The sequence below is a fragment of the Myotis yumanensis genome, unplaced genomic scaffold, assembly GCF_028538775.1.
Source record: "Myotis yumanensis isolate MYYU_CA2020_CCGP unplaced genomic scaffold, mMyoYum1.0.hap1 SCAF_17, whole genome shotgun sequence".
Taxonomy (NCBI): domain Eukaryota; kingdom Metazoa; phylum Chordata; class Mammalia; order Chiroptera; family Vespertilionidae; genus Myotis; species Myotis yumanensis.
The window spans coordinates 2,046,244-2,116,914 of record NW_027223768.1 but is presented as its reverse complement, the minus strand read 5'-3'; the positions used below and the strand labels follow the sequence as shown (position 1 = coordinate 2,116,914).

The following is a 70,671-nucleotide window of genomic DNA, read 5'->3' as shown; positions in this document are numbered from 1 at the left end:
TCGCTCAGTGAGGGAACTGGCGGCCCGACCTTCCGCCTCCCCGGGACCCTCCGCCTCTTTCCTCGCTTTATTCCCCGACCTGCTCCTGGGCACACCCCCAGCGGCCCACCGCACAGCCTGGCACACGTGGGCCCCGCGCCTGGAGCCAGGGCCCGCCCTCCCCTTCTCGCCTGTGGACACGGAGGTGCCACTGGGCGCCGGTTCTGAAGTCCCGGTGACCCTCCTGCTGCCCCGCGATGGGTAACGCGCCCGTTCCCCGCACTGTGCTCTGCAGAGATCTCATGGCTCAGGGCAACTGCCACTCATCCCTGCCTCCGCCCACCCGGCGTGGGAGGCCTTCCCGCCTGCCTTGCTCAGTGGTTAACCTCTAGGGCTGAAAAAATGTCTGGCTTAATTATTAACTATAATCAAGTTCACGATTTGCTCATAGTGACTTTTTAATTTATTTATATATATTTTTTATTGATTTCAGAGAGAGAGAGAGAAACATCAATGATGAGAGAGAATCATGGTTCAGCTGCCTCCTGCACGCCCCACACTGGGGATCGAGCCCCCAACCCTGGCAGGTGCCCTGACCGGGAATCCAACCTTGACCTCCTGGCTCATAGGTTGATGCTCAACCACTGAGCATGCCAGTCTGGCCATAGTGACTTTTTTATATTTATTTACTTTTTCAATTTTTAAAAATAATATATATTTTCATTGATTTCAGAGAGGAAGGGAGAGGGAGAGAGAGATAGAATCACCAACGATGAGAGAGAATCATCGGTCAGCAGCCTCCTGCATGCCCCCTACTGGGGAAACGAGCCTGCAACCCCAGCATGTGCCCTGACCAGAATTGAATTATGACCTCCTGGTTCATAGGTCAATGCTCAACCACTGAGCCACACCGGGCTGGGCTTATATTTATTTTAACTGACATGTAGCATTGTGTATGTTTAGGGTGTACAGTGTGTTGATTTGATGTTTATATTTTGCGATCTTATTACCACTGTAGAGTTAGCTAACTCCTCTCTCAGGTCACATGGTATTCATTTCTTTTTGTGGTGGGAATAATTAAGATCTAGTCTCCTAGCAACTCCAAACTGTACAATACAGTGTCGTTGCTCTATAATCACAAAGCTGTGCGATAGATCACTAGGACTTATTTATCCACTGGTTGCAAGTTGGTTCCCTTAAAACCATCTCCCCCACCTCCAACCCCTGGCAACCAGGATTCTACTCTGTTTTTCTGGATCTGGCTTTTTAAAAATTCCACATGTAAGTGATATCATGCAGTGCTTGTCTCTCTCTGGCTTATCGCACAGAGCATACTGCCCTCAAGTTTTACCCCAAGATTACATTGTTTGAAATGTTCTCCCAAAATAATTGTCGCAGAGGAGAGATAAAGTCAGTTGGAGACAGGAAGCCTGAGATAAAGGTTAGCTTCCATCACGACTAGCTCACACCAGTTGGTGGAAATACCAGTTTTAGTTCAAAGTAATTTTTTTAAAAATTAGTAAAATCTCAGGGAAATACTTAAAAACTGGAGGCCTGGTGCACGAAATTTGTGCACTCATGGGGCGGGGAGGGGTCCCTCAGCCTGGCCTATGCCCTCTCACAGTCCAGGAGCCCTCGAGGGATGTCTGACTGACTGTGGACCTCCAGGGGAGTGGGCCTAAGCAGTCAGTCAGACATTCTTAGTGCTGCTGCAGAGGCAGAAGAGGCTCCCGCCATTGCTGTTGCACTTGCCAGCTGCGAGCCCGGCTTCTGGCTGAGCGGAGCTCCCCCTGTGGGAGTGTACTAACCACCAGGGGGCAGCTCCTGCATGGAGCATCTGCTCCCTGGTGGTCAGTGAGTGTCATAGCAACCGGTTGTTCCACCACTTGGTCAATTTGCATATTAGCCTTTTATTATATAGGATGTTGCCTCTCTAGTGTTTACCGATACACGTGGGCAGCTCACCGATGATGGCATTTTGAGGGCTCTCTTGTGGGAAAGGCAGTGGTTTTCTTTATCTAGGGATGGTCGGCTATCGGGCAGACGTCCTAAATCCACAGAAAATGCCTTACTGTTGCCACACTTGGCATCACTGCTCATGTCACTGAATGCAGCAGGTCCCTTTCATGACTGATGGCTCGATGAGGAAAGGAACTAGGGAAAACGCTGCAGCGTTCTAGGAAATGGAAAAGCAACTTCCTAGAAAAACCGCAATCCATTTAGTCCATACGTTGCTCATGCATCGCGATGGAGCAAACTTTCCATGATGTCAGGTTTCTCCGAACCTTTTCCATCATCAGACCAGCCCCAGGTGAAACGTCGCAAGAAAACCGCCTTCGCCAGAGAAAATGGAGGCCCCTTGGCATTCAGTAAGATGAAGGGATCATGTGCTTTTTTTTTTAGTGTCATTTATTCATTTCAAAATAAGTTTGATTAAGAAACAAACCTCCAACAATGATGAACCCTGAATATGTTAAATATGCCACCGTGTTTAAACGGTTTTTAGCGCCATTCAAGGCCTGCTCTGATGAAATGCGTGTCTGGAGGAGCCGTCTGTAGGTGGGTGTGGGGAGAGTCGGTGCGCGTGCCCCCGTTGGAGAAAATATTCCCCTGGCGACGAGTATTCATCTACTTGTCTCCCGGTTCTCTGGTCTGTCTTCGTGGAAATGTGTTATCACCGCGATGCTATCTCCACTGTTATTTACAAAAACGATGCCGTTGGCTGCTCTCGGAGGAGGCAGACAGCTGCACTGCCGAACTCGTGCTTCTGAATCACAATGAGGGGTCCCAGCCCTGTGTGGGTTCCTGTTCTTTCTCTTTACCGTCTCCCCTGTGAATGCAGAGATGAGAGGAAGAACCCAGAGTCCTTTCTGAGAGAGACGAAGCCAGAGGGGTAAGCAGGAAGGTGACCCGGGCAGGGCAGGGCAGGGTAGCTTGGACATGTCACCATTCCGTGTCATCTGCTACTCGTGAGAAAGACACATCAATTGATTGCCACTAGCAGGCACCCCAACTAGGGCCTGGGAACGAACTTGCAACCCAGGTTCATGCCTTTGACAGGGAATCGAACCCCAGACCCTTCTACCATAGGCCGATGCTCTACCCCTGAGCCACACCGGCCAGGGCAGTTTTCCTTGATTTTTAAACATAAATTTAACATTGTGTGTATGTGTGTGTGTGTGTGTGTGTGTTCAAAATACCCCATGTAAATCCTTACTTTATTTAAGCAGGTTATTCTCACTTGCCCTTTTCCTCACGTTGCTTTAATGAATGCTAATATGTTAACTTTCCCAGATTAAAAGAATCATTTTGTAGTATTTTGGGTTTGTGTGTGTGTGTGTGTGTGTGTGTATTTTCATTTTAAACAAAGAGTTTGTTTAAACAACAAGGTGCTTGACTTGAAGGGAGAGCTACCCAGGATTCCTTTCTTTTGCAGCAGTTCTCAACCTTCCTGATGCTGCGACCCTTTCATACAGTTCCTCATGTGGTGGTGACCCCCAATTTCATTGTTACAAATTGAACATAATGAAAGCATAGTGATTAATCACAAAAACAATATGTAATTATATATGTGTTTTCCGATGGTCTTAGGCGACCCCTGTGAAAGGGTCGTTCGATCCTCAAGGGGTCGCAACCCACAAGTTGAGAACCGCTGTTTTAGAGTAATTTACCCGCCGGAGGCAGATCGCCCCGGGTAGCAGGGACGTGCGAAAGTTGTCCTGTCTTTGCGATGATAAATGGAGAACATTAACACTCTCCAGTCGAACAAGGTGTGCAAGGGTTTCTGTGTTGCTGGCGTTTTGTCAAGCAGTGAGAGCCAATCCCCTGCAGGGATATCAAGATAAGAGGGCTGAGCACCCCCTACTGGAGAGGGGCGGTACTGTCACAGAACCTGCATTTTCCCTCATCTCCACTTGACGTCCATCAGAACACACCATTGGCCACTTAGTTTAAAAAATGCAAATGCTGCTGCACAATCCTCAGTCACTGGATGTTCCATGGAGGAAGGGGGCGGGGGAGTGAGAGGCCCCAGACGCCTGGACGGCAGGAGGCAGCCGTGGTGGAACCAGTTGCAGTTTCTCATTGAGACTGTCTTGTGGGCCGAGGCGCGGGGTTCTGGGCTGAGCAGCAGGTTGCCTTGTCCCTGGAGCCTCCCGTCTGCCTCTGGAGCGCGCCCACTGTCTCCACCGCCCTGCCCACCGTGCACGTGAGTGTGTGTGTGTGTGTGTGTGTGTGTGATCGACTGGCCGCCCACCAAGTCGGAATCTGATCTGCTTCATTGACAAACCCTGCGGTGCATAACGGGTTCTCATTAATTCGCTGAGGGGTGTGTGCCTCTTACTCTCACACTGTACCCCAGAACCCTCCTGCTCCCCCCACCCCATCGTTCTCCATCTAGGCTCCTTCTTTGGGCTCCTTGTTGACTATGGCACGTGCCAGAGTCTCCTCGGCCCCCACCACCAGGGGCACCAAGTCCGCACCCGGCACAGAGTTAGTTAAATCCTCAGAACACCATCCAATGATGTTATTTCTTTCCTACAGCCCCGGGGGCTTGGGGTCTGTTTGAGATCACGTTATGGATTTGGCATAGAATTCTAACACAGTCATCAAACATTTTATGTCACTTACTGCCTGCTACTACTTCTTCCTGTGGCTTCTGGGTTTGGAGCCCCAAAGGGCGCCCTTATTCTCACCTCTGCATTTCGTACCGTAGTTCCTACAGATGCTCAGTGATGGGAGCACAGAGCTTTTCCGAAATGTATCATTCTCTTTACATCACTGACTTTTACCCCCCAAAAAGTACCTCGACTTGCACTCTCTTTCCCCACCTCTCTGTTCACCGGAGTCGCTGACTCTTCCATATCCGCCCACAGCGTGGCCTCCTCTGCGGCGGCTTCGCCGAGTCTCGGGCTCCCTCTCTGTCTCCATCGTGTCCCTAACCAGCTGTCACTGTGCGGGGGTTTGTCTCTCTTCCTAGACCTCCCGCGTGAGGCCCCTGTGATGGAGGGACTGTGATACCGTGATATTCATGTGGTTTTTTACCCTACATGTTTCTGATATATAACATTGGTTTTTAGAATGTGCTTGATAAGGAATAAATGCAAAAATGCAATTGCTTTTGCTTTGTAATAGTTATGACAATTGAAAGTCAAAACATCTCTGTGCTATTATTATTATTTTTAATGAATGTCCTCCCCATTAGTTAGTAGCTTCACAGTCAGGGACCGTGTCAGTCTTGTTTACCACTGTATTCTCAGGGTCTGGCACAGAAAAGCTCATGAATACGTATGTATTGTATATGTTACTATTATTTACTATAAATTAAAAATATTATTACTATCATGTGAAACCATAGCACATATTCATATTAAAGGTTTGCAATGAGAAATTGTTATGTAAATGATTAGTGGATATTTCATGATGTTTTGAGGATTTACATAAATTCCTTATTTTAAAAGTCATCAGGAGACTGTGGCCACGGGAGAAGATGTCTTGCAGCAAAGTAATATCTTTATTTTGCTTTAAGTCAAAATATGATGGGAGCTCGACCCATGAAACATTTATACGATGCATATAAATAGGCTGTTAGCAATAGAAACAGCGGCCAACTGGTTTACCCTGTCAATGGCAATTTAGTAGCATGGCCAATCGGTAAAGTAACATGCGAAATGAGTCATAATTCTGCCTGATTTTCATTTCGATGGTCACTTCCAGAAGAAACTGTGACATCCTTGCATTTAATTGCTTCCTTCTTAAATATTCACAGCTTTCTTTTTTTTTTTTTTTAAATAAAGAAGGTTCGCAGGATGATCCAGAATTTTTAAAATGACATTCCGAGGGAATGTACTCAGAGCAGCACAGTTTTGAAAAGAGAATAATTATGAAAATATAGAAGTTACAGGCTCTCCATGAATCCGACAGGAAAGACATGTACAGTTACTGAACAATGGCCCAGCCAGCCGTCGTCAGTACGTCGCTGTGGCTGACACAGACATAGTATACTTGATACACGATCATATACATTACACTTGTGTACATAACTGCTGGCGTAGAGCCGCATACTAACCTCTCAGCAAACATTTCATTTAAAATGCACATTTCTCGCTCCTCGGTGTGTTAGGCGATTGCTATGGAACAGAACGGTCACATTTCGGGGTGTGTGCCTTTCCCCAGCATCCGATTCCACCCTGAATGCGCGATTTGGAGGAACAAAAGGTGGAGGGAATAGAAGCAGAGGCGGCGATCAGGAGAGTTGCCGTGCGTTTCACTGGGGTCAGTGACCAACCGGAACCTCCGTGAATGGAGACCCAGTGGGCCTGGGACCGAGTGCACGCTCATTGCTGAGTCCGACCGGCTGGCCGGCTCCCGTGGGAGGAGTCCCGGCGGCCACAGCCACTTGCCGCTGCTCCCACGAGGCACAGGCTGGGCTCACATCCTCTCAACAGTTTCCTGTGCAATCGGGAGCATTTGATTAGAAAATAAAAATTAAAAAAAAAAGTCTAACGAACCTCAAGCTGTACACTCAGGCCGGAAACTGCATGTACCCGGAGGCAGTTCATTCCTGATGGGTTTCCTGTCCCTCCTCCCCCTTCACGACCGCATCTCCGGGACACGTGCCGCCGGAGGCACCTCCAGGTGACCCCAGAACTGGGCCAGGCTCACGGCCCCGCTGCTGGAGGCCAGCACACCCACTCCTTGTAAAATCTCGAAGGTTACAGCTTGGCAACATGAAACCCTGTATATTCGGAAGCTATTTTTCCTCTCCCTCTTTCTCCAAGAGCACGGGCGTCCGAGCTACCAGTGATCTTGCTGTGCGGGATGAAAAGAGAATCCAGCCACGTACTCCCTGAAATGAGATGCAGCCCAGGTGATGGCGCCCATGGGCACGCCAGGCTATCGTGCTGTGGACGGCTTTCATCTCTTCCTGTGAGATTCTCCAGCAGAGGCTGCAGCCAGTAGCCGATGCAGTTATTTTCTTGTCGGGGGGCGAGTTGGTATTTATGCATCGCTTGAGGCCCCGGGGGCGATGCATGTGAATCGGTGAATAGAGACAAGAGTGTGAAAACAATACATAAATGGCAATAAAATGCAGAATGGCTTTGTGGGGATCGCCGGCAATAATAGCATAGCATCGATGCAACACAGTTATATTCATTTTGCCTTGAAAAAGTATGAACATTACCTGCTGATATCCACATGCTCAATAACATACAGCAATGTTACAAAAGTTGCAATAATGTCCAGTCCATTGTCCAGTCCATGGCAACGCTTTGTACTAAGAGGACTAGATGCATCGAAGTGAAGCCAGGTTCCTGGCTGCCCTCATGTGATTTCTGCTGGATGAAGTGTGTCGCTTGGTGTGAGGGCGGGGGATGCAGCAGACTCACTGCTAGTCATGTTCTTCCGAGATAAATATTAACGCTAGTTAGCATTCCACTTGCGCTCCCAAGGAAAAGCGCTCCGGAATTTAAGTGTGCCTCAGTGATGTCGTATTCAAATTCAGTGGATTTTCTTCTGTGTATATGTATATTACTTTCCATGTGAAACAATTTCTAATTTCCCCTGAATGAGAGAAGAAAAGACTTTCAACATAACTTATATTTGAATAATTTTTTTAATGTTTCAATGTATTTATAGCAGCGTGGACATTTTTCTAAGATCATGTGACTAGTTAAGACAACTAGTTCATCTTTCCTTTCTCTCTTCCTTCCTTCCTTCTTTCCTTCCTTCCTTCCTTCTTTCCTTTGGTTAAACCTCCCTGGAGGATATTTTTTTTCATTGCTTTTAGAGAGAGTGGAAGGGAAGGGGAATGGGGAGAAAGGAGAGAGAGATATCGATGCGAGAGAGCCACGTCCATTGGTTGCCTCCCACACGCACCCCAACCAGAGTAGGGAACCTGTAACCCAGGTACCTGCCCTTGACCGGAACTGAACCCAAGACCCTTGGGTTAGAAGGCCAACACTCTAACCATTGAGCAATGCTGGCCAGGACTAGTTCATCTGTTCTTATCATAGAACTGCTATTCAGATACCGGCTAGTCCCAGCTCATTTATTCTTCTTTTACTGTAATAACGGTCACATTTGCTTTAATAACGGTCACCATTCACTGTACTTATTGAGACAGATAAACCTACAATAGATGAAAGGAAAATGAACATTTGAAATGAACTTTATGACTGAAATTTCATGAGAGTGCTACATGTGATGAATCCCCAGTAGATAGTCCAGGCCATGGAAACCTTTTGAACTAAGTGGGCGGTGGGAAGCCATCTTCGGCAAACAGCGTGTCCTGTGTAAGGAAACCTTGGATATTTGTGAAACAATGTCTTTATTCCATTGACAATTCCATATCCGTAACAACCTTCTCTTAAAGTGCCGGGGTTCTCGCCTGGCATTTTATCTCGTAAGCTTTCCCTACGAGGCGGTGGGGGACACGTGGACGTCCTAGGAATTTGAGTTTGGGCTGCGATCTGAGTTCAGGGCCTCTTCCTTTGTCATCCTACTCCGGGGCCAGGGGCACCTTGTCAGGTTGTTGATACGAGTTCATCGACAAGAGGCCATGTTTCATGTTGTGACAGAAGTGGGGGCGGTAGAGGCCCAGAGCTGCCCGGGGAGGTGCGGCTATGGGGCCCGTGAACTCAACACACTATGTCCGGGGTCAGAAGCGGTCCCTCCCACAGACGGGCAGGCGGGGGCTCTCTGATCGCACCTGCCCCGGGTGGGCGTGGCCATGTTCAAGGACCTCTCAAGCCAGGGGTAGCGTTTCCCCAAGAAGGGTCCCTGTGGCCGCTGAGTGCGACGCGAGTGGAAGATGTGGAAGATTCTGACATTAATAACTCGGGGGGTGAGGTGTTCGTTCCTGGTAGAAGCAAAGTTAGCTTTGGAACGAGCATTAATGGCATTTCCCTAGAGCACAGGGCCACGTGCAAGCTGATTTCAGAACCATCCTGTTTTCCCCCATCCCAACAGGAAAACATGTTTCCGAATCCTCAAAGACAAGAGACCAGGAGCTACACGATTTTCCCCTGCTTCATCTTTGTGGAGGTAAGAAAATCCCAGAAGTTCTTCTTCAGAATCTGTATGGGAGATTTCATGAGCATCTGGACGGACCATCACTCGTGTTGGCCTCTGGACTGTGTGTGTGTATAAATAACACCCCCATGCCACAGCCACGGCAGTAAAGGGTACCCAGTCAAAAGGTGTGGCCATCCCTGTGTGCTGCTGTGAATGTACTTGTATCAAGCTATTGGGGGAGGGGAGATGGTGAAATAACCTTTCAAACTTTTCTCCTCTAAAAATATGTGTCAGCTCGGCCAGTGTGGCTCAGTTGGTTGAGCATTGATGACCAGTCAGGGCACATGCCCGGGTTTCAGGCTCCATCCCCAGTAGGGGGCGTGCAGGAGGCAGCCAATCCATGTGTGTCTCGCTCTCCCTCTTCCTTCCTCTCTCTCTTCAAATCAATTTAAAAATGCTTTAAAGTATTAGAACTACAAGAAATTAGGTTTTAAAGAGAAAAATTCAGTAAGAAACACAAAAGTAAGGTAGAATGATACGTTTTGTGTTTACAGCAAAGAACTTGGGCCTTAGCTTAGGAAATATTTTTTTTAAATATATTTTATTGATTTTTTTACAGAGAGGAAGGGAGAGGGATAGAGAGTTAGAAACATCGATGAGAGAGAAACATCGATCAGCTTCCTCCTGCACACTCCCCACTGGGGATGTGCCCGCAACCCAGGTACATGCCCTTGACCGGAATCGAACCTGGGACCCTTCTGTCCGTAGGCCGACGCTCTATCCACTGAGCCAAACTGGTCAGGGCGAGTAGGAAATATTTATGTGAAGGTAATACACTGACAGATGATGAGTTGGAGATAGCGCTTTCAGAAGGACAATGTGCCGTTCCCACCGAGTTTTCTTTCATGACCTGGGACAGGAATAGCACAGAGGCCGTAGGAAGAATCTGAAAACTCAGTCGGACTATGAGCAAGACAAGAGGAAGCTCCGAGGCGGCCAAGTAGGGCCGGGCATGGGGGACGGGTGTGAGCTGGTCACTGTCTCGAGTTCTTATAATGGGACAGAGCGAGGGAGCCGGACCAGGGCAGAGTGAGCGGCAGCCCCGGATGCCGTATCTCGTGGTTCTTTAAACTGAAAGGATTCTGGCATCTGGGGAGCCGTGGACGCTCCATAGAACGATGCTAACAACTGAAGCAGTGCCCGGGGGTGAGCTGGGGACACTTACCAAATTCTCTGCGGCGTAAATCCAGGGAAACAATGAGGCGGAGAGAAAATAGCGGAGGCTGGATGGGGGCGGCGTGAGCAGTGACGGAGGCGTTTTAATTAACCTTAAATGGCCCGGCCTGCGTGGCTCAGGGGTTGAGCGTCGACCTAGGAACCAGGAGGTTGTGGTTCGATTCCCGGTCAGGGCACAGGCCCGGGTTGTGGGCTCGATCCCCAGTGTGGGGTGTGCAGGAGGCAGCCGATCCATGATTCTCTCTCATCATGGATGTTTCTCTCTCTCTCCCTCTGAAATCAATAAAAACATATTTAAAAAATTAACCTTAAACGAGCTGCTGTTAACGTGTGAGCAGAGACGGCTAGTCTGTCAGGTCACGTTAGGTGATGTGAACTTGTGCCTCCGGGAACTGGAAACTGAAAAGAAAGCTTCGCGGAGCATCCATTCGTCTACTTCACGTTGCACAGCCGAGGGAGAGGAGCCAGGCCGGCGCTCCTTCCCCACTCCCCGCCTCATCCTCATCCTCACTGGATGGGCCGGCATGTGAGGGACACTCTGGTCTGGTTTCCTGGACACCCCCTGGCTGGATCCACCCCCTGAAGAGGCGAGGCCCACGTGGGGTGACCCTGCTCCGTGCACAGGGGCCAGCTCCTGGGACGTCTCAAAGCAGAGACCTGCGTGACCGGCCACCCCACTCCCCGATTTTCTTCCCAGACAGCATTGCCCGTTGTTCTTAGAAATGGAAATGCTTTCCTTTTGTTTTTCTGACTTTAAAAGACAGGTTCATTAAATGTAAGAAAGAGATATTAAGCCGAGAGTTTGAAATTTCATTTACCCATTTCTGTTAGGGAATGTGCCTCTGGCGTGGGCACTGCTTCAGGCCCCGGGGTGGCCAGGGCATGAGAACAGATCATGTCTCCTTCCTCGTGGGGGTTACATGCCAGGGAGCTGGGGGACCACGGCACTTACGTGAGCGGAATATGTAGAGTTTCCACTGCGGGCGAGGGCCGCGGGGAAAGAAGGCGGGGAGAGCGCGGGGTGGTCTTCCCGCCGTCCCGGGTGCTGCCCTTTGTAGGTGACACCCGCTGCCCATTGAATACATACCTCACCCTACATTTTCTTTTCAGTTTATTTTCTTTTTTATCTATAAATAAGTGCACATGTCCCTTGTGCCGCGTCCATGTCCTCGTCCTTTTGGAGAATCTCACACGGGTCCTGCGTCCAGGTCCCATAAGCAGGTCACGGGAACCCGAGGGCCCTGCGGGGCCCAGCCCAGGAAGCCACACGTGTCTGACCCTCGCCCTTCTGCCCGAGTGGCTGGACCTGGGCTGGATATCCGATTCGAGGTGACTCATCCGCCAGGGCGTGACTTTGGGGAATTTGAAGAAGTAGAAATCCATCTCTGGAAATTGCCTGGATCGAGGACAAGCACACCCAGGAATTACGGAAGCCGTGGCCGAGCAGTTCCAGCAGGGATCGGAGGAATCTGTGCCAGGAGGGAGGGAGACTGGCCGACTCCTGGCCTCGCTCCCTGGAAGTTTTCCAATCCCTGGGTTCAGTGCTTCGTGAAAGCAGGCTGTACTTCCTGCCTGTCAGTCACATTAAGAATCGGTTTTCCATTTTTGCTGAAGTTTGTAGGATTTCATTTCTTAAATCTAAAGTGCTATGCTCAGCCGGTGTGGCTCAGTGGTTGAGCGTCGACCTATGAACCAGGAGGTCAGGGTTCGATTCCCGGTCAAGGGCACATGCCTAGGTTGCCTACTCGATCCCCAGTGTGGGGCGTGCAGGAGGCAGCCGATCCATGATTCTCTCTCATCATTGAGGTTTCTATTTCTCTCTCCTTCTCCCTTCCTCTCTGAAATCAATATCAATATATTTTTAAACATGTGAAGTGCTTTAACGCTGACCCAGGATGTGACAGGAGGGAGGGAGCTGATGCTGAAAGACCTGAGACTCAGCCGGAGCCGAGGGTGAGCGCTCACAGGCTGAGGGAGGAGAACTGGGCTCTTTCTGCCCTTTCTCTGCCGACAGCGAGGATGGAGGGGCTGGTTAGTGTCAAACCAAGGAGATCCTGGCCCTTCCAGTGATAATGGCACTCAATCGTGTATTCACAGTGTTACCTGTAGGCCTTAGGGATGTTTTTCCTAAAACACTGGCTTGTTTTTCAGTATAAATATAAACACGTCATTACATCTCCTCTGTCCAGTACTTAGAGAGGGAAAGGAAGGCTGAGAGGAGGCCATGACAGCCGGCCTCTCCCAGGTGACTGGAGCCTGGACCCAGCCCCAGCTGGTCTGTCTCACATCTATTTTTAAAAATATATATATTGTTATTGATGTCAGATAGAGGAAGGGAGAGGAAGAGAGATAGAAACATCAATGGGGAGAGAGAATCATTGATCGGCTGCCTCCTGCACGCCCCACACTGGGGATGGAGCCCGCAACCCCAGCATGTGCCCTGACCAGGAATCACACCATGACCTCCTGGTTCATAGGTCGATGCTCAACCACTGAGCCACGCACACTGGGCTCACCATCTCCCTGTTCGGTGTGGCAGACACACACGTGTGTGTGTGTGTGTGTGCGTGTGTGTGTGTGTCAGGGATCACACAAGCCCCGTATTTCCAGCTGGGGCCAAAAACGTCTTTGCTTTTTGGGGGGATTTTCCCACTTAAAAATGGGCCTGTGTTAGTGAGGTCCGTAGGATAGATGGCCTGAAGTCACAGCCCATGCAGCGGACCTGCCCTGCCCGGGTCAGGTGGCTATGGGGACATTTGACGAGGGTGACGGGGAGCGTGGCAGCCCTTCGGCAGGCGAGGGTCCCGTCAGCTGTCAGCTCGGTGGCAGGAGAGGCGTTGCCAGCGCTGTCTCCTCGGCTCGTTTGCGGTTGCAGAGATGCCTGGTTGGCGTGAAGGCGTGATGAACGCCAGGAGGCCCTAACGCTGTCAGCCGGTGTGAAATGCGGTTAGCGGCTCGCTGATGCCCTGTGAGCTCCCGGACGCATTAGGCTGGTCTGTCTAATTAGGTTGCGTGCTCATGGGGCAGGGCTGTGAGCGCTTGGCCAAGTTTTCCATTCAGACCGAGTGTATTTGTTTTTCCTCAATAAATTTCTTTTGCATGAAACCTCAGAGTGGCATGCAAGTATGTTCACTTAAATATCGTGAAAGAAGGACACGTGATTGAGGGAACTAATAGGTTCACTTGGTCTGAAACCCAGCCTCTGAGTTGAGGAATGTTCTTTGGGTTGTTACACCATTTTCTTTCCACAACAGTGAAGGGGAAAACCTAGTGGCGTGTGTATAGATCAGCCAGAGGCCATGGCGTTTCGTTAATCTATTCACCAGTGAGTCTTCATGATGCTCCCCAAATGTGCCAGATGCGTCCGTGGTCTCGGAGAACCGGCTGTCACCTGTGTCACCAGGTGGCTGGTGTCCTAGGGCCGCCGTGACGAAGCGCCCAAGGGCCGGTGATGGGAAACATCAGAGATGTGTCGTCTCGCAGGCCGGGAGGTGGCGAGCCTGAAGTGCAGGCGCTGGCCGGGCCGGGCCTCGCTGGTGGCCCTGCCTCTTCCCACTTCAGGGGTTTGGGGCAACCCTGGGCTTGTAGGTGCATCGCTCCAGTCGGCTCTCTGTCTTCACATCCTCCTCCTTGCGTGTGTGTCAATCTCTTTGTCCAAATCCCCGCCCCCCCCCCCCTTTTCTTTTAAAGATATTTTTATTGATTTCAGAGAGGAAGGGAGAGGGAGATAGAAACATCCATGATGAGAGAGAATCATTGATTGGCTGCCTCCTGCATGCCCCCTACAGGGATCAAGCCTGCCACCCAGGCATGTGCCTTTAACAGGAATCGAACCCGGGACCCTTCAGTCTGCAGGCTGATGCTCTAGCCACTGAACCAAACCGGTTAGGGCCAAATTTCCCCTTTTTATAAGGACACCAGTCCCATGGATTGGAGCCCACCCTAATGACTTCCTCTTAAATTGACTATCTCTTAAGGATCCTGTTTCCAAATAAGGTCACATACTGAGGCCCGGGGGTTACCTATCTTTACAGGGAGGGACATACTCTCCCTACAGTACAGGCATTTACTGCTTCTTAAAGGAGCCAGCTAACGTCTAACCCGCCCCCAACCCAGAAAGGCTGAGTCCCAAGCCCTTCTCGGAGAAGCGTCCCTGCGTGTCCTACTTTTCTCCACCTCGCTGCGCGGCCATCCCCTGCCGGCCTCGTTTGAGAGCTGTCCCTTGGGTCTGGGTTAGCCGTCACTCCTGGTCTAATTAGGGGCGCCACTCACTGACCTGCGCTGCTGTGCCCAGGGGGCCCCCATCCTGCTTCTCCTGTCAGTCCCGCCTCCCGTAATAAGACGGCCTCCCTCGGAGGCTGACCCTGACCTCATTTTGCCTCATTGACCGGCTATCAAGGTCGATGGTAGTAGGGACAGCTCCTAGTTAGTGAAAGCTCTTCTGAGCTGGGAGTCACACCCAATGTGCTGCAGGCACCGCCTCCCTGAACCCCCACAGCAAGCCCGTGTGGTGGGCCGGCCCGCATAGCTGAGACGACCCTGGACCTTCTTCTCACACCAGGAGCAGGGGAACTAGCCACGCTCACTAGAACTCCATGGAAGGCCCCAGCAAGGCACGGAGAGGACGCGCCTACTGGCCGAAATGGGAAGAATCGAAGTGCGAATGAGAATAACAGCCTAACGGGTGTGAGCACATCCAATACCTTTAGGTCCATCGTTTCAATGACATATCCTTTCCTGCCTGTTTCACAGTAATGCCAGAAAATAGGGTGACCGGTGCAATGCCCACCGCATAACAGACAAGCTGGAGCGTTTATTTCTGCCACCACAGCCGGAAGCTGCCAGCGCCCTAGGCCTCCTGCTATTCGTGCTTGTACGGGAAGAAGTCCGTTTTGCATTGATCCTAACTTTCTGAGTCGAGGGAAATCACTGGAATTGTCTTATTCCTCCCGGTCCTTCATTTCCCTACTTTTGAATGGGGACAAATGCCCATGGATAATTAATAGACTGATTCTTCTGTGCTGCAAGTTGCTGGAAGAAAGTCACCCTGGAAATGCCACGCTTTCCTATGTCACCCATCTTGCCGTCAGCAGCATTGCTTGGGCCTCTTGCGTTTCATACGAAACGGGTTTTACTTCACATTTTCTGACGTGTTCGTCTTTCTCAACAAAAGGGAGGGGGCGTTGCTGGTTTTCACCGACCAGGGCTGGACCGTGGGGTTCGCTCTCCGTGTGGCCTTTGTCTCAGGCTGAGCTGACTGAGGGGGCACGTGGCTGAGTTCAGCCCCGCGCAGGGCACGGGGTCAGTCGGTGGGCTTGGCAGGACTCGAGGCCCCAATAGAGGATTTGTTAGAAAGGAGGGTATTCACCAGATGTGTCCTAGCTGCTCAAAGGGGAAATATCAGTGTGTTGAGCCCTGCTGCTCCCCCCCCCCCCGCCCCCCGCCCCCCCCCCCCCCCCCCCCCCCCCGCCCGCCATAGGCTGAGAGCAGAGGGGCGGGAGGGGTGGGAGGAGCTGGGGCCACGGGAGAGGCAGGGCAGGAGTCTGGAGTCTGGAGTCTGCCTTCCAACCTCAGGACCAAGCTCGTTTCCCATGGGGTGGGGTTTCCAAATGGGGACGCCCAGCTCCCTCCCATGTGCGTCCTTCTACACTCAGCTCTCCCCCAGGGCTGTGCGGTCTATTTCTGGGCGCTGCTCACGTGCCCTGATGGAGGACAGACCTCGATGCTGAGGGAAGCTGGAGAGGAGCCAGGGCTTGTTCGCAGGGAGAGTGACTCCCCAGCCTTCCCCACTGCCCACTCCCCCCCTCACATCCCTGCTGTTTTCCAAGCCCCCATCCCCTTCCCCGCCCTCCCCACCAGCACCTCCTTCCCCCACCTCCCGGCTGCTTCATTCTCTCTGACCTCTGTGGGTCCTTTCTTTTTTTAAAATATATTTTTATTGATTTCAGAGAGGAAGGAGAGGGAGAGATAGAAACATCAATGATGAGAGGGAATTACTGATTGGCTGCCTCCTGCACACCCTCCACTGGGGATTGAGCCTGAAAACCTTGAGCATTGAACCCAGGACCCTTTAGTCTGCAGGCTGATGCTCTATCCACGGAGCCAAACCAGTTAGGGCTGTGGGTCTTGATCATCACATGTCTATTCTGATCATCCCTTTCCTGGAAAACAAAACAAAACAAATAAACAGACTCGACCCCGGAGTGCCCTCCAGCCCCTGTTCTATCCCCTCCCGTGACTGATTCTCAAACTACGACGATAAGTCGTTCGAGACCCGCTGCCTCAGTGTCTCCGTTTCCTTTCTGCCTCCGGAACTCTGGCCTCCTCTCTGGCTGTCACCACTCCCCGTGGCCAGGACTCTGTCCCCATGGCCCTGGTCCGCTGGGCAGGTTTGATCTGAGCCCGTCTCACGCGCCCTGAGTGAGCGCTCCCCGCCTCGTCTCCTGGGCCTGGGCAATCCTCCCTACCGCCCAACACGCCCAACAATCACGTCTCTGTTTGACGGGCTGCTCTACCCCCTTCACCCTCACCCTGTCCCTCTCAACATGGCGAGGAGATCGGGGGCCCCGAAGGCTAACATATCACAGCACCTGGTCCTGCAGCCACCGTGACACCTCCAGACAAACTGGACGCAGGCGGCCAGCAAGTGGTGCTCATCGTGACCAGAGCTCCGAGGCCAGAGAAAGGGGGCCCTTGTTCTCTGCCTCTCGCTCATCCCAGGCTCGGAGCTTGAAAGAACTTATTCAAGGAGACAAATTGGATCCGCAGGGCAGACATACTACCCAGAACGTCTGTCTCCTGGAAAAAGGGCGGGAAGGGAGGGTCCCGGATCCTCCAGCCTTTAACATAGATACGATTTGCGCAGAGGAATTGTGGCCTGTGAGTGTCGCTCCCAGTGGATAGACCGCGGCTCCTGTGGGAGGATGCGTAAGGCTCATCGGGGGTGTTACTCCTCTGCTGGTCCCGCCATAAGGAAGCAGGAGGCTACATAAATATACATGAAATAAGGCATATTCTTTAAAAAATATTTTTTGAATATTTCTCAGACAGGAAGGGAGAGGGAGAGAGAAACATCAATGATGAGAGAAAATCATTGATCGGCTGCCTCCTCCATGCTTCCTACTGGGGACGGAGCCTGCAACCTGGGCATGTGCCCTGACTGGGAATTGAACCATGACCTCCTGGTTCATAGGTCAATGCTCAACCACTGAGCCACGCCAGCCAGGCAGTATGGCCTAGTCTTCACTCTTGTATTAATCGCTGCCTTCATGTAGATCATTCCCAGGTGGTGTCTCCGGGCCTGGGGTATTTCTAAACGCTACAGTTTGAAACCTCCCCCGTCCTCCCCGTTGTGGTCCCTGGCACCGCCCCTGCCAATCACCCACGTGTCTCCTGCGTCTCTCCCTCTCCTGTTCCTGTTGGTCCTTCTTCCAGAATGGCTCTCCGACCGGCTCTCTCTCTCTCTCTCTCTCTCTTGGGTTTGCACCTCTGCCACCCGCTCTGTTCCTTCCCCACCACCGCTGCCTCCCCCAGCGATTGACTAGGGACGCCCAGGTGCCAGGGCACTTTCTTAGGGAGCTGGAGGGAGGAAGCGAGGCAGGCCCTGTGGGGCCCTGCACACCGTGTGAAGAAGTGTTTTCTTTATTTTGAGATTAAAGAAAGTCCCTGAAGTGTTTAAACCCCGGGGCCACGTGATTGGCATGGGACTTGGAAAGGAGCACTCTTGCATTTTTGGATTCTCGCCTTTGCTTCCCAGTGGACCCTGTGGCCTCCCGTCTCGCCTCGGCCTGTGAATCTTCCTCACACCAGCGTCCAAAGAGCCCTCACCAGGCGCTGCTTGAACGGCGTCTGTTTCCTAGTGAAACAGTTTAGATGACTCCCCGTTATTTTTAGGATAAAACTCACACCATTGGGCCTGTTTTGCAAAGGCTTGCTACCATCTGGATTCGGTCTCCCAGTCGAAAAAAATCTCCACTCCCCCCAGTGATCCTCTGTCCTGGCCAAGCCCATCTTCCCAACCGCACCTGCCTCGCACCTGCCTCCATTTCCGCGCCCAAAACTTTGAGATTTGGAAATTCCTGCCAAAATGCTTCCCCTTGGGAAAATCCACACATATTCCAGGTTCCGCTCACTCAGCCGGTTGTGTAGCTGTGAACGGGCTCCCAGGAATGGGCCTTGCATAGGCGGGTTCCTCTGTGGAGCACGGTTTATTGCCATTTTGGGTACAATCATCTCAGTTTATGTGTCAGTGTAGACCTGGATTATGGCCTTCTCGGTGATATCACTTTTGTTCTGTTTTGGTTTTCCATTAGGAATGTGATATTTTTTTTCTATGAAAAGTTTTAGGAATAGAGAACAGGGAAGGGTAATAAGAGTCTGAGGAAACTCCGTACTGTCTTCCACAGCGGCTGCATAGTCTGCATCCCCACCAGCAGCGCACGAGGGTCCCCTTCTCCACACCCTCGCCCGCACGTGTCTGTGGATTATTGACGGTAGCCGTTCTGACAGGCGTGAGGCGGTACCTCCTTGTGGTTCTCGTTTGCGTCTCCCTGATGATCATGATGCTGAGCATCTTTTCATGTGTCCGTTGGCCACCTGTGTGTCCTCTTTGGAGAAGTGTCTACACAGGTCCTCTGCCCAGTTTTCGTTGGATCGATTATTTTGTTGGTGTTGAGTTGTATACGTTCTTTCTAAGCAGGCATCCGATTAAAACCCGCGTCATTCACCCTGGACTCCACACCCCGAAAGCCTGGAGTAAGTGAACCAGAGTTAGTGGGGGCTCCCACAGGCTGCCTGGTGGCGGACACTCAAGCCAGGTCTGAGGGCGTGACACCTCTCTGGGGCACTGGGGTAGTCGTGAGGGTCAGAGATACTTGAGTAAGACACACCCGTGTTTCTGGTGTATAGTAGTCACTCAATAAATACCGTTGTTTCGAGAAAACAAGCACCTATTTTAGGCATTTCCCCCCACAAAACGTCCAGAGTGTATCCTTCCATAACCGCAAAGCTCGGCCTCCTGCATCGTGTCACTGCAGGAGTGAGCAGTAAGAGCGGAGCTTCCACATAATGACTCCTGTCAGATCACAGAAGACAAATGGAGCCGCCTCAGCACGCGCGGTGACTAAGGGGAACGTCCTGGCGGAACACGTGGAGGGTTTCTATGAATCAGAGCAGCGCTTCCCAGGACACCCTTTTCGTTTATGAGACTTCTGTGCAGTTAATTAAGGTTTTACTCCCCGTGTTCTATTTTTATGGGAGATCTATCTATGTAAGCGGCAAAAAAAAATATTACAGCAAGTCATTGGGTGAGCGGAAAGCAAACTGAAGTATTTTATTATTATCCATTGCAGTACATTGAAGGCATCATTACACATGGACGCGTTCATTATAAGGACAGGATGAATATAGTGAGATATGATTCGTTGAACCTAATCTAGTAACAAACAGGGACAATCAGAAGAGTCAACAAAACAATCAGCAATGTCCTGTTTCCCTGCCCCGAATTCCTTCCCAAGTGGCACCATACACAAAGAATTGTATTTGCGGGGAACCTGTTCCTCTACTGAGCCTCTTCCACCTCAGCCAGTGGGGCGTTATTTCCTCTCCTTGACCAGAAATCGCTTTTCTTGCTTATAGTTGTGAACTCTTTGGGAGAAAAGTGCTCAGTAACCTAATAATCCATTTAAGGATGGTGACATCCGGGGCAGGGCACTCAAGCCCTCACTAAAAATGAACACTTTAAACGTTGCCCGACTCCAGCCTAAAGTTGAAAATGGCCCATCGATGGCCAGGAGGAGCCGTTCTGAGTGTCTGGTTCCCTCTATACTAGTAGCTCTGTCCCTGTCATCACCTCGTTCAGTGCAGGGCAACCCAGCCGATGCCCAGTGGCAGCCACAGTCTGCACCGTTGACGGAGGCCCTCAGCCGCCATCAGCAGGTTCGCCCCGTGAGTTCCCGCCACTGGTGATGCGTTTGCAAGGTCCATGGTTCTGGTTGGGCTGGTCCCCGTCTATCACAGCACGATGGGATGACTTCCAGGTGGCCCGGGGACCAAGAAGCTACGAAGCCAGGGCAGCGGGATTTAGGCAGGCAATTTCCAAAGGGATCTAGGAAGCGGTTGCTGCCCGGCCGGCGTGGCTCTGTGGTTGAGCGTCGACCGATGAACCAGGAGGTCACCGTTCGATTCCCCATCAGGGCACATGCTCAGGTTGCAGGCTCGATCCCCAGGAGGGAGCGTGTAGGAGGCAGCCGATCGATGATTCTCTATCATTATTTTTGTTTCTATGTCTCTCTCCCTCTCCATTCCTCTCTGAAATCAATAAAAATAGAATGTTGAAAAAATTTCAAAGAAAAAAAATAGGAGGTATTGCTGCCCCGGTGGTGGCAGGAGAATAGACCAGGGTGCTCAGGAGCAACTGTCGCCACAGCCACCCTTGCTGTCGCGAGGGCCTGGGCTCCGTACCACGTCGTGGTGACGGAGGCAGCGTCCTCCTCCTCTGAGGGCACTGTGCTCTCTGGGAAAGGACAGCGAGTTGGCCAACATCCCACGATTACGAATCCACAGAGCAGCGATAGGAGCTCAGGTCTGTTAGTTCCAGTCCTTCGGGTTCCCATCATCCTCACAGTCCTGCGTCCTTTCCCTTAATCATTGTTTCAAGTTGCTCTCAGGGAACGGGCACCTGTGGAAGCCGCCCCTGATGCTGTGGATCCACCGGGTTTAAACTTAAAAAACAACGTGTGTCTCTATGATGGACACATGCGGCAAACAGTCCAGCATGCCTGAGGTGGGCACAGACTGGGCAGTGAGCACTCGGAGTTGCCGGAGTGGCGCTCTGTGCTGGGGACGACATCCAGGACCCACTATATTAGTGTCCCTCCTCCCGATGCTAACATGTGTGTCATGAAGACTTGCCCGATGATGCTTTAAGGTTTGCGCAGCATTTTATAAATGTAAGCCTTTCAGTGTCTTTGTAAAGATTTACTGATCCAGTTTCACAGATGAGCAAACGGAGAGTCAGAGGGCCTACGTGATTGGACCTCCACAGAGCAGTTCCGATCAATAAGTATCAGCATGTTGCAGTTATTAGTCATTTAAATTTTTTAATTTTAATATAGGAGCATTCAATTGAAGGCATACTAGTTAAACTGTTCTATTCTTTCCCAGGCTTAATATTTTTTTAAAATATATTTTTATTGATTTCAGAGAAGAAGGGAGAGGGAGAGAGAGAGAAACATCAATGATGAGAGAGCATCATGGATCAGCTGACCCCTGCACACCTCCTACTGGGGATCGAGCCCTGACCGGGAATTGAACTGTGACCTCCTGGTTTATGGGTTGATGCTCAACCACTGAGCCACACCGGCCAGGCCCAGGCTAAATATTTTCATAAATGTGGGCATTTTGCTTAGTCCAGCAATGCCATGCCTAGACCTTCTCAATTTCCAGTTGGGGTGTGTATAGGAGACCAGTGACCCGTGTTTCTCTCTCACAGCGATGTTTCAGTATTAACTCCCATTTCAGCAATGGATTGCTAGTCTACCATGAGCCTCCCAAAAACACTATTTGGCCACCTAATATCAACTAATGATGGGGAAATTGAGAATTCCTAAGGAAAATAATATCTTATTCCTGTGTTGGGTAACATTCGAAAGAGAAGACAGAATGTACACAAATCTATAGGACAATGTACCCGCCTACAAAAGCATGGGTACTCCCAGCATCACTTTGTAAGCAATCAGACGGGAAGGAAGTGTCTGGGGAGGGATGCTAGAATGCCCTGGGTTAAGGTGGGGCAGGTACATTTATGTCTGGAAGTTACATCTCACTTAATTGAAACGCAGTCAAGGCGTTCACTATGTGCCAGACATAGTTAATTGAGTGTGATTAATCCTCATATCCCCTTTGCAAAGGGATGAGACCCAAGCAGAACGAGGTCGAGTGTCTTGCCTGGGTTTGCACGGCTGGTAAGGGGCAGGGCTGGGTGTGAACAGGCAGTCCCAGCGTTGCTCTCACACCGACCTGTGCCTTGAGCGTCAGTGTGCCGTGTGCGTGTGCGAGCTGAGCTTAGCTGGGGACAGAAAGATCGGGATCCCCTAACCTTTGGCATAAATTTTCTATGTGAGAACACCTCCCTGCTGTTCTTAGGGGAGTAAGTTCATTGATTTATTGAAGGGATCCTTCTTGAATACCTACAGCGTGCAAAGGGTGCTCCCCCTGGGGGCAGAGCAGGGCCATGACAGACAGGGGCCCTGCTATGGTCTGGGGACTGTGCTAGGCACTCAACACTCGTTAAGTGTCTCACAATGCGTTTTCATTTAGGAAGTTATGGGAGAATACGTCGCCTGCAGGAGACTCTCCCTAACCCAAAGGTAACCGCGCGAACTTAAAAATGAGCACGGTTCTTCCGGAAATTCCATTAGGTGGGAAGCTGGGGGGGGAGTCCTGTGTAGAAGGAGAGGAGCCGTTTACAGTCTCCGAATGGTTTTCTGAATGGAGCAGTAAACCAGGTATCTTTGTGGTAGTCATACCACCTGTGTAGCCCAGTGTTACCAGAACACGGTCCATGCAGGGCTCGGTCGCTCCCACCGCCCCAGATCGCTTATTGTGTACACATGGTGCCTGGTGTCGCCTGCCTGGTAAGCGCTTAGTCATGAGTTACTAAAGGGCGTTTGTAACCATGTGGAAGAACGCACACGCCATCAGAATAGCATCCCCAAACCACCCATCACCTGCCAAATGCAAATGGCCTCTTAAAGCGAACAGTGCTGTCTTTCCCTCATGACAAAGGCCCACCTCCGAATATCATCAAGCTACAACCTATTAAAAGGAACATTCCAGAAACCCGGAAGGCAATGCCACGTTTTCAGAAGGACAGGCACTGTTTCATCCCTTTGCCTCCTACACACGCTTCCTTACCTGCTCTCTGGAGTGGGGCGTGTGAGCAGTGTCAGACTCTGGGGACCCCTCCCCCCAAATGCGCTGCCTAAACTTATCATGCAAGACAGGCACCCCACATGGCCTCAGGAAGCGGGCTCTGTACACCTGTGGGGCTCCACAGTGACTTCCCTGCCCACGCACATGCGTGACCACGCACACAGGGTGCGTTCCGTGTGCACGCTCCATGTGCACATTCCGTGTGCACGCTCCATGTGCACGTTCTGTGTGCACGTTCCGTGTGCATGCTCCGTGTGCATGTTCCGTGTGCACGTTCCATGAGCACGCTCCATGTGCACGTTCTGTGTGCATGCTCCATGTGCATGCTCCGTGTGCGTATTCCATGTGCATGTTCCATATGCATGTTCCGTATGCACGCTCCGTGTGCGTGTTCCATGTGCGTGTTCCGTGTGCATGGGGTGTGCCCGCCTGGTCTCCTGACCCTGGGGAATCAGGGACTCAAGGAGCAGCCCTTCCCCCCCAGCGGCTGCCCCCCGCCCCCATGGGCCCCCGGAATCTGCAATGGCTGGTCTCACAGGCAGCTAATGACGGGAGAGGGAAGATGAGCAGGCGGGGAAGACAGGGCCGGGCAGGGGCCGCTGTGCGGGAGCCCGCGCGCGGGATCGCTGCTTCCGCCCGCCCAGCCCGGCGCCGGGGGGAGGCGACCCGCAGCTCCAGGCCCGGGAGGCTTTTCCCAGCGGCGCCCACACCAGCGCCAGGCTCCATCCTGCGCCCCGCGAAGCCGGCCGAGGGGCGCGGGCTGGGAGTCGCCGCGCGGCCGGGCGCTCCGGCGGCGTTTGCGCTCCGCAGCCGCGTGCGCGCCCCGCTCTCCCCCGGCGCCGTGCGGCTGCCCGAACCGCCCAGCGGCGGCCTCGGAAGGGAGTTTCCAGCGGCTCCTTCGCAGCCGCCTCCCCGCCCCCCATCCGGGTTCCCCTCGCCCCCCGCGAGGAGCTCCTCCTGCTCCTCCGCGTGCGCCCTCCGAGGGGCGCCGGTGCCGCTGTCCCGGCCGCGGCCGCTGCCCCGCCGACGCCGCCTCCTCCGCGCCGGCCTGGGGGCTTGACCGGCGCCGCGGCACCAAGAGGCTCCCGCGCCCCCGGCTCCCCGCCCTCCCGCGCGACCCCCGCGCCCCAGCGGGCGGCGCTTGCCGAGGGCAGGGGGCGGGAGGGGAGCGCCCGTCCCGGGAGCCGCCCCCGCCGCCCGCCGCCGCCCGGCAGCCCGGCCTCCGCGCCTCCTCCTCGGCGCCCGCCCGCCGGCCCGCGGCGGCGGAGCAGCGGCCAGCAGCATGCTCTACTTCCAGATGGTGATCATGGCAGGCACCGTGATGCTGGCCTACTACTTCGAGTACACGGACACGTTCGCCGTGAACGTGCAGGGCTTCTTCTGTCACGACAGCGCCTACCGCAAGCCCTACCCGGGCCCGGAGGACAGCAGCGCCGTGCCGCCCGCGCTCCTCTACTCGCTGGCCGCCGGGGTCCCCGCGCTCGTGGTAAGCCCGCCCGCGCCCGCGCCCCGCGCCCCGCGTCCCGCACCCCGCGCCCCGCGCCCCGCGCCCTTCCTTCGGGAGGAGGCCCCGCCGAGCCTGGGCCTCCCGAGCGCGTCCGGGGGGCAGGCAGTGCCACCCCCCCCCCCCCCAGGGGACCGCTAGGGCGTCCCCATAGGTCGGAGGGAGCTCCCATCGACCTCCCCCGCGCGCCACCCTGCACCCCTGCGGCGCCTGCAGCCAGTGCGGGAGGGGCGCCGAGGGCTGTCGGAGGGTCTGGGTGGGGGTCGGGGCCTGGGGGGTGGGGGCAAGCATTGGGGTGCATCTTGACTTCATCCGCGCGGTGGCCTGGCTCCCAGGTTGGACGGGGACAGGGGATCCACCACTGGGGTGTGGAGGGGACTCCGTCTCCCCCGTCAGGACGCCTTCTCCCATCCCACCACCTCCTGCCCCGTCCATGAAGGTGCCCGTGGGCCCCGCTGACCTGGGCGCAGTCCTCCCGAAGGGAGCGGAGACCTCCCAGACGCAGGGGCTGAGCGGGGAGCTTGCCGGGAGCGCTGTCAGCCCCAGGGTCCACCCAGGCTGCTCCGCTCTGCTCCCGGGCCGCGAGCTCCCCTTCCGGCCACAGCCTCGCTGGCCAAGAAGGCCTTTTGGGCTCAGGGACTCTGAGTGTGTGTGTGTGTGTGTGTGTGTGTGTGTGTGTGTACAGACACGCATGTGCATGCACATGCAATGATTGTATGGATATGCAAATGCAATAGAATCCGTATGTTCTATTAATAAGCATAGTTACACGTGTGGAGAGGACGCACAGGTCCTGGCAGGAGCACTGGTGGTGTTTCTTCAGAACACACTGTGGTTCCTGTGATGTTGTGAGAGAATTGGAGGTTCCCTTCCTGCCGTCCCCCCCTTCCCCCTCCCCCCCTTTCCCTAACAGATAACAGATAACAAACAGGAAATTAAAAGTGAGGCGGGCAGTGCTATTGTCAGTGGTGGGTCTGTCCACCGCAGCTGTGAACGTTCAGAACATCTGTTCTATCCGGTTTGGCTATTCGTGTTTTATTTGATTTTAGGGGAAATCATTAAGTGAGTTACAGAACAGTGAAAAGTGCCCGGACAGCATTCCAGGAGCAGACTGAGGGCCGCCGGCTGCCCTGGGGGTGACTGTCCTGGGCCCTGCTCGCCCACAGCCCCAGCCGGCGCTGTGGGAAGGGGTGGCCCTCACCCCGGGAATGTCCTGCTTGGTTTCGCTGTCATTCGCTAACCTGTGTCAGCACCCGGAACCCCAGCCCAGCTCCACTCGGGTGTGCTCTGGCCCCATTGGAAAAGCTGGACGAGGAAAAAACCTGTTTTCCATGAGGCCGTCCCTGCAGACGCTGGGGCCCAGCGTGTTTTTCTGAGGCGACACCGCTCGGGGTTCGTGCGTTTTTAGAGAAAAGGCCTGCCCTTCCCGACACGGGTTCCCTTGCACCATCATCGGTCATGTCCGCACTCAGCCTCGGTCGGGCTGTGCAGGTTTTAGGCTGTGCCTAACGGCTCGGCCCTGGTGGCAGGGGCCAGTTCGAGACGCCAAGGTATTGGCCCAAAGATGTCTGACTGTTGGCCCCTTGGGGGGACCGAGGAGGGGAAAGGGGGTCCGTTGGCATCACTGGTGCCTACACAGTGCGGGGGGGTAGGGGGTAGGGGGTGTCCACGTCCCCAGAGCCACATGCGCTTCCAGAGCCCCCTCCAGGGGACCCTGAGGGCCAGGCATGAACTGGGGGCGCCCGCAAGCAGAGAGCAGGTGCGGGGGGGGGGGGGCGGGGGGGGGTGTGCCCACGAGACCCATCAGGTCTACTGTGTGCGGAGGGAGACAGGGGCGCTGAGGGGCGGCGTCCGGGGAGGTGCCAGCTTGGCCCACATGTTGGCCGTGTTTCTTTAGGCCCCGGAGGCAGGACTGGGGGTCAGCGTGCAGGGGGCGGCTGGGTTTGGAGGCTCACTGGGCGCTGGCCTGGGCTGCCCTCGGCTCTGTGGTGAGGACGGGGGGACAGTGTGCAAAGCTGGGCCAGCGAGACAGCTCCACACCCGTCCAGGGACTGGCGTGGCAGTCACACACGTGAACACGCTGTTGTGAATGGTCACGGCAGCGCTGCTGTCCTGGGTTGAGTTGTCTACCTTCTACCCATCCAGTGTTTGTGTTCTCTCTGACAGCAATTATTATTATTTTTTAAATATATTTTATTGATTTCAGAGAGGAAGGGAGAGGGAGAGAGAGAGAGAAACATCCATGATGAGAGAGAATCATGGATCGGCTGCCTCCTGCACGCCCCACACTGGGGACTGAGCCCACAACCCAGGCCTGTGCCCTGACGGGCAATCAGACCGTGACCTCCTGGTTCAGAGGTCGACGCTCCACCACTGAGCCACGCCGGCCGGGCTGAAAGCAGTTATTATTCTTGTCACCGATCACTGGGGAAGATGAGACTTAAACAGAGGAAGTAATTTGCCCGAGGACCACAGCCAAACATGCTCTGCCCAAAATTTAACCGACTGCGCCAGACTCCCCAGCCTGTGCCTTTCCTGTCAGCACGTGCAGGCGTGGTTTCCTCATACAGCGCGTGCCTCCGTCTCCTCCTCCTCCTCTCCCAGTCCTGGCTGCAGTGATAGAGGTTCCTCATCACACACAGCTTCTCACTTCCCAGACTCGCCTCTAATCCTTCAGATTGAGTTTGGAACGTCGCTCCTCTCGCTGCCACAAGCTGAGGTTTGGTTTCATTCTTGGTAAACGCATGTATCTAAACCTGGAAAGCAACGTATTTTTTCAATTTTATCATTTTTCTATGGTGGTGGCTTGGGGACCAGGTTGGAGTCTAACAAATCTGGCTTTAGATTCAAAGTCCGTCCTGCTGTTGTGTTAACAGCTGGGGAGCCTTCTTGCTGGGTGACCTTGACCACCAGGGTGACCTTGACCATCAGGGTGACCTTGACCATCAGGGTGACCTTGGACAGCAGGGATCCTTGGACAAGTTACTTAAGCTCCTCGGGCCGCAGTTTTCTAAGTCACAGGATTCTGAGTATTAAATTAGATTTAACATATGAATACCACCCTTGGCCCGTAGTGGATACTCCGTAAGAATCACTCTCCTCCCTGGCTGGTGTGGCTCAGGGGATGGAGCGTCAGCCTGTGGACTGAAGGGTCCCTGTTTCGATTCTGGTCCAGGTCACCTGCCTGGTTACAGGCTTGATCCCCAGTATGGGGACCTGCAGGGGGCAGCCAATCAATGATTCTCTCTCATCATTGATGTTTCCATCTCTCTCTCCCTCTCCCTTCCCCTCTGAAATTGATGAACATATATATTTTTTAAAAAAGAATCACTCTCTCGTTCGCATTATTAATAAGATAATGATTCAGTAACTGTTTATTGAGTCTGGGCTGCAAGCACCGCAGCAGGCAGAGAAGAGGCTATAAAGGGTCCTTCAGAAGCAAACCAGGCTGCCTGACCCTAAGGAGTCCATGGCCTCGTTAGGTAAACACGCCAAAGGTCATAACGTAAGTCATCCTGATAAAGACGTTCATGGGTACTCACGTACGCATGTGCACATGTATGTAACACAGACCTCTGGTGGCTGGGTGGTGATGAGACCCTTTTTGTTGTTGTTAATCCTCACCCGAGGGAATTTTTCCCATTGATTTTTAGAGAGAATAGAAGGGAGAGGGAGGAAGGGCAGGAGGGAGGGAGAGAGAGAAACATTGATGTGAGCAAGACATATTGATTGGCTGCATTCCCACATGTACCCCAACTGAGGCCCTTGACCCAGGTACATGCCCTTGACCGGGAATCGAACCCGAGACCCTTTGGGGCTGGAGCCGGCGCTCTAACCGCTGAGAGCACTGGCCAGGGCCGATGAGATCATCGTTATTTGGAGGGGCTGAGGGGCCTCTCCTTCTGAGGGGCGTGTCTTCCATGGGACCTCGCACCGGGCGGGGCATAGCCAACACTGCGCAGCTGTGTGTCCAACGCTGCACCCGTGTGTGTGTGCGTGCGTGCATGTGTGTGTGCAGGTGCGTGTGTGCGTGTGTGTTGGTGTGTGTGCGTGTATGTTCGTGTGTGTTCGCGCGCCATTCCCTAGCCAGCGCCTCTGGGCTCCTCAGGTTGGCAGGACGTCCAAGCTGCCCGGAGGTCAGAGGTCCTCCTTGCGGATCTGTTTAGAGTCCCGCCATGCCTCTGGACCTTCTCTACTTAGACATCCTCATTCATACTAGTTGTTGCTGGCCTCCTGTCCTCCCTGCCTCCCTGTAATCTCTCTCTCTCTCTCTCTCTCTCTCTCTCTCCATTCGTTCCCTCCCCTCTGCAAATGGATAAGGAAACAGTGATGGGAGGAGAGAGCAAAGGCCCAGGACTCGGAAAACAGCTAGCATTCCCCCTCCCTCTCCCTGTCTCTCTCCCTCCCTCGGCTTCTCCCTCACCCCCACCCCCATGCCTCTCTCTGTCTCCCCACCTCCACCCCCCACTGCTCATCCCTGGGGCTTCTCTGAGCCAGTTGCCTCCTCTGGAAAAATGTTGACTTATTGCCTCCTACCCTCCCGAGCTTCCGGGAGAAGCAGGTGGGTGAGAACGCTCCTTGGAGACCATCAATCGCTTGGTACATCCGAGAAACACACCATGTGAGCGGATTTCCGGGTCAAGTAGCCACCTGGGCCGGCGATGGTGCCGCCCGCTCTGGGGCGGCTCAGCCAGTCTGGCACACCCCCTCTGTGGTGGAGAGAAAGGAGTGAGAGTTTCATGCTTTTTCTTTTCCGAGTTTCCTGTAGAAAGAATAGCAAACACAAGGCCCCAGTAAGAAATGATCTCCTAACTAATGCTGACAGAACATGACTCCGATGCCCAATGCTGTCCTTCAGTATATTTCAGTATGTTCAGAGAATTGTCAAGATTATTAGAAAGAGTCATCTCATTCGTTGGAGAGAGAGAATGGGTCCAGGGACCAGTGTTAATGCCACCTGGTAAGCACAGATGGTCTCAGATTAATTCTCCAGTCGGTACTGTGCCAGGAAGACATCACCATGATAACACTCGGTATTCCCTGGTCATTTAACGAGTAGGCTGCTCACTGCCCTTTGGGGTGCATGGAGTTATAGCTCCCAGCCTCCGTGCCCTTGTGAGGGGAGAGAGAAGTCGTTAGCACGGTGCCTGATAAGAATTCACTGTCGCCCGGCTGGCTACAGTGAACCGGGAGGTCACCCTTCAATTCCCGGTTAGGGCACAGGCCTGGGTTGCGGGCTCCATCCCCAGTGTGGGGCGTGCAGGAGGCAGCCGATCCATGATTCTCTCTTATCATCAATGTTTCTATCTCTCTGTCCCTCTCCCTTCCTCTCTGAAATTAATTAAAATATATTTTTAAAAAAGAATTCACTGTAAGCATGCGTGAAGTACTGAGTAAGTGACGGCTGTTCTTCTAACATAGATGCTGATAATGTTTATTGATTGTGCGCAGTGGAAGGACACGGTGTGTTCATCACGTCTGTGGGTGAGGGAGGCGCACCATTTACGGTTCGCACCCACCTCTCGGGTAGTCCATCTGGGGAGCGAAGGCGGTTTGCTCCGGTGGTGTTGGGGTCCAGCCCCAACAAGTCCAGGGGTTCCCCATAGGTGTGGACGGAGTCGGCGTTCAGGTGATCATCATGGCGAGGTTCCTCCTAGTCAGGTGCCTCCCTTTATTGTCCTCTTACATTTGTATTTATACTATTTGATCTTAACCCTATCCATTCTATTCCAAAGGTCAGGGCATTTCTTATCTCCATTCCAAGGTTACTCTATTCTATTAAGCTACAAGGAAGTAACTGAAGGAGGTTATTCTAAGTAAAGATTATGTAGCTTAAGCATGATTGTTCATAGTTAAAGTGATTAACTACCTGCCTGGCACTTAGTTAAGGGGTTTTACTGATAAAAATCCTCACCTGGGGAAACAACCTTTCTCGGGGAGCGTTATGAGTGGGAGCAAACATATTAAGAACAGTATGCCATATACACCAGGTCCCTTGAAACATAAGCTGTGCAGATGTTTCTTCCCTGCAGCGACTGCGTCAAGCAGCAAGGGTGGAACGGCTTCCAGCACGGTGGGTAGAGGGCGCACTGAGGGCCTGAGCCTGTGACTTCGTGCCCACTGCTCCCACTCGTTTGATTCCTCGCACCCACGGTGGAGCCCCTACCAGACGGGGCGGGTTAAAGCAGGGACACCACGTCAATGTGCTCTTTGCGGCCTCCACACGCTCGCTCATGTGCAGACGCAGTTACAGTCGGACAGGAAAAGGGGATTTAAAATCTGTGTTTAAAGACAGGACTTCCTTGCTTCCTACGAGCAGGGGAGTAGCCCCAGGCCTCAGTCTCCCGGGCCCAGCGTCCCCACCCACCCGGGTGGAGCAGGAGCTCTGACGGGAGCCGTGGTGGCCCCGCGGCCTACGGGGACCCTGTGGACACGGTGGGAGCTCAGGAGGATGTCATCTGCAGGAAGTGGTTTAACTCCACAAGATGACATGCTGCCCTCGGTCCAATGGAGGCGGTTCCGGAGGATGTGGGCGCGCTCAGCGGGCTGGTGACTTTCTTAGTCACTGTGGCAGGTGTGGCTGCAGAGTCACCGTCAGGACAGTCACCTGCTGTTTTGTAAAAGTGGAATCGTGGAGATCGATGCTGCAGACAGGCGTGTTTACAACACTCAGCACAGTCGTTTGGTGGATTTCTCTCAGTGCGTGCATCTGTGTGTGTGTGTGTGTGTGATATATCTATCCACCTATCTATCTATATCTATATCTATCTATCCACCTATCTATCTATCTATGTATCTATATATCTATATCTATATCTATATCTATATCTATATCTATATCTATACACTAGAGGCCCAATGCACGAAATTCGTGCAAGAGTAGGCCTTCCTTCCCCTGGCTGCCACACCAGCTTCCCTCTGACACCCGGGACCCCGGCTTCCCTCGCAGCCCTGGCTTCGTCTGGAAGGACATCTGGTCTAATTACCATATTACACTTTTATTATTATAGATATAAATATGTGTGTGTGTAATACATTTGTTATTTTTTGTAGGAATACATTTTTATCTCCTTTGCTTCTAACATCTAGACCGTCTCCCCTCCCCAAAGAAAACCCCAACTTTCTGGCACATTCTGCGTTCCCCTTCCAGACCCGGCATCAGCTCCTCTGGGCGGATCCCTCGGGCACCCCTGGGTGGAAGCCCTGCCTTCTCCCCTCCGACTCCTTCGTCTCTCACAGATTATGGCTTTGAGATAAGCTCATCTTGCTCTCACTTCTCTTCATGCTCCCATCACTAGACCTGAGCCTCTCCAGGCCGGAGTGTTGCCGTCCAACTCCAGCCCATGCCACCAGACGCCCTTCTCTGGCTATTTGTGGTGGATACGTTTTCCAGACGCCCCCTGAAATCTGTGCTGATGAGATTATAATGGCCACACGGCTACTTAATGACCGTCATTAAGGCAGGCCGAGCAGGCCAGGGCCCTCCCTGTTCTGTGAGTGCAATGTGTTAAGTATCGGAAACTGTGAGTGAAGGTCCGGCCAGGAACTCAGGGCTCCGTGTCCTCAAGCTGACAGGCTTCAACCAGAAACCCCCCTAAGCCAGTGGCTGTCCCCTGCGCCCCGTCCCCGGGGAGCCAGCCCTGGGGGTACAGGGACCGGCCTCACGCAGCCTTACGCCGTGTTCACTCCACGGTGGGACGTGTCTCCAACGATTTCCGTCGACCCCCAGAGCCTGAAAGTCTGTAATTGCACCAATAAAGAGGCCATTTTTAGCATTCGTCAGGCTAATTAAAAGTCACTACTTTCATCAATAAAAAAATCATTTTTAAAATATCCACAATGCTCATTAAATCAGTTGTTAATTAACAGCAAGACAGCGAAGACTTATAGCAGCCTCTTCGGGGGGGACCCTGGGGATAAAATGCTGGTGAGGACCAGGACTCACTCCCTCCCTCCCTCCCTCCCCCCTTCTCCCTCCCTCCCTCCCTCCCTCCCTCCCTCCCTTCCCCCTTCTCTCTCCTTCCCTCCATCTCCCCCTCCTCCCTCCCTTCCCTCTCTCCCTTCCTCCCCTCCCTCCCTCCCCCCTTCTCCCTCCCTCCCTCTCTCCCTCCCTCCCTCCCTCCCTTCCCCCTTCTCTCTCCTTCCCTCCATCTCCCCCTCCTCCCTCCCTTCCCTCTCTCCCTTCCTTCCCTCCCTCCCTCCTCCCTTCCTTGAGCAAGTATTTGTGGAATGCCTTCCATGCGTAGCAGACCTGAAAGTAAGGAGAACCGGAGAACCGAGGTTACCTGACTCGCTCCAAAGCCCTGCACCAGGAGCAAAGCCGACCTCCCCCTTCTGCAAAACTTCGGGAGCAGGCTCAGGAGAGAGGAGGCTGTGAGGTCAAAGGGCAGCGAGTGGGAATGCAGTCCTGGCGCCTGCACCTGCCTGGCCCCACACCAGCCCCCAGCGCTGCCTCCTCCCCACGGGGGCGGGACTGTGTCGGTACCAACCCCTCCACGCTGGGTGCGTCGTGCATGGTGCTTCTAGGGCCACGATCCCCCTTTTTTGGGGGTGCTTTCAGTCGTGCAGCAGAAACTGTACTTTTCTTTTTTAAAATATATTTTTATTGATTTCAGAGAGGAAGGGAGAGGGAGAGGGAGAGAGAGAGAAACATCAATGATGAGAGAGAATCATGGACTGGCTGCCTCCTGCGCGCCCCACACAGGGGGTCGAGCCCGGACCTCCTGGTTCATGGGTCCACGTTTCTCACACTGGGGCGCCCGGTAGTGTGTTTCATGCAGAGAAACAGCTGATAACCCCAGAGGCCTCCTGGAAGCAGAACGCCGGTTCTAGGGCACCAAACCCCGCCGAGTGGGCATGGACTCCTGGCCTCTCCAGCTAAGGGGCAGCCCAGGTCTCCGGTCGGTGACGGTGACGGCGACCCCTCCGCACGCGCTGCTGCGGCCTGGGGTGCTCGGCCCCCGACGCGAGTGAAGAGACTTAGTCAAAACTCGGGCCACCTCTCGGTCTTGGACAAAGAGTCCCTTGTTCCTCTCCCCTCGGCTCCTCGTCACGTGACGCCTCAGGGTCCCCTCCCCTTCTCCGGGGTGAGGCCTGGCATACAGATCCGGAGGCCGGGGACACTCCCCGCTTTGGGAAGAGATGTGTGAATTCAGTGTGAGCGAGAACTTGCTTCTTCTTCGCTGGAACTTTTTAGTCATGACGAACGCTCTCCCTCTTTTTAAAAATTTTTTTAAAATAAATCCTTACCCAAGGATTTATGTATTGATCCTAGAGAGAGGAATGGAGAGAGAGAGAAGCATTGATGTAAGAGGGAAACATCGATCGGCTGCCTCCTGCACGCCCCCTACTGGGAATGGAGCCCCCAACCTGGGGCTGTGCCCTGACCCACAATCGGACTGTGACCTGGTGCATGGGACGACGCTCAACCACTGAGCCACACGGGCTGGGCTACCACGCTGTTTAGAAAATCATTAAACCTTTGTATTTCCCCTCTGGAACCACTAAGCTCGTTTTCCCAGACTTGTTCTATACCCCTGTACTATTTTTTCCCCAACAACAACCTGGTCGATTCAAAGGGCACACCATCTCCTTCCTATCTTGTAAATCGAGCCACCCATCCGCTCACAGCGAGCTCTGCGTACAGGGTGCATGGGACGCTGCTTCCGGTGCCTGCTGTGGGAGGGGGCGCTGGCGGCGTTGCTCAGCGAGCTGAGTCATGCTTTACTGCCGCCCAGGGCCGGTGACTCACGCCCGGTACCTTTTCATTAGTAATCACAGACTAAGCGGGGACGCACGTGACTCAGCGCAGGCGGCTCTCTTTGACAAGAGTTGCCTTCCGGGGGGTGGGGGGGCCGATAAAAAGTGGGGGGACTCCGCAGAACGGCGTTGATGAGTAGGGACAAGATTTCAGTGTTGCTCGGGCAGGGCGATCGTCGCATTCGACTTCAGTTCACCTCAGGAGGAACTGGGGGGATGAAAGCAGGATTTTGTTGTTTATGGAGGCGTTTCATTGAAATCCAGGGTTTCCGATTAGGGTGAACTATGACACCGGAGTCACATGGGTGCGGGCTCCGTGGCCTGCGAGCAGGCTCATGAGGCCCAGGGAGCGAGGGCTCGGTAGTTCGCTCTTCCAGGCTCATCACAGAACGTCTGCCGGTCGGCACGACTCTGCGGGCTGAGCGTGGTCCCACGCTCCGAGAGGCCGCTGGTTCCATTCACGGGCGGCACAGGCCCGGGTTGCGGGGTGTGCAGGAGGCAGCCGATCAATAGTTACCGCTCATCGATGTTTCTCTCACTCCCTCTCCCTTCTTTTCTCTCTAAAATCGATTTTAAAAATTAAAAAAAATACACACAAACATTCCCTCAGCCCTCCCCAGACAAGGCTGTGTGTGTGCTGGCTTCTGCAGATTCAAAGGCGCTGGCGAGGGGCGAGGACGATAGAAGGGATAGAAGATTCCAGAGAGGAGTGATGCTGGCTCCTCGGGGGAGCAGGGAGAGGGGCCGGGCCAGAGAGGGGGTGATGCTGGCTTGTCGGAAGTAGGGAGAGGGGCGGGGCGCCTAGGCTGGGAGCCCTTCCTGGTGGCTGGGGCTGCGGGACGAAGATTCCTTTCAGAGGTGAGGGTGATTAGTAGAAAATGTGTTACAGTGACACTCAGGGTGAAGTCAGCTCCCTTTCCAGCCTGTAGAGGCACAGGCCCGGGTTACGGGCTCCATCCCCAGTGTGGGGCGTGCAGGAGGCAGCCGATCCGAGATTCTCTCTCATCGTTGATGTTTCGCTCTCTCTCCCTCTCCCTGCCTCTGTCTCTAAAAATCAATAAAAACATATAAAAAAGGTTTCCTACACGCTCCCCTCAGGTTGAGTTTTCTGTTCCTGCCACGAGAAACCCACGGAGGGGCAGGCTCCGTAAACGCGTGGGGCGTCTCGGAGGGGGTGAGGCAGGAGCCCCGTTCCTGCGTTTCCGTTGGGGAGCTTCCCTCCTGCCTGGGTGCTCTCTCCAAGCTGAGGGTGGATCCGACACCCGGGAGCCTGCGTCAGGCCGGGGAGGGCAGGGACCTGCCCGGTAACGGGGCCTGGCTTCAGGCGGCAGCGCTGGGCATGGAGGCCACGGAGGGGTGGCCACGGGCGGGAAGCCTGGCCGGAGGGGGGCACCTGGTCCTGCCGTGGGACCTGGGCTGTGCCGGGCGAGTCCCCGGGGCAGGTGCTTTGTGGGGTTGGGGGGAGGTAGGTCTGGGTCAGTGAGGCGGATGCCGGGATTGGGCAGAACACAACTCAGGGGTCCTGGAGCTGCTGGGTGTTGGGAAAACCTGTATCCCAGTAAGAGAATGGGGTCTGAGACACACTGCCAGCTGGGCAGTGACTCTTCATTTGCTCTGAACCGGAGTCCAACCGTGACCTCCTGGTTCACAGGCCGATGCTCAACCACGGAGCCACACCGGCCGGGCTGTGAGTCCCTTTGTCAGAGCACCCGCCCCTGGAGAAGCCTCCCCTTCTTCCTCAGGTGGAAACACACCACCCAGGCCCACAGCTGCCATGGGCGGGGCCCTCGGGACTGGACGCCTCTTCCGTCCTTCGAGGCCAAGGCCGGCCCCGCCCCCCGAAGGTCACGGCGGAGAGAAGGTTGTAGCTGAAGGAAACCAGGGCTCCGTGGGGAAGAGCGACAGCCAGCGTGGATTCGGCAGACCTGCTGCCTGTACGTTGGGGCTGAGTCGGTGTTTACGAAGCAGGGCCTTCGTCTCATTTCAGGACGTGAAGCTCTTCAGTTCACCTGAATAGTCTGACTTCATCGTGAATTATAGATGCTGGTGTTCACCAGCCCCTTAAAACGCTCAGTGCTGCACGCAGCGGCAGGTCCCCGGCAACGCTGTTTGCTTGCGTTCGCCTGGGAGATTGTAATGAAGACTTTGAAAGGAAGCGTGATTGAGGTTTAACAGACGTCGAAACGCTGGGCCAGCACGCCGTGCGCAGACCTGCTCGTTAGGCTGGATTGTGGCTGCTGCCTGCGGAAGGAAAGTCTTTTTCCAAGTGTGCATCCCTGGAGGCACCCACGCCTGGACCACTGAGTCATCCGCCCACGGGACTCGAGTGCTCACAGGGTCTCAATGATCTATAACAAACTTGCCTTTTGCTACCCAATGGCAGGATTCTCAAGGTACCTGCCCAGCCAGGCTGTGGCGGCTCCGTGGACCAAGAGGTCCTGGCTTCCATTCCCGGTCCGGGCACATGCCCCGGTTGCAGGCTCGATCCCCAGTAGGGGGCGTGCAGGAGGCAGCCCATCCATGATTCTCTCTCCCTTTCTCCCTGAAGTCAGTATTTTTTAAACATCTGCCCATTGTGAAATGTAATGAACCAGAGGTGAGAAGGTCGTGATTATCCAGGGGAGCTTGCGAAGAGGGACTGCTCCCCGGGGGCCCTCGTCGCTCATGCCCGAGAGAGGACTCGCCTCCCTCCCGCCCGGAGCCTGGTCGGGCCCAGCCAGGTCCCCATGGGAGAGTCAGAGGTGGGAGCCGGGCACTGGGAGCTGCAGGTAGCTCTGGACTCCGCCTCCAGGTGCTGCCCCGGGTCTGCACCAGGTGGGCCCAGCGAGGGACCCCAGGGCCCAGCACCCCGGGGCCAGCACTGCTCACACGGAACAGCAGGGGCAGAAAGACTCACTTTGTTTCTGGAGGAAACAGGAAGGACAGAGCCGAGGGAGACGGCGTCTGAGCCCTCCTGGCCGCCCAGCACCCTGGGCTTGGCACTGCCACGGTCCGTCCTAGCGACGCGCCCAGGACCAGCTGAGAGGTGACGCCTCTCAATACGCTGACCGCTCCTAACGGGGTTCCGTGGGGCAGCAGGTGTCGTGGCTGGGCAAAGCAGGGGGATGTCCTCCGCCATCAGCGCTGACTCCTCCCGGGAACGCGTTTAAAAATGAAGTCCTTCCCGTGTCCAGGCCTATTTTTCCTCCAGGAAAAATGAATGGCCGTAGGCGACAGTTGCGGTCCCTTAAAGCGGAGAGAAACCGGGAGGAGCTGGCCCAGGGCAGGATGCGGGGGGCGGGGGTGGGGGGGTGGTCTGAACTCGCAGGGACGCTGTTCCTGCTCTCCAGGGCCGCACTGTCCCCTCGCAAGCCTGTTGTCAAGAACAGAGTGTGAGCTGAGATCACAGATCTAGTCCGTTGAACGCATGTTCCCTGAGGGCGGGCCGGGCCCCTGGAGGGACCGGGCGTCACCGGCCTGGTGTCCAGCGGAGCCTTATGTTTTGGTGCAGAAGAAATCGCGGGCACACAGCAGCGTGGATCTTTGGAGCCAGGGGGGGAAAAAGATAAAATCAGTGTCCGCTCCACGACGGTCATGGTGAGCTGCCACACGGGGCAGGGGTCCCTGGGAATTCTTCTTAAGCCGTGGCCAGAAGACACCCCAGGCGGTCCATGGGAAAGCCGGGCCCTTCGGTACCAGAGGCGAGAATGTTGGTCTTTCTTAGCCCCACGTCAGAAAGGTCGGGCCATGTCCTCCCCTGGCCATGGCCGGCGGCACAGGTGACATCTCAGAACCCCACCTCAATGCCCTTTGACTTCCCACCTGTGTCCCTGTCAGAATAAGAGCTTTCTCTCTCATTGTGTGAGTGAACCCTTGTTTTCTTTTTTAAAAATATATTTTTAGTATTGATTTCAGAGAGGAAGGAAGAGGGAGAAAGAGAGATAGAAACATCAATGATGAGAGAGAATCATGGACCGGCTGCCTCCTGCACGGCCCACACTGGGGATCAAGCCTGCAGCCCGGGCCTGTGCCCTGACCGGGAATCCAACCGTGACCTCCTGGTTCACAAGTTGATGCTCAACCACGGAGCCTCGCCAGCTGGGCCCCCTTTTTCTTTGCTTTAAACGCTCTCTCTCCTCTTCCTAACAGCCGGGGAGGGGAAGGAGTTGTCACTCTATGCAGTGCCTGCCTCAGCTTTACTCTATCATTTGTGCAGAGCCCTGCTGCTCTCCCCAATTATCATAAATAGCGCTGCCGGCTGTCCTTCCTCAGGCTGCTCTCTCCTAAGGAGGAGGAGGACTTTGGCTTTTTTTACTCTCCCCAGCGTTCCTGGGATACAAGCCCGGCCGGATACGCAGGACCGTCCCTGAACATAGACTCCTAAGGCCACGCAAGTGTGACGTCGGCAGCCGAGTTCACAGGTTGTCACAGGAAAGCTAACTGGGGAGAAATGACACTCCTGCATGCGGAAGTTCACATAGGAGAGCTTTTATTTTTATTTATTTATTTATGTTTTAAAAATATATATATATTATTGATTTTTTACAGAGAGGAAGGGAGAGGGATAGAGTTAGAAACATCGATGAGAGAGAAACATTGATTCAGCTGCCTCCTGCACACCCCCTACTGGGGATGTGCCCGAAACCCAGGTACATGCCCTTGACCGGAATCGAACCTGGGACCCTTCAGTCTGCAGGCCGACGCTCTATCCACTGAGCAAACCGGTCAGGGCACTTCTTCCTAAAATAAAGCAGAAGAACAAAACAGCGTCACGGCAAGCTGGACACCAGAACCGGCCAGCGGGGAGTGGAGTCCTGGCCTTGGGCCTTACTCGCCCAGGGACCCTCGATAAGTTATACAGTCTCTCCACGCCCTCGAGTGCTCATCCCTAAGATGGAGGCGGTGCAATAGTGCCTCCTCGGGCAGCTGGAAATGCCGAGTCTTGTGCTCATGTGAATCTCCGAGAAGGGTTAGAACTTGTAACTTTTAGCTGATTTTTCGGACCAGGAATGAACTCTCCCTCCCACTTCTCCCCCACCCCCGGCAAAACAAACAAACAAAAAACCCACAAAAAAAAAAAAACCAAAAAACCAACCCACAGCACTTATCCTGCTGAACCTAGTTTGGGGGCATCTAATTATTGCTTGTGCTTCAAGATTCATTTCTAAAAACACCATTATTTCAATGTCCCAAGGAGCATTTAAATGTGATCACGTTGCTTCTTTATTGTTGATACAGACCTGGGGAAATTAATTTGAACAAGTGTTGTCGAGGAGCCGGAACGCAGCTAACAGCCTGCACACTTTTGTTAATGACGGAGCTTTCATTAATTACGAGCTGGCTCTTCCGAGGGATGGCGGGTCCGTGAGAGCGGCCCTGGCCTGCGGTAGATTCATGAACATGGAGAAGGTGACCTTACGTCTTAAAATTAAAGGCTGCACGTACGCACGATGAGTCGGCATTACGGGCCCTTTAACTCCTCTTTCCCGTAGCTTATGGTCGCGACATTTATGTGCATGGTTGGGCAAAGGAAGAAGAATCATGAAAAGTTTAATGAGCGGTACTTATTTTAATTAGGGGAGAAGTTTTTAAATCGTTTCCACAAGCTTCTCATCATGACAGGAAAGAAAAAAGATTGCCTCCCGCTTGTAAATCCGGGCTTTGTTGTGGGACGGACCACGCTTCCTTTCTCTGTATCCTCATGTCGCCCCCACCCCACTCTCACCAACGCCCCCCCCACACACACACAAGATTAGTGTCAGGACTTCCCACTATCTCAGCTTCTTTTTTTTTCTACAAAGATATGTCCTTTGTTTTTATTTATTAACTAGAGGCCCGTTGCACGAATTTGTACATGGGTGGGGTCTAGCCAGCCTGCCCTGATCGGGGCTAATTGGGCCGGGCCAGTGGGGGGAGGGGCCGTGGGTGGTTGGAGGGCTGGCCCCACCTCCGAATCGGGGATGGGGGGGCTGGTCAGGGGTGGGGCCGGCCCGGGGGGAGGGGCCCCAGGCAGTTGGCCAGCTGGCACCACCCCTGGTTGAACTCCTGGTCGAACTACCAGTCGAGGGGACAATTTGCATATTAGCCTTTTATTATATAGGATGTTATTGGGGTGATGTTGGTCAACACTGAACATATAGGTTGCATGTGTGGGCTTCCAAGTTACAAATCTGTACAAAGCACCATGTGCCCAGCACCCAACTTCTCAACTACATCCTATCCCCAGTGCCCGTTCCCTCGCCGCGAGTACCAACCCCCGCAGCTCTGAGTTGGGCGGGGCCTTCAAGGTCATCAAATGGCCCATGTGCAAGCTGCGTGCTCTGTGCTGCCCTCTTCTGAGGACCAGATGGCAGTTAACTCCGTGGGTCCTTCCAGCGGGCCGAGGTGGCGTTGTTTCTGTCATCGCTCTTTGACAGGGGATGACGCCGAGGCAAAGAGAAGGTCTGACCTTGGTGAAGGTCATTCAACGAGTCTGAGGCAAAGCCAAGACGCAGCCCCCCCCCCTCCAGGCTCCAGACTTCCCACCCCCGCTGCCTGGAGGGACCGTGTGCTGAGCACCCAGCCAGGTGCCACAGCTCCGCCCGCGCTCTCTCCTGGGCCTGGAGGGTCACTCCTGACCACCTGCCTGCATGGGGTTGCAGGAGACGGTCCCGTTCTGCAGGGGTGTGGCAGGAAGAACACCACAGCCCTGGCTGGGGGCTCAGCTGGTGGAGCTCATCCCGTGCACCTGAAGGTGGCAGGTTCGATTCCTGGTCAGCGCACGTACCTAGGTCGCAGGTTTGATTCCTACTGGAGCTTGTGGGGAAGGTAGCTGATGGATGTTTCTCTCTCCCATTGATGTTTCTCTCTTTCCCCACTTCTCTCCCTAAAATCAGCCCTGGCCAGTTTGGCTCAGTGGATAGAGCATCAGCCTGTGGACTGAAGGGTCCCGGGTTCGATTCTGGTCAAGGACACATGCATGAGTTACGGGCTTGATCCCCAGTAGGGGGTGTGCAGGAGGCAGCCAAGCCACGATTCTCTCTCATCATTGACATTTCTCTCTCTCTCTCCCTCTCCCCTCCTCTCTGAAATCAATTTTTAAAATTTTACTCAAGGGGTCACCATGGTCCTTTTCCATCCTCGATTCTCTCACAGCAGGTGGCCCAGGAGTCAGGAAGGTCCCTGTGAGTGCTCTGTGCTCCATCCCTCTCCCTTAGAACTGTGGGTGCCAGGGCTGTAGCTAAGCCTCAGGGGGGACCTGGGCTCACCTGGTTAACCCTGGGAGTCGAGGACAAGCTCACAGCTCGGGCAGAGGCTGTGGTTAACACAGGCCTGAACTTGAATTCCGATTCTGCGGTTCTGGAGACTCGCTCTCATCTCTACGACAGAATCAAACTTAACAAGACACATCACGTAAAAAACATGGAATGCAGTCACACACCAAGCATGAGTGAGCACCTCCTGCAAGCCCAGGTCCTGGGTATATTTTATTTTTGTTAAATAACTAGAGGCCTGGTGCACGAATTCGTGCACGGGTGGGGTCTGGCCGACGGGGGGAGGGGAGGAGGGAATGCCAGAGGTTGGCTGGCTGGCCCCACCCCCCCACCCCCCATCGAGGGGACAATTTGCATATGAGGCTTTTATTATATAGGATTTTAATGTTGATACTATTGCACGTGCCCCCTTTCTCCCCTCCTTTGCCCACCTGCTTCCCCCTCCCCTGGCCCTCACCACACTATTGTCCGCGTCCGTGGGGTGTGCATGTGTGGTCTTTAGCGAATCCCTTCGCCTTCTTTATCCAGTCATCCCAGCCCCCTCCCCGCGGGCACCAGCCAGTCAGTGCCAGGTACCCATGCTTCCCGTGCCACTCTGTTCATCAGTGTATATTGTTCATTAGATTCCACATATGAGTGAGGTCATGTGACACTTGTCTTTCTCTGACTGGCTTATTTCGCTCAGCATCACACTCTCCAGGTCCCTCCATGCTGTCCCAAAGGGTAAGCGATCCTTCTTTTTTACTGCTGCATAGCATTCCACGGTGTGAATGTACCACAGCTTTTTTACCCACTCACCTGCTGATGGGCACTTGGGCTGTTTCCAGATCTTGGCTATTGTACATAACACTGCTATGGACATAGGGGGGCATGCGCACTTTCTGACTGGTGTTCTCATGATAGGCCCAGCATTTTTAATGGTCTTTTATGAGACAAAACTGTTATAGTCCACTCGTATGCGTAACTTACCCATTTCAGACTCCCTTGGATTGAGAGAAATGTGGGTTATACACGCAGGGACGCCGTTATCAGAACAGGGCTGAGTTGAGCCGCCATGCTCAGTGTAATGCTGAGATTGTTGCTACTTGGGGCAGCGCCTCTGTTGCTTTTTAAATAAAATTTTCTGCTTTATGTTGGTGAGAGTCTAATGTTCTTTAACCTTTTGTTTTGTTGCAAGATAATAGTTGGAGAGACCGCGGTGTTTTGCCTACAACTAGCCACAAGGGATTTTGAAAACCAGGAGAAAACGATTTTAACCGGAGACTGTTGCTACATAAACCCACTGGTGCGGAGGACTGTGCGGTTTCTCGGTAAGTGTTCACTGAATTGTTTTAATTCCGTTTTAAAAATAAGCCTGGTGCCCTGGCCGGCAGCTCGGTGGGTTGGAGCTTTGTCTGCGCAGCAAAAACTGGCCGGTTCGATCCTGGTGAGGGTCCATACGGGAAGCAACGGATCAATGTTGCTCTTTCTCTTCCTAACTCTCTCTCCTCTCTCTCTCTCTCTTTCCAACCAACTGACCCACCCAGCCCGGGCAAAAGATAAGTTTTGACAACAATGGCCAAGGATACTGCATTTAGAAAATGTTTTTGGTATTTGAGTAAACTGACAAGGGAGAGAAAATAAAATCCATGTTCTTATATTATACCTATTATACCTTACATTATATTATACCAGAGAAAGTAAAGTTTAATCCTGTGAAGATAATTGAAAAACTTATCATTTTGATCGCTTTATTGTTTACTAAATTGCCCCAATTGTGATAATTAAAATGTAATTCATAAAAGAGAAGGTAGGACTAAGTTCCTAGCTGTTATGCGGCTTTAAAAATGTGTTTCCGAAAGCAGTGTGTTGTATGGTATGTAACTGAAGATGGATGGCCTGGGGTTCGACCGCTAACTGGCCCCTCCACCAGCGTTAATATCAGGCTGAGAGGGTTTCAGGGGCACCATCCAAGGGAGACCACTTGCTTTGCTTTCTGTCAGAAAAGATAAAAAATATTTTCGCCCGGTGTGGCTCAGTGGTTGAGCGTCGACCTGTGAACCAGGAGGTCATGGTTTGATTCCCTGTCAGGTCTCACGCCCGGGTTGTGGGCTCGATCCCCAGTGTGGGGTGTGCAGGAAGCAGCCAATCCATGATTCTCTCTCATCATTGATGTTTCTCTCTCTCTCTCTCTCCCTCTCCCCTCCTCTCTGAAATCAATAAAATATGTTTAAAAAATATTTTCAAAATGGGGACAAACAAACACTGAAGTGATAGACTGAGGCCTCGCTTGGGAGCCCTGGCTCCATTTATAGAAATCGCAGTGCCCAACCACAGGCCTACAGGGTGTCTTCTTGTCTGAAAAGCCCGCCAGGTGTATGTGCCCCAGGTGGCCAGCGGGGCTGTGAGCCAGTGCAGCTCCCCCACCTCCCGGGAGCGGGGGGCGGGCAGGGTTGGATGCCTGTGTGATGGTCCCTAGAATCTTCCCTTGTTGGTTCCCTGGGAACCGAGGCACAAACCCCGGGGTGCTCACGGGCTGCGCTTGCTTCCAGGCATCTACACGTTCGGCCTGTTCGCCACGGACATCTTCGTGAACGCCGGGCAGGTGGTGACGGGGAACCTGGCGCCCCACTTCCTGGCCCTGTGCCGGCCCAACTACACGGCACTGGGCTGCCAGCAGCTCACGCAGTTCATCAGCGGCGAGGAGGCCTGCACGGGCGACCCCGAGCTCGTCCTCCGGGCCCGGAAGACCTTCCCGTCCAAGGAGGCGGCGCTCAGCGTCTACGCGGCCGTGTACCTGACGGTAAGCGTGGGCCTGACCGCAGCCAGGCCCGCCCCGGTCCCCGCCGGGCAGGAGGGGCGCCTCCCCGCCAGCGAGGAGCCCCAGGGGCAGCTTCTGTGGCCACTTACTGTGTGTTTCACCAGAGCTGTTGGTACCGGGAGTAGAATTAATAGTCGGTGGACTCTCAGAGGTTATGCGTGGGGAGCGGATTGTGTTAGAAAACACAGCCGCTTGCATCGCTATTGGAGACCGTGTTCATCTCGTGGTAATAGGGCTGGATGGACATACTGTGTCCTGGGGCGGTCAGGCCCCACGAACCTGCAGTAGCGCCATGAAGAGAGGTGGCTGGCCTCCTAGGTGCTTACTCATGGTCTCTGGTGGGGTGGGGAAAGGGGCCCTCCTTTTCTAGAACGTTCTCCTGGGGGTGTTTGTAACGATAACATGACATTGACTGAGCATTTACTATGTGCCAGGCACCACGTGCTGCACTGTTGCTGATTTATGCACTACTGATCCTCACGTAGGCATCGTTACAACCTATTCTTCCTTTATTATTATTAGTTACGTAATAATCTGTCCTCTGTACTCACTCACTGGGCTCTCACAACAGCTCCTTGAAGCGTGTCCTATCATCATGCCCATGTTACAGATGAGGATAAACCACACACTGTCCTGACGTCAGTGATGATTCAGAAGGTTCCAGAGAGGGGAGCACTACCTCCCTGAGCCCCCCGGGTGGGTGGTCAGGTGACCTCCTTCCTGCCCCCGCCGGTCCCAGCCTCCCTGAAGGCGGAGGCCCAGGGTTCAGAGGGCAGATACCTTCAGAGAAGAAGCATTTAGGAGCCCCAACACCCAGGAACCTTAAATAGCGTGGAGTCCACAGGTCAGGGCTCCTGCCTGTAATTACACTGAAGGGAACCGCTGCCTTTTCAACAATAGGTGCTGTTCTGTGCTAATGGCTCTTCTCTCGTCCCTGCCACCCTGAGCGATGGGCGTGTGGGAGGCTGCCATGGCAACCCGTCCGACTCCCGCTGCCAGTGTGGGCATTACCGGCGGCTGTGCTGTTATATTTGAACCTACGTGCAGATATTTCTTCCCAGCGTCCCTAGCGACAGCTTGGGGGAACTTTATAATAGACACATTGGGGTGTTTCAAGCATTTACGGTCTCAGAAAATGCTTGCCAGGAGTTTGATAAGTAGGTAAATAGCGGGGAGTTAGTAGACTCCGTGATGGCGGCGGGAATAGGCGTGCCCTGCGTTTAGGTAGCGCTGGCTCTGCTGCATGGGTTGCGGCTCTGTAAACAAACACACACACACACGCACACATACACATACACACGAACACACACACACACACACACACACACACACACGCCTCGGGAGGAAGAAGTGTGTGGGTAAGGACCGGAGATGTTCTCCCGGTGTTTCTCCCTGTGGTTTAGTAAATAACATGAAGGAACTGGGTCTCTCCCTTAGCACCTGGCTTTCCTGAAGGGTTTGGGGATAATTTGATCGCAGGCTTATCCTCTTTTACTTTCCTGAGACTTTTAGGGGAAAAAATCCCTATGCCTATTTCTGCAAATACAGACGGTTTCCCGGGAGGGGAAAACTTTCTGAAGGTTATTGAACCCTCCATCATTAAATTTGTAATTCAGTGTGAGTGGCATTAGAATACTATGTAAGTTTAGCTTCGTGGTGTTTCTTATCATATAAAATGGGTAAAGTTTATTCCCTGATTAAAGTAAAATGAACTTCAGCCCGGCTCAGTGGTTGAGCATCAACCTATGAACCAGGAGGTCACGGTTCGATTCCCGGTCAAGGGCACCTGTCCAGGTTGTGGGGTCGATCCACAGTGTGGGGACGTGCAGGAGGCAGCCGATCCATGATTCTCTCTCACCACGGATGTTTCTATCTCTCTCTCCCTCTCACTTCTCTCTGAAATCAATAACAATATATTTTAAAAAGAAAAGGAAAAGGGGTGGGTTGTACCTGGATGTCGCACAGGGCGCGTTAGGAAGGCCGCTGAGAAGTGGGAGCCCAGACGGTCCCGCCCAGCGCCCTGACAGCCAGGTGGCGGAGGGGCTCAAACACCCAGTCATACAAATGGCCGTGACGGCCGGGTTTTAATGGTGCTTGGACTTCCAGTGAATCCATATTTTATTCCTTGACTCCTCATTTTTAATCTTAGGTTCCGCACACCGTCGGCGATGCTAGAGAACTTTAATTGCTCTTAAAAGGACAGCTTCCAAGTTACCCTGACTGCGCTTACAGTGTGCAGTGTCTGGCACATGGTCACCCGGCCAGCGTGGCCGGGCACTGCCGCTGGGCGCTCCGTGGAGCCCACCCCGTCGGGTCTGACAGACCCAGGTTAGAATGGGCAGCTCTGAAGGTGTGCTCATTCGATATCCAGGGTCACCGAGCCATCTCGGCCAGGCCCAGGCACGTGCCTGAGTTTGTTTTTCTTTCTTTATAAGAAGTAAAGTACTTCTTAATATTTTTATTGATTTCAGAGAGGAAGGGAGAGAGAGAGAGAGAGAGAGAGAGAGAAACATCAATGATGAGAGGGAATCATTGATGGGCCACCTCCTGCACACCCACCGGGGATCAAGCCTGTAACCCGGGCTTGTGCCCTGACCGAGAATCGAACTGTGACCGCCTGGTTCATAGGTGGACGCTCAACCACTGAGCCACACCGGCCAGGCCCTGAGTCCGTTTTTCAAAGGACAGATCACTGTGCGCCTGGCCTTGGTCCTGGCTGCCGGAGCCGACACGGATTCCCACCCCGAGCGGCTCCCGTGCCTTCACGTGCAGTTAAACAGCATCGCGCTGTCATTTCAGTCCCCCAGCGCCTCCTAAAGTGAGGCTCCAGCTCAAGATCAAGGGCGTTGCTTGGCATCGGGTCCATTCTGTCACAGGCGGTCACCTTCTCCTGTGAGCTCGGCCTGCGTCGGGCCATTGGTTCCTCCATTGAAAGAAAGAAAACCCGGGACGGGGACAAAGGCCCTCCCAGAGCAGGCAGGCCCGCCTCTGCCCGAGGCAGGAGCTGAGATTCCCGTGATGCAGGAAGATGAGCTGTTACTGCTGAGTGCCGGCTGTGCTCAGCACGTCGCCTGGCGCATGCTTGTCGCTGTCTTTCTTTTGCCGAACATCGTCATCCGGCATCTCCCGTACACAGGCCCGTGTGCCATCGGCTCAGGCTCTCCTTAGGCCGCTAGGATTCCCGCCGTCAGCAAACAGAGCCAAGAGCCACCCAGAAGTCCTCCACGGATTGGAGCTACCCTCCCGTTTCTGACAAAAACTTCCAGAAAGATTAGTTTGTTCCTTCTCCCCTTATGAACTAGTCAGGATGTGGGTTTTGTCCCTCCCCCCACTCCTCAGACCTCGCCCACCACCCGCGAGCCCATCCGGAGCCTCTCGGGTCCTTGTGTGGCGGGTCATCTCACCAACACCAAGGCCTGCGGTCACCCACTTGTATCTGAGCGTTTCTCTTGTGAAGACTCTGAGGCCCTGGCTGGTGTGGCTCAGTGGACAGAGCGTCGGCTTACAGCCTGAAGGGTCTTGGGTTTGATTCCAGTCAAGGGCACGTACCTCAGTTGCAGGCTCTGTCCCCGGCCCTGGTTGGGGCACATGTGGGAGGCAACCAATCGATGTGTCTCTCTTACATCAATGTTTCTCTCTCTGTCTCTCCCTCTTCCTTCCACTCTCTCCAAAAATCAATGGAAACATATCCTCTGGGGGGAGGATTAACGACAAAAATGAAGGCAGAAAAGGAAAAAAAAAGACGATGAGAGCATCGCATTTTCCAAAGTTGCTTCCTCCCTCATGAAAGGGCTTCTTGCAACATCAGAAAGCCGTCCGCCGGCACGTACCAGGTGTCTGTCCGTGACCTTCTCTTCTTCTGTCTGTTACCCGTCCCAAGGGTGCTCTCATTCATTGCCACACCCGTGTCCTTTCAAATGAACCCCAAACCCCTGCCCTGGCCTCGACCTCCCTCCCTAGCACCAGACTTCACTTCACTTGTTGGCCCTGTGTCCTCACGTGGCCTTCATGAAGGTAGTTCCCCTTCCAGCTCCAGCTTCCTGTCCCTGAGAGTAAGCCTCAGTGTGTTATTTGCATGTTGCAATAGTGTTGCCGGCTCTACTTCCTCCACTTGCCTTTAAATTTAACGGTAACCGGTTCCTACGTTCACCGAACAGCCTACTGCATGTCTGTGTGGCCTTTCCAGCTCTCCAGATGGTTTCACCTAGTCACTTAGTGCCTCACTTGCTAGTCAGCAGACATGAAGTCCCGGGATGATGGGGTTCTTAAAGTCAGAGGAATCAAATAGCTTCTCCTTGCATCGCCGTCAGAATAAGACAGCAGCCTTGTTTACCTACACGTGTCCTTGCTTTTCTGTGTGCTGCCTGGAACACGCGTGTTAAATGGTGACTAGGGGTGGCTTTCGGTTCTATAGATGACAAACAAGGCCACCTCCAAGGGCTCTCACTCTTCTAGCCGATGGACGAAGGGCCACGTGGACAATATATTTATCCGGGAGGGAGAGGGGGTCAGACTGGGTAGCAATGGGCGCCTTGTGGAGCCAGCCAGGGCCGCGCGGCAGGAACGAGGTAACCGTGTGGGCGCTAAAGGGGCTGCTCCTCACGGCCGAGCCATCCATCGGCCATCGTCCTGGGACAGCCGAGGCCCTGGGCCGTCCGATCCTCGCTGCGCGACCACCTGGCCCTGAGCACTGCGGGCTGTTACTGGCCTCCCACGTGTGACTCTCGCCTGTCTGCTGACCATTCAGGATCCCGGCTACAGGAGAAGTCCTGCAGGAGAAGGTCACCATTATGTAGCCTTTTGTTGGTGCCCCTCCAGTGTGTTGCAAAGAAGATGATGGTTACTCTTTTTTGTTGTTAATCCTCACCCCAGGATATTTTCCCATTGAATTTTAGGGAGAGTAAAAGAGAGAGGGAAAGACAGAGAGAAACATTGATGTGAGAGAGACACATCAATGGGTTGCCTCCTGCACGAGCCCCGACCAGGGCCCGGGCCAGGGAGGAGCCTGTAACTGAGCTACATGCCCTTGACTGGAATGGAACCCGGGACCCTTTGGTCCACAGGCCGACACTCTATCCACTGGGCCACACCGGCCAGGGTGGATGGTTACTCTTGATTTCCAAATACAATAATCTGTCTAAGGCCCTTTATCCCCTCGCCCATACGTTAGGCAGTTGGGTTTACTCCTCCTCCAGCAAATAGATAGTGTCAATCCAGGTATACCATTTTAGTTTATTATTTTGTTGTGTTGTTGTTAATCCTCACCCGAGGATATTTTTCCATTGATTTTGAGAGAGAGTGGAAGGGAGGGGGAGAGACAGAGAGAAATATCGATGGGAGAGACACATTGATCGGTTGCCTCCCGTACACGCCCCAGACTGGTGGGGCTGGGATCGAGCCTGCAACCGAGGTCCATGCCCTTGACCAGAATCAAACCTGGGACCCTTCAGTCCTCAGGCCGAACCTCTAACCACTGAGCAACCTGCTAGGCCCCAAATCTATCATTTTAAACCTTTAAGTTTACTCTAGTCACGAAGCAAAGATCTTCATGGTGCCACGTGACAGTAAGAAAAGTTACACTCCTTGTGTGATTCCTGAGCTCATGCAAACAGTTCTTGCCATATTAACTTACAAATGATATGAACTGAGACTCGGAGAAGTGAAGTAATTTGTCTAAGCTGACAGAACTAACCAGTGGGGGGACATGGGAACCGGATTGCTAAGCTCCCAAAACGGGCTTTCCCTCCTGGCCTGCCCTGACCAAGCGTGGACTCTCTCAGCACCTACAGGGGGTCCACAGAAAATCCCCCAAACCATCGATTCATTTCGATGAAGTAAAATAGAAAAAGGCAGCTGTTACGTTAACCGGAACATGAAAAAACAAGGCTGTGATAAACTCTGAAAACTTGAAATAATTCCATGATACTACTCCATGAACATTCTGTGCTAGTTGAATCAGTAATATGGTTAATAGACAGAACAGATAGATATTTTTTTAAAAGAAACAGAAAAGCATTGTTTGACAAAACACCAGTGTCCTAAAAATTGTTTCAATAATAATATAGTATTAAGTCGACCAGCTGGCCCAATGCTTTTTGAATATCAGCAGATATAGTTTTAATTTCCTCTAAGTGAGAGGGCTCTTGGCTAGGTCAGCATCGTCCAACAGAATTAGGAAGCTCATGGTCCAATAGAAGCCTAAAACGGACCACGTTTGTAGTTTTTAATTTCCTAGCAGTCACATTAAAAAATGCTTTGAAATGTCAAAATTAATTTTAAGAATTTACTTCGACAGATTATATCCAAAAGATTACTATCTCGGCTGACATACATCAGCATAAAAACATCAATGAGACTTTGTGCCTCCCTTTTCTTTACAAAGTTTTCGAAATGTGCAGCATTTCTGGGCCCTTCTGTTTGGGTTTTGTTTTAGCTACATTCTGACATCTGGTTAACCTAGATGGTTTCGTAAGTGAATTAAAAGCCAAGAGAGCATAAATAATCAATTCCTGTCCCGTGTCCAACTCACTTACTCCATTCCTATGCCGTAATTTCCTCTTCTGTTCATTAGGGTTAAACAGGCGTTCTCTACAGATAACAGCATTAGACCCGCTAATCGGCGCCCAGGAAGCACCAAAGAGCTGCCCAGTGTAAGGGAAAAATCCCGAATTTTCCCCTTGCATTTAGAGTTCTGACAGATGTGAAGAAGTGCAAAATAAGAACTCGTTAGCCTGGCTCTGTGGCTCCTTGGCTGAACGGGCCCCGTGCCCCAGGAGGTCCTCGGTTCCATTCCCGTCTGGGCACATGCTCTGGCTTCCAGCCCCCCAGCGGGGGGCGTGCAGGAGGCAGATGATGGTTGTTTCTCTCTCATCATCGATGTTTTTTTCTCTCTCTCTCCCCCTCCTTCTCTCTGTAAAAATTTACTGGTCAGCCTCACCGCTATCTTAAAGAAACTCCCACAAGCAGCCCAATCTCCCTCCTGCTCACGTGTGTGAGCCGAGCAGGGAGCTGTGGCATTAGATGCGTCACTGAGACCGAGGTGGCGATGTCCTCGCCTTGCTATTCCTGTGGGCAGAGCTCTAAGGCTTCCTCTCAGGATGACAGCGGGGTCTTCTCCTTCTCGCCTCCTCCTGTGCCCCCTCCCGTGCCCTCACCCCCAGGAATGACTCAGCTCTCCCCGGGGCTGACCCGCCATCAGAGGTCGGAGGCCCAGATGCAGACCATCAGCCTTTATTTTTTCCCTAGAGGATTGGTACCTGGGATAGATGGGCTGCAAGTTGGCGAGATAGAAGCTTTCTGTCACATGGGCTGTTAATATTCAGACAGCCTCTTCTGGCAGCCAACAGGGCTGCAAACGGTGCCCAGGAAAAAACAAAAAACAGAAACAACCAACAATAAGAGAGAAGATAATTGCTGAATTTCATAGCCTTCTAAAATGGCTGCTAGGAACGGAAAAGTTAAGCATTGACTTTCGTTTCCTCTCTTAGGCAAATGTTTTTATTTTTAGAGAGGGAAAGAGAGAGGAATACTGATTTGTTGTTTCACTTATCTATGCACTCATCGGTTGATTCTTGTATGTGGCCTGACCGGGGATCGAACCCGCAACCTTGACATATCGGGATGATGCTCTAACCAACTGAGCCACCGGCCAGGACTGGCAAATGTGTTTTTTATGCAACTCAGGACCATAGGCAAGTGTGTTTCTGAGTCTGTATGATCAGTATCAGCCACTACTGACATCAACACCCTAAAAACATATTGAAATGTCAGAGCATCTCTTTTATAATCACCTCACCTTGACTTGAATAACAACTGACTCCTCCCCTTGCAGTCAGCGGATTGGTTTCCATAGTAACATGAGTTAAAGGATGAGCATTTGCGCTACAGAATCCATCCAATTAGGGGAAGGACCGAGTTTCTCCTGAGAGTCGTGTTGGCCACTGGAGGACATGCCACTCACTACAATCAGCTGACATGTTCTTCTTGCATATGTAACACACCAGAGATGGACACACCTGCTCACTGTTTTGCATACGTGAACACACCAAAGGTGTACACACCTGCTCACTGTTTTGTTTTGTTTTTAGCTGACATTTTCTGCTTGTATTTAACTTCCTATGTTGTCCTAATTGTGGCCAATAAAATTTAAAGTCATTTTACAATATCAGATAGCAACATAAAACAAATATTGGCACTGCGTTGAACCTTAAATTCCTTCTTTAAAGTACTAACTACGTAGTAAAAATTTGCTCCATTTTACTTTTTAATGACTATATTCACAAGTTTTTTAAAAAATATATCTTACTGATTTTTTACAGAGAGGAAGGGAGAGGGATAGAGAGTTAGAAACATTGATGAGAGAGAAACATCCATCAGCTGCCTCCTACACACCCCCTCCTGGGGATGTGCCCGCAACCAAGGTACATGCTCTTGACTGGAATCGAACCTGGGACCCTTCAGTCTGCAAGCCGATGCTCTATCCACTGAGCCAAACTGGTCAGGGCACAAGTTTTGATTTTGTTTCTCTCACATCAATGTTTCTCTCTCTCTCTCTCAAATAAAATGAAAATAAAAAAGAACACGTCTTCCTCAGTGTTCCCCTGCTAACAATATTGATCTAAAATGTAAATTCAGATAAAACAAGAGCCTTGAATGCTTAGACACAAGGTCACTGGCATGGCTGAGCTCGGGGCTCCTAAACGATGAATGTATTACAGAAGAATTAGCTGTTAGTAGATTGCGGGCGAGTAAAACTAAATAACCACTGCCCTTAAATTCTACTTTTTTAAGAAACATCCCTCAAAAGATTACTGAAGCGTCGTGAGTGTTGACCCCGTAGGCGTGTGCTCGCCTGTAAACATGCGTGCACATACACGCATGTGAGGCGTGCTCGGACCCGGTCCCGTTGTGTTTCAGATGTACATCACCAGCACCGTCAAAGCCAAGGGCACGCGCCTCGCGAAGCCCGTCCTGTGCCTGGGCCTCCTGTGCTCGGCCTTCCTCACCGGCCTCAACAGAGTCGCCGAGCACCGGAACCACTGGTCGGACGTGATCGCGGGCTTCCTGGTGGGGACGTCGATCGCCGTGTTCCTGGTGAGTGCAGATAGGGGCAGAGTTACCGAGAGAGCACGGGGGGGGGGGGCGGGGGGGGGGGGGGGAGTTGATTGTTGTTAATCCTCCCTTGAGGGTATTTTCCCATTGATTTTTTAAAAAATATTTCTTTATTGATTTCAGAGAGGAAGGAAGAGGGAGAGAGAACTAGAAACATCAATGATGAGAGAGAATCATTGATTGGCTGCCTCCTGCACGCCCCCTACTGGGGATCCAGCCCGCAACCTGGGCATGTGCCCTTGGCCGGAATCGAACCTGGGGCCCTTCAGTCCACAGGCTGATGCTCTATCCACTGAGCCAAACCGGTTAGGGCCCATTGATTTTTTTAGAGAGAGTGGAGGGAGAGGGAGAGACAGAGAGAAACATCGATGTGAGAGGGACACATCGACGGGTTGCCTCCCTCACGCGCCCCGACCAGGGCCGGGGATGGAGCCTGCCACTAGGGTAGGTGCCCCTGGGCCTCAGCGTAGCAGCCTCCACGGGCACCTGTCCCAGCCACAGTCTCCCCACCCGGTGACCCTCCCTGGTGACAGGGCCTGGGTCCCTCCAGTGACCAACACCCCATGTTCCCAAGGCCAGGTGCCCCCCAGCAGCTTGGGGGGGGGCTGGAGAGCACCCGAGGGGCCTGGCCACGGCCTGAGCACCGCTCCTCGTTGGGGATCTCCCTGGAGCGCTTCGTAGCTTCCGGCTGCTGGGAATGGACTTTGGGAATGGACTTGCCCGGCTTCTGACATTTCGCCCAGACGGCAAGCTGGGCCGACTGTCAATCACAACCTGTTTCCGCGGTGACGCCCTGTAAGACGCACTTTCGCCCTTTCGTTCAGTTCGGTTTCCTTTCACTTGCCCCTCACGGTCACCTCTGCTCCCTCCCACCTTTGCCAGGGAACACCCCACCTGGGCACCAGCCGCGTGCGAGGCGCCCAGCTGCCTGAGCCCTTTCGTTCAGCGGACCGACGTGCCAGGCACGTTAAAGAGGCCGCCCTCTGGGACGCCCTGTGTAAAGGGGTCCCGTCCCCGGCGCGCACCCTGTGCCGCTTTTCCTCCCATGTCATCCCTCTGACTCCCCAGCCCCGGGGAGACGGATCCCTCCTGCCCCCCGAGAGACCCACCAGCCTCGTGGAAGCTGGGGTCCGGCCTCACTCTCCATAGTGAAGCCGGTTCACAGTGAACAAAACAAAACAAGACAAAAGGCATCTCCCAGAGATCCCAGGACGTCACCCAGGCCAGCCAGAGCCCGAAGCCTGACCCTCAGCGCGAGGCCCTGTCGTCTCTGGGCTCCACCCCCGCACAGGGCCAGCTTTATTGGGGGGATAAAGGTCTAGCTCAGGAGCAGCCCCTGGAGCTGCTGGGGAAACGCCGAGAACACGATCAGAGACAACAGCCTGGCTCACTGAGAGGCCGCTGTGGAAGCCGAGGGCCACGGAAGGGGTTTTCTGAGGAGTGCTGACCTTGAAGCAAGGGGACGTAGTTAGCATTTAAATTAAGTTGTAGGTTAGCCACGCTGGGAAAGGTCAGCTTGCTATGCATTTTTATTAGGTTACGATGTTATTTTTGGATTCATTTGCGCATGGACTGTTAACTAATTTAATGAACGTTTTGGAATCAGAAAATTGTCATGATTAACTGAGCTACGTATTTTTTAAAAATATATTTTTATTGATTTTAGAGAGGAAGGGAGAGGGAGAGAGAGAGAGATAGAAACGTCAATGATGAGAGAGAATCGTGGATCGGCTACCTCCTTCACCCCCCCCCCCCCCCCCCCCCACTGGGGATGGAGCCCGAAACCCAGGCCTGTGCCCTGAGCAGGAATCGAACCGTGACCTCCTGGTTCATAGGTCGATGCTCAACCACTAACTGGTACCCCAGGCCTGAGCTAATAGTAATTGATGGGTTTTCTTGAACACACACGCACCAGAGTAACTATTTCAAATTTATACAAGATAAGTCTGGTGCAAAGTCATATACACTTAATATTCAAGTAATTTTAATACATTATTATTAGGATTAGGTTTATGGAGCTACTCAGGGTCATTGTCAGGAGGGCCTGGCTTTGCGTTAACGGCAGCTTTTTCTGAAATGCCAGGTCGTGTGCGTGGTGAGTAACTTCAGGGGAAGACACCCCGAGAGCGAGCACGCCCGCGTGGCGGACCTGGCGCACGCGCCGATGATCAGCATCCCGCGGGTGGAGAGTCCGTTGGAAAAGGTAAGGTTTGTTCCGGTGACAAGAAGTTTAAATTCCGAGATGTGATTGTTTCCTGGAGCGAAGGAGTGACTAGTCCCCAGCGTCACCATGGTCGCTTCCCACACCCGTGCCACCAGCTGAGAAGCGGGGACTGGGCTGTGCGGAGCTCCTGGGGGCACGCTGGGGGTGGGCCTCCGTGAGGCAAGTGATGGGTGGCTGTGCTGGGGAAGACGCTCTCTTCTCCGAAAACATGGTCCGCTCTCCCACGCTCCGCGGCAGGCGGCCCGTGAACAAGGTGGGTTCGAGCTCCACTCGTGTGCAGGTTTTCTCCGCAAATGCAGGAAGTGTGTTTTCTCTTTCTAGGGTTTTCTTAGTATCACTTTCTCTTCTCCAGCTCACCGTGTGGTAAAAGAACAGTGTATGCTGCACAACATAGAAAACATGTTCGTCGGCCCTTAGGTGGTCGGCAAGGCTGCGGGCAGCAGGCGGTTGGGAGGTGCGTTTCGGGGCAGCCACAGCAGGGTCAGCTGAACCAGCTCAGTGGCTCGCCGTGGAAAATGACCAGCTTCGTGGCAGGGGCACTGAGAAAACTACCCCATCGCCCCCCAAGAATCACGCTGCCCTTTCACCTACTGCCCTTTCACCCTCTGCCCTTCCACCCACTGCATTTTCCTGTCTGCCCTGCAGAGGGTTCTCTTGCCCAGAACTAATGGCAAGGGGTACGTGACGTTCACCCAGGACCCTCGGGGGTCAGGCTGTGGTCACGGCAGCAGCAAAGCACTGGGCACGTGTGGCCTTTCTCTCCTGCCCCCACTCGTCCTCCCTTTAAGGTGACATTCAGTTCTGCACAGGCGAGCACCTGTCAAGAGCGCATGCGTGTGCCTCATTGATGTCAACGGATGCCGTACAGAAAATCGAAGGGGAGGGACATTCTCATCCCAAAAATATTTAAAAATAAATATAAGCCATGGATGGGATCTGATAGAACATGAAATAATTCCAATCAATGAAGAGAATTAATATCTACAGAGTTTTATTGGGCAATTAGAACAGGCCACTGTGGCCACGTGTGGCTACTTTGGGATAATGCTGAGAGGTAAATCAGTGGTATAGGAAATACCACTTTTCAAGAAAATAATTTTTTTCTTGGGTTTAGGTGATCAAACTGAAACAAAGGGAAGTCCCCCCTGCCAATGACAAGACAGGGGAGCTAATGCTAGGAATAATTTGCAAATTGCAGCCTTGTAGTTGTGGTCAGGGGCTCTGTACCAACCTGACTACCCAAGATGCTGTGCGTGTAAGAGCACCCCGTGACTGAGAGTGGCGCCACCTGAAGGCAGGTGGCGAGCAGTGAGGACGGCTCCCCAAAGCTGGAGGTGCCATGAGTGCGTGCAGTCACGGGTGGACATTACCATGTTTCGTTCCCATGGCCACCGTGGAGGGAAATGACAGGGCTAGGAACATTCTAAGGGGACTCGCACTGACCCAGAGAAGCAAACGCATGGACCGTTTTGAAGGTTAGAACATCACAGGGGTCGAGGTGAAACCTGAGCGGAAGGTTCGGCAGAGCGAGGGGGTGGGGCGTGGGGAGCCAGCCTTTTGCAGGTGCCGGCAGTCCCGGGTTGGAAGGTTGGCTTGGCTACATAATGACTAAGCAGAATCAGACGAATTCCTCCTCTTCTCCTTACCTGAAAAGAATGGATACGATTATGGTTCCTTTATAGGGTAACTAGAGGCCTGGTGCCCGAAATTCGTGCGTGGGTAGGGTCCCTGGCCTGACCAGCCATCAGGGCCGACCGGGGCCTTCCAGCTGCTGGCCAGGGCCTCCCTTCATTCCATGCCACCCCCTGGTGGTCAGCACATATCATAGCGAGCAATCGAACTCCCTGTCTCCCGGTTGAACTCCTGAGGGGACACTTTGCATATTAGCCTTTTGTATATATAGATTGTTTGAAATGACAGAGCACAAATAAACCATGGCCACACAGTTGGTGCTTAAATCAAGGTAGCTCCCTCCTGTAAAACGAATGATTCCCTTAGTAGGATTTTCGTTGTATTTCAGACTAGGATACCCCATAGTGCTATTTCGTGGACTTGAAGGTTTATGCAGATTGTCTATGCCATACATAGAGCATATGGCAGGAAATCTTATAGCAAAAAGTGCCGCCTAGATTAGTGTCATGGCAACAGCAAAACAACCCTGTGGTTTCTTGCCCAGACAGACATGATTAGCCATGACTTTGCTCTCTGGGATCAGTCCCTCTGAGGTTTCAGCAGGTTGGCACGAACACGTGTGGGAATCCACTTAAGATGTGTTTGCTTTCCTAGGATGCAAATCTTTGTTTTACAGAGCTGCTGACTGTACGTAAACGTTCCAGAGGAGCTTGTCAAAACAGCTTTATTAGGGATCAGATGTTGGAATAGTTAGGGGAGCTAAGTCTCCTGGTGTTTTCGGCAGCCTTCCTCAGCCTGAGCTCCGAGCACTTACGAAAGGTATTCGCAGTCCATCAAGCTCGGCTCTCACTTGTCTCATTTCATTTCGCTTTAAAGAGTCCATTGAAAAGGGGAGTTAAACATCCCAACGGGCGCCAGCACTCGGGTTAGGAGGACGCGCACACGGCTGCCGCGTCGTTTTCCCTGTGTGTGCTCTCCCCGATCAGTATTTATTTCTCCGCACTGTCTCTACATTACAACACGCTCCGCAAAACATGAAAAGCCAGGTTTTTTCCAACGTTATCGAACAGGCCTTTATGAAAGCGTCTTTTCAGTACGTTAGCTTTGAGCACAAACCATCTTTCTCATCTCTTTGGAGGGAATAAATACCGGGTTGCTGACTGCACCTTCGGGTTCTCGGGCCCCTGCAGCCATCAGTCAGGGAGGCGACCACAGGATGCGGGAGGAAGAAGTCGCTGGCAGCGCACACCCGCCAGGGACTCGTGGAGACTCCCCGCCCTCCTCGCTCCCTCTGCTCCCGCACGCACGGTCCCAGGGACGCTTCCCCGTCGGTCCGGCTGCCACGGCGCGCTGAACGGTTCTGACCCAGTGGGCCTGGGGGTCTGGTTGGCACCAGGCAGCACCGGTGATTTGGGTCCAGAGCCAACTGCCGCCAGGGCCCGGGGCCTGCAGAGCTGAGACGGTGGGTCTGAACATCGGCTGCGCGTTACAGCCGCCTGGAGAGCCTTTTCGAAGCCCAGGGCCCCGGCCGCCTTCACACCAATTAAGCCCAAGTCCCAGGAGAAGCGTCCGTGTCTTGGTAAAGCTCCCGGTGGTTCCACGAGCAGCCAGGGCTCCTTTCCCCAGGGAACGGGGATCCGAGGTCAAGGCCCAGCAGTAACTCGTTCATTTAATGACGGGACCGCAACTCCTCATCCCCAAACCCTGGGGCCAGACGCTCCTCAGGACTCGGACGCTCTATAGTTCGGGGTGAACGCTGTGTGTTCTGTGAGGAGCAGGACCGGAAGCAGCGCTGGGCACGGGGCAGACAGACAGGCAGACAGTCCCCATGGCCTTCCATCCACCCAGCTCCGTTCTGCCCCCAGATGGGTTTGTAGCAACCGTATAAGATGTACTTGGGGTGAAAGTGTGTCCACTAGATCTGTAAACTTGCAGAATTGTAACATTCCAACCCATTTTTTTAAAAAAATCTCCATGATTTTATCTATTTGTTATCTAATATTTTGTTTCTTTGGCCATATATATATATATATTATCAATTTCAGAGAGGAAGAGAGAGATAGAAACATCAATGATGAGAGAGAATCATGAATCGGCTGCCTCCTGCACGCCCCACACTGGGGAGTCAAGCCCACAACCCGGGCATGTGCCCGGACGGGGAATCGAACCGGGACCTCCTGGTTCCTAGATCGATGCTCAACCACTGAGCCACGCTGGTCAGGCTATTTCTGTGGCTTTGACTGACGACTATAATGAGATGATTGGGAAGACCAGGACCTTTGTGTATATATATATATAATCTCATTTTCTCTTAATTAAAAAAAAACAACACCATGTAAATGGTCTTCTTCCCATTGCACAGATGCGAGAGCCGGGTCTCTGAGGGGCTGCGTTGCTTGTGAACACTCTGTGGTTAGGGGCCCACATGCAAACACGCTGAAGCCCACCTGCCACCCAGCTTCCTCACACGGGAGCTGAGGACTGAGTCCTTGAATGGAAGACATTGACACACAGATCCCGGCTTCTGTTTAGGCCCCAAACCTACGCCGACGGGCTGACAGCCCCCTGTTCCAACGCAAAGGCTGCTTCTGAGCCTCTGGAAGGGCAGGAACCTGGGGCCGTATCTAACCTCAGCCTTGGGCCTAACATGGGAGCAGCCGGGAGCGGCAGACTCGGCCTCTGTCCAGCTGAGTGAGCCGACACCGACGGGCACTGAAGTAATGGCTGTGGTACCTTTCCTAGGTGTCCCGAGGCCAACCTGCCGAGGGCGGCGAAGAGCACGCGCAGGGGCGGCCCTTGAAGGACTGTCTCGCTCGGCTCTTCGGCTGGGTCCTGGGGATGAGCCGCCGCGAACACCTCCGATTAAGGCAATAAACGTAGGTGCGCCGAGCGCACTGGGGTTGGAGCTGAGCTGCAGAGCTCCGGCAAATACAGAAAACGCGTCCCTCTGGGCAGGGCCACGGCTCCCAAAGGGATCTGGGTCCTCAGTCTTTGTTCTCGGTTATCTTCCAAACAGGCTTCATTTTCCCACTGCGTTTGCACGCACGAGCGGAGCTTAGCATCCCTCCACCCAACAGCCCTTGCTAGAATGGCTCTTCTTGTTTTGTGTTATATATATATAGATTGATTTCAGAGAGGAAGGGAGGGGGGAGAGAGATAGAGACATCAATGATGAGAGAGAATCATGGATCGGCTGCCTCCTGCACGCCCTCCACTGGGGATTGAGCCTGCAACCTGGGCCTGGGCCCTGACCGGGAATCAAACCGTGACCTCCTGGTTCATAGGTCGATGCTCAACCACTGAGCCACGCTGGCTGGGCTAGAATGGCTTTACTTGTTTTCCTACATGAATTGCTCTTTTTTTCCCCTATTTTTCCAAAGGCAGATGAACAACCGCCAATGACATGCCTTGTCTGGAGGCAAGTCACCCCCACGTGTGTGTCATCAGTAAATGGCAGTGTTGTCTGAACTCACCAAAGAGTGAAATACAGATTATTTTTTAAAATATATTTTTATTGATTTCAGAGAGGATGGAAGGAGAGAGAGAGAAACATCGATGATGAGAGAGAATCATTGAATGGCTGCCTCCTGCATGCCCCCTACTGGGTATTGAGCCCACAACCTGGGCATGTGCCCTTGACCGGAATCGAACCCGGGACCCTTTGGTCCGCAGGCCGAGGCTCTATCCACTGAGCCACCCCAGCAGGGCTGAGATACAGATTTCACGTAGAGCGTAGAGCTTCAGAAGTTGGCGTGCTGCCTAGCCCTCGGCACTTGCCACACGGAAGGCTCTGGGGGCTGCTTTCGGGGCAGGTGCTGGCCCTGCCTGTGCTCTGCCCTCAGGGACCGGGTTCGGTATTTGGCTCATGGACTTGCTGTGAACTTGGGCGGTGCTTTCTGAGGGGGCAGCGCTTTCCCGTCTTCAGCTCTGGCTCCCGCCTGCCACCTGCACCCCAGGCCTCTGACTGTGTCGGCAAAAGCAGTCATCGAACTGATGAATGACACGCAGGCTGTCCCCCCAAAAATGTGTGCACATTTTGAATACTTTCTCATTCCAGTGCATTCGATCTGAAAAGAGAAACATCGGTGGAGCATTAAAGTGGGTGTGCATTTGGGGGGACACCCCATCGCTGACCACTTCTTCTCGTGGCTCTGAACTACGTGCTTCCCTGCATGAGTGTTTGCGTGGCCTACTGCGTGTTTGCACTGTTCTCTACTAATAAGATCGACGGTTGCAACATATGGGTTCAGCCGGATTAGAAGGAGAGACCCCTCGGCACCCTGTGTGCCCGGGAGCCCGTTCCCGACACGGGTGACCTGGGAGCGTCACATGCAGTCCTGTCTCTTGTTGCCGAGAAGGTGCTGGTGGGGACCGAGCGGGCGCGCCCCTGCCTGCCCGGCAGCGAGGCCTCTGTCGGGGCCGGTCAGGGCAGGCGCCTGTGCTCCTCGCCGATGTGACGGCTGTGCGGCAGTCATGGCCTCATGGACCGTGAGGACTGGGAGTCAGTGGCTTGTCCCTCCTCTGATCCCGCCAGGGAGAGCCACCCCCGGCCGGAGGGGAATCCATCTCATCTGTAAAGCCGACTGAGATAATCAGCCCAGCCCCTGCATGCTGTGGGGGCTGCGTTGGCGCTGGATGGTGAGATTCATGGACAGATGGCCCCGTGCGATCTGCACATCCCTGCCATGTACTTGGAACGCGTGATTCCATTTCCCCCGTAATGGCTCTTCCCTGGCACTGTCACCCCCATGTTGTGTTTTCATCTGCTTGTCTCTCTGCGAACGACCACCTTTAACAGAGAGGCCGGGGAGCAGGATCCCTCTCATCCCAGAGGCTAAACCTTAAGTGTGGCCCTGGCCGGTGTGGTTCAGTGGGTTGGACATCGTCCCAGGCACCGAAAGGTCACCAGTTCCACTCCCGTCAGGGCACCTGCCCAGGTTGCAGGCTCGACCCCCAGTAGGGGGCGTGCAGGCGGCCGCCGATCGATGTTTCTCTCTTGCATCATTGTTTTTTTCTCCCTCTCCCTTCCTCTTTCTCTAAAAAATAAAATAAAACAACAATAAAAGCACCTAAGTGTGATGTGAAAAGGAAATAGTGCTGTTTGCAAAAAAGCAGGCGTTTTTCCAGGGCCCTGGGCCTGAAAATGTAGTCAGTGCCCTGCAGTTTAACCTGGTAATGACTCAGCAGAAGCACAGGGTTTGGGGCAGCGAGAGGAAGCTCGAGTGGTCACCGAAACATGGTTTTATTTTATTATTTTGTTAATATATTTTTTTAAAATATATTTTATTGATTTTTTACAGAGAGGAAGGGAGAGAGATAGAGAGTTAGAAACATCGATGAGAGAGAAACATCGATCAGCTGCCTCCTGCACATCCCCCACTGGGGATGTGCCCGCAACCCAGGTACATGCCCTTGACCGGAATCAAACCCGGGACCCTTCAGTCCGCAGGCCGACGCTCTCTCCACTGAGCCAGACCGGTTTCGGCTGTTAATATATTTTTTTATCAATTTCAGAGAGGAAGGGAGAAGAAGGAAGAGGGAGAGAGGGAGAAACATTAATGATGAGAGAGAGTCATTGATCGGCTGCCTCCTGCACGTCCCCTTACTGGGGATCGAGCCCACAACCCGGGCATGTGCCCTTGACCAGAATCGAACCCGGGACCTTTCAGTCCACAGGCCGACGCTCTACCCACTGAGCCACACCAGCTAGGGCCTGAAACATGATTTTAAAGGCCAGACTGAGCTCAGCACTCCGGAGCTCAGTTACACGTTCAAGGACTTATTTCTCCGGTGACGACATGTCCCTGTCTGGGACGGTCTCCCTGAGGCCTGTTGTCTCTGTGTTATTAGCACCCGCGTCCCCCCTCAGCGGGTCCGGGTGCAGATGATCATTTACACGGTCACAGTGCACATTCTTTGTGGTCGTTGCTGTTCACCTCACCCGAGGATACTTTTCCATTGATTTTTAGAGAGAGTGGAAGGGAGAGGGAGAGACACACAGAGAGAGAAACATCGATGTGAGAGAGACACATCCACTGGTTGCCTCCTGCACGCGCCTCGGGGTCGGGGATGGAGCCTGCAACTGAGGTCCAGGCCCTCGACCGGAATGGAACCTGGGACCCTGCCATCCGCGGGCAGATGCTCTCTCCACTGAGCCACACCAGCCAGAGCGCATTGCTTCTTCCTTGCCTTCGCCTCTGCACCCGCCCTGCCCTGCGTTTCCGATACTTTTCCTGCCTCATTCCGCTCCTTTCCTATTTCTGCTCCTCCCTCCCAGGTCGTGGCTGTCCCCTGCGCTCAGCATCGCCTTCGGCAAATGTAATGAGCCTCGCAGGCCCTTCAGACCTCGGCCCAGGGGACCCGACACCCAGGCTTTCCGAGTGCCGTCCATGTCCTTTCTTATCTTCTGTTTCTAACTCCTTTCCTTCCTTTTTAACTGCCCCTGCCTCGCCCTTCACCTCCCACCTTGCCGCGGTTTTTTTCTTAGCCACTTTCCAGCAGGTCCTGTCGGCGGGGTCCTGCCCGGATGGTGACGCCCCGGCCAGCTTCGTCCTGAAACCCCGTATCCGATGCCCGGTCTCAGCTCACGGGGGCCGGGGCCTCTGAGGCCGGCGGAGTGAGCCGGTGACGGACTGTCTGCCCTGCTCGGGGCATTCGTTCCATCCTCGTGCCGTAGACACCGGGGCCAGGTCTCGTGTCCTCGAGTCAGCCCGAGCTTTTGTAGCGGAAGCACGGGGACACGCAGAGAGAGGCCGCGGGGTCCCCGCGTCCCCATCAGGCCTTCCTCACGGGACACCGTGTTCCCACGGCTCTGTCTGGAGGGACATGCGGGCTGGCGCCTGGTTTTCACGGACTGTTTTTCTCCAGGGTCCAACCCGGGGAATCATGTCCTGGGCAGCTGTTGGCATAGCCTGCTCGTTGTGACTGGACAGGCCCACCGCCAGTGGAAAGGGATTTTCACTTCTTCACACACACTTTTTAAAATATACAGTGGGGCCTTGACTTACGAGTTTAATTCATTCCGAGACCGAGCTCGTTAAGGAGCTCGTTAACTCAAATTACGCCATCAACTCAATGCAAAAAATCGGCTGAGAGACAGCTGGTATCTCAAAAAACTCGTTAGTCGGGACACTCGTAAGTCAAGGCCCCACTGTATTTTTATTGATTTCACAGAGGAAGGGAGAGGGAGAGAGAGACAGAAACATCAATGATGAGAGAGAATCACGGATCGGCTGCCTCCTGCACGCCCCACACTGGGGATCGAGCCGGCAACCCTGGCATGTGCCCTGCTCGGGAATCAAGCTAACCATGACCTGGTTCATAGGTCGATCGATGTTCAGCCACTGAGCCACGCCAGCCGGGCCAACATTCTTTATTATGCTTTTTGTTTTTAATTTGAGAGAGAGAGGAAGGGAGAGGGAGAGAGAGAAACATCCATGATGAGAGAGAGTCATTGATCAGCTGCCTCCTGCACGCCCCACACTGGGGATGGAGCCCGCAACCCGGGCCTGTGCCCTGACCAGGAATTGAACCCTGACCTCCTGGTTCCTAGGTCGACGCTCAGCCACTGAGCCACGCCGGCCGGGCTCTTCACACACCTTTTTAAAAAATGTTCTAAGTAAACAGTTTACACTTGAATTTGAAAAAAGCTCCACCCACAGGAGGCACCTCTTGGCGTGCATCCATCACACAGGATTCCTTGTAGGGTGCCTGTGCCTTACAGTCAATACGCAGCCACTCTGAGAAGCGTTCCAAACGGGTCATGTGAGGGTCACACCTGTTTTCCTGCGGCTGCTGGTGCCCGGGCTGTCACTCGCCTTGGATCTAGACGCCCCCTGGAGGTGGCCTGATTAGTTATGTCAGAGCCGTTTTGTGTTGTGATGTTTCAGCAGCCACCGAGGGCCTGTTGCACATCTGAATCCATTTAAATATTAGTCGTTCCACAGGGTTCCTTGCACCCAGTTCTGGGGCTTGGAAAAATTAAAAACAAAAACAAGCCAAAAGGCTGCGGGGAGGATTCGGCGGTGGCGGTAAACGGCAGACAGGGCCGTCTGGGGCCGGCCTCCCGCAGCAGAAACGAGGCGTGTAAGTGGGTCTCTGTCCGCCAGCACGTGCCCGCCTCGTCTGCGCCGTCCGTCTGCCCGGGAGCAGCAACGCCGGAGCCCCGCGTCCCGTCAGCACAGAGCGGAATAGCAATGTGTCCCGCTCTGCCATGTCCCTCCACATGTCAGTGTTCATTTTGAAGAGAGCAGTACATTTCCCCTTATTTGGTTAATTAAGTATCTTGAAGACAGCCCTGGCTGGTGTGGCTCAGTGATTGAGCATCTCCCCTTGCACCAGGAGGTCATCGGTTTGGTTTCCGGTCAGGGCACAGGCCCGGGTTGCGGGCTCCGTCCCCAGTAGAGGGTGTGCAGGAGGCAGCTGATCCATGACTCTCTCATCATTGATGTTTCTATCTCTCTCTCCCTTCCTCTCTGAAATCAATAAAAATATATATATATATTTTTTAAAGGAATGTTGACTACAACATCTAATTAGCAGCTGAGTTTATGCCACCATCCATAGAACTTAATAATGCTGCGCTTTTGCGACCTAAACCCCTCCGGGCTGTGGATGTCTGCGAGGCTAATGATGGTTGGCAGAAGCACTGAGGACTGGCCGAAGCCAGGCTTGGCCAGACCCTGATCTTGCGATTCCTTTCTCGTTGCAGAACCACATCACCGCCTTCGCGGAAGTCACATGATACGGAAGCCGCTGGGGTTTCCCTGCACTGGACGTCGTCCCTTTTCACCGTCCATTCCTAACACCCAAAGTTTGTCCGACTGCGAAAGGAGTTTCTCAAGTTGTCTAATGATTTCTATAAGTTTCACGTCCGTGTCAGCGTGTCCGTTTCCCCCACTAGACTGTGAGCTCCTCAAAGGCAGGGCCGTGTCTCTCTTCTCCGGGTCCCCGGCGGCACCTACGACACAGCCTCGCACAGAGTAGGTGTTCAGTTAACGCGGGAGGCCCGGGCGAGCCCCTTCATTCTGAAAGAAAACACCCACCTGAGTTCTCACAGAATCCCGGGGGCTAAGGGAAAAGAAACCGCTACAGACACGAGTCAGATCTGTCTGACCAATCCCTCCCTTCGGGGCTAGTCACGCTTTTTAACTTTCCACGTTAAAAAGCTGGAGAGGAGGCCCCCCCTCCGCGGTTGGCCATCTTTCCTGTGACGTGGACTTCCAGCGTCATGGGGGTCTTTACTTTCTTCGTCCGCATGACGTGACCGCCGCCCTAGCAGAGCTCAGTGTGCGACACGGCTTTACTTCTAGAAGGTCTTGTTCTCTACGAAAATCCTGTTTGCACACAGTATTACGCTCTAGTTCCCTGAAAATACCACTCATTCTGTACCTTCTAAGACTGGTGCTTCTGCTTTTGAAGGGGGAGATGCCAATTTGTACTGTAATAAGTAATGTATCATAATTAAAAGCTATTTATTTGGACTCTGGTTCCTGACGGCTGTGGTGTGGCTGTGGCCGTGTGGCTTCTGAATGGGGCAGCGGGCCGGGCGGCTGCGGGGCCGAGGCCGGCGATGGCCCGACGTCCTGAGCACTTTCCCGTTGACGGCCGCATCTCAGGACGGGTCAGAGGCTCCGTTCTTAGGCTTTTTACTAATCAAGTTCCCACGTAACTTTTAAAAATATATTTTCATTGACTTCAGAGAGGAAAGGAGAGGGAGAGAGAGACAGACACATCAGTGATGAGAATCATGGATCGGGTGCCTCCAAAAGCAACGGGACCGAATATCTCAACGGTGGTGGCGGCAGCGTGGTCCGTGTGACCTCAGAAGCCACGTGCAGCCACAGCAGCAGGGGCCGGACTCACGGTGCGAGCCCACGGAATATCTATTACTAGCATGTGGTCATTCAGATAATGGCTATGCACATTGTGTAGCAATAGGCAAATGTGTCTGCTGTGATTCCAAGTTGAAAAGGGGTGCAAATAACGCCCTATAACTGCTAGGATGCATCCACCTCACATGTGAACACGCATGGTTCAAAGACAGCGTGAGACGTGGCCTCCAGACTGTGCGCATGTGCAGTCGTGAAAGATATAGCTCAGCGGCGCCATGGCCCTTTGCAGGTGTTTATAATTATAATTCAAAGGACCACAGAGGGCAAGGCCCTTCCCCTCCACGGGCTTGGTCTTGATCGAAATCCTGCTGTCTTTGTTCTGCAATCCGGCCGAACCTTAGCCCGTCCTAATTTAAAAACCCCAACTTAGCACTTTTCTGATTGAGTAAATGCCTCTTTCTTTATTGAATGGCCTATATCTTAAACAAACAAATCCTGACATTTAGTGAATGGCATGTAATCAGCCGGCGCTTACTTCTAATGCATTGCAATGAAATGTGGATTTTAAGTTATATGATACTAGAGGCCCGGTGCACAAAAATTTGTGCACTCGGGGGGGGGGGGGGTCCCCTCAGCCCAGCCTGTGCCCTCTCGCAGTCAGAGACCCCTCGGGGGATGACCACTTGCTGGCTTAGGCCTGCTCCCCGGGGGATTGGGCCTAAGCTGGCAGTCAGACATCCCTCTGGCAGCCAGGGAGCCCTCGGGGGATGTCCACTTGCCAGCGGGGAGCAAGCCTAAGTTGCAGTCGGACATCCTTAGTGCTGCTGAGGAGGCAGGAGAGGCTCCCACCACCACCGCTGTGCTGGCAGCCGTCAGCCTGGCTTGTGGCTGAGCAGAGCTCCCCCTGTGGAAGCGCACTGACCACCAGGTGGGCAGCTCCTGCATTGAGTGTCTGCACCTGGTGGTCAGTGTGTGTCATAGTAACCAGTCCTTCCCAGTCGTTCTGCTGTTAGGGTCAATTTGCATATTATCCTGTTATTATATAGGATGTGGTGTCTTCATTGCTGAAGTTTGTGGGGAGGGGAAGGGGAGGATCTGGGCCTTCCTTGCTTAAAAACAGATTGTGGGCGAGGGCCAGCGGTTCTCTAACAGGGGCTCGGTTTGGTCCCCCAAGGGACATTGGTGATGACTGGAGACATTGTCACAACGTGGGGGAGGAGAGTGTGTGACTGCGAGCCGTGGGCGGAGGCCAGGCATGCGGCTAAACACACTGGGTGCACAGGACAGCCCCCCGAGGAACAATTACCCACCCCAGATGCCAGTCGTGCCCAGGACGAGAAACCTGGTGAAAAAACCCAGCTTTTGGGTTTATTTCCTCCACTGAAAGCAGGGCTCTGAGCAAGCCACTTGGTCCTAGGTCCCAATTTCCTTCTTTGTGAAACAGAAGGTAAATGCTGGTGCTCCCCCTCGTGGGATGGCCCTGAGGTTAAATAGGAGGAGGGGCTTGATGTTCCAAAACGCGCCATCTACACGTGACCGGCCCGGGGTCTGAAACACCTCTTCGATCGGTGACGGAGAACGAGGGGGGAGTGCTAAATCGCCGTGAGGAATTGCTTCTGACATTGTAAATTATTTTCATGTTTCCCTGCACAATCCTAATGAAAACCATAACAAAAGATCGCCACCTCGCTGATCTTTTCCAGATAAAATCATCCGGCTGCCTTAACCCACTGCCGGGCCGGGCCCCGAATTCCTCCGCTCTCATTGGACCCTGGTCATTAGCTACCGACGGGCTCAGGATTCTTGGCGCGGGAATTAGAAAGCAGGTTGACTCCCTCTGAGTTCTGGGGAAGAGCAGACAAGGGGGAGAGGCCAGGGCAGAGCCGGAGACCAGAGGGGGTGTCCCACTTCCCCAGGTGAGAGGCCAGGGCGTGGGTGGGGGGTTAGCTGGGTGAGGTCTGATCGGGTTCTGAATACGTCTGGAGGTCTAGGCAGTAGGATAACGATGCGTTTGAGAGGAGAAAGGTCAAGGGTTACCTTGCGATTTGGGCCTGAGCTTGCACAAAGACGGAGCTGTGATGAGCTGAAATGAGGGAGGTGGAGGGAGAAACAGATTTGGGGAGGGGAATAGCATACGCTGAGTGTTGGTCACAGAGGCCTACGGTCCATGTAGGAGCTGCCGTGCACACAGAGGACATGAGTCTGCGATGCAGGGGAGAGCTTGGAGCCGGAGATACATTATATAATATATATGCAATTTTTATGTACACAGGCTGTCCCCCCAAAATGTATATGCACTGCAACAGCCGAGAGCTCAGTTTTGAAAATGAAATGTGTTTTAATGAACACGAACTTTATAATTATTCGAAGTGTGTGGGTGCCTTAGGGGGACACCCCATATTGACACGTAGAATGTAGACCTGAAATAAACCCAATGCAGTTCACCTTCCTGCCGACATCCCTCACCGAGGGAGACGGATCCCGCGGAACCAGCACCACGCGGCCAGAGCGACGCGGGAGAAAGGACCTGCCCAGGAGGCCGAGGGCGGACGAGGCAGCAGGGCGGCCAGAGCTGCCGCTCCGCAGGAGAGATCCCGGAGGAGAGGGTTCCCCATTTGTCACCTTCCACCTGCGGGCCAAAGACGACTTGACCTTGGGTTTAGAACATGCGAGTCGCTGGTGACCTGGAGGAGGTGGAGGAGGCGGAGGAGGCGAGGGTGGTGGGCGAAAGCCGGGCCCAGGGAATTCAGAGAAGACGGGAGAGCAGCACCGTGGACAGAGACCTCCTCCCTGGGTGTCCAGAGAGAGGGGAGGAAATGGGGTCCTCGCTGAACGGGAACGTGCCGGGGACAATGGCCACCCCAAAGGGGGCTCCCCAGAAAGACTGTCCTCCCCAGGGAATCTGGTCTCTACTTAGTTCTTTTTTTAAAATATATTTTTATGCATTTCAGAGAGGAAGGGGGAGGGAGAGAGAAACATCAATGATGAGAGAGAATCATGGATCGGCTGCCTCCTGCACGCCCCCCCCCCCCCCCCCCGGACTGAGCCCGCAATCCAGGCATGTGCCCTTGGCCAGAGTCGAACCCAGGACCCTTCAGTCCACAGGCCGATGCTCTATTCACTGAGCCAAACCGGCCAGGGCCCAACTGAGCTCTTAATGACAGAACAAACCTGGCGTCTAGAAATAGCCCGGGAGAGAATGGCTGTCCTCGCACTGCCTTCCGGTGTCTGTCTCCATGCTCCCGACACCTCCTCGGGGTGAGGGGAACGTGCAGCTGAGCTTCTGGCAGCCGCCACCAACCCCACCGCCGGCAGCTCAGGATCTCACACTGTTGTTGACAGAATTAGCTTCCACATGACGAAACGAAGGCTCTCTCTCTCTCTCTCTCTCTCTCTCTCCCCCAACCCTCCCT

The 70,671-nt window shown here is 53.5% G+C and overlaps 1 protein-coding gene across 1 annotated transcript; it reads left to right on the top strand.

Annotated features, from left to right (window-relative positions):
- Positions 1-24,403: 24,403 nt before the first annotated feature.
- PLPPR5 (phospholipid phosphatase related 5) lies at positions 24,404-66,907 on the top strand. Its single transcript, XM_070395740.1, has 6 exons — positions 24,404-24,649; positions 42,836-42,968; positions 44,190-44,440; positions 53,375-53,551; positions 55,653-55,772; positions 66,136-66,907. Exons 1-6 carry the CDS (start codon positions 24,446-24,448, stop codon positions 66,166-66,168), a joined length of 918 nt encoding a protein of 305 aa, XP_070251841.1. The 5' UTR covers positions 24,404-24,445; the 3' UTR covers positions 66,169-66,907.
- Positions 66,908-70,671: the final 3,764 nt, after the last annotated feature.

Excerpts from the sequence above, each read along its gene's own strand:
- PLPPR5 (XM_070395740.1), top strand. The coding sequence starts at position 24,446 with ATGCTCTACTTCCAGATGGTGATCATGGCAGGCACCGTGATGCTGGCC. Across the intron at positions 44,441-53,374 it reads ACGCGGCCGTGTACCTGACG|ATGTACATCACCAGCACCGT; the intron begins GTAAGCGTGGGC and ends GTTGTGTTTCAG. Across the intron at positions 55,773-66,135 it reads TGGAGAGTCCGTTGGAAAAG|AACCACATCACCGCCTTCGC; the intron begins GTAAGGTTTGTT and ends TTCTCGTTGCAG.